Below are 67,130 nucleotides of genomic sequence, written 5' to 3'. Positions count from 1 at the left end.
TGTTGTTTGTGGTTAGGGGGTTAGTGTTGTTGTTTGTTTGGGGGTTAGGGTTGTTTGTTGTTAGGAGGTTAGGGTTGTTTGTTGTTACAGGGTTAGGTTAGTTTCTTGTTAGGGGTTTAGTGTTGTTTGTTGTTAGGGGGTTAGTGTTTGTTGTTAGGGGTTTAGTCTTGTTTCTTGTTGAGGTTTAGTGTTTTTTGTTGTTAGGGTGTTAGTGTTGTTTGTTGTTAGAGGTTTAGGGTTGTTTGTTGTTAGGGGTTTAAGGTTGTTTGTTGTTAGGAGGTTAGGGTTGTTTGTTGTTACGGGGTTAGGTTAATTTCTTGTTAGGGGTTTAGTGTTGTTTGTTGCTAGGGGGTTAGTGTTTGTTGTTAGGGGTTTAGGGTTGTTTCTTCTTGGGGTTTAGTAGTTTTTGTTGTTAGGGTGTTAGTGTTGTTTGTGGTTAGGGTGTTAGTGTTGTTTGTTGTTAGGGGGTTAGTGTTATTTGTTCTTACGGGGTTAGTGTTGTTTGTGGTTAGGGTGTTAGTGTTGTTTGTGGTTAGGGGGTGTGCGTTGTTGGTTGTTAGGGGGTTAGGATTGTTTGTTGTTAGGGGTTTAGAGTTGTTTGTTGTTAGGGGTTTAAGGTTGTTTGTTGTTAGGAGGGTAGGGTTGTTTGTTGTTACGGGGTTAGGTTAGTTTCTTGTTAGGGGTTTAGTGTTGTTTGTTGTTAGGGGGTTAGTGTTTGTTGTTAGGGGTTTAGGGTTGTTTCTTGTTGGGGTTTAGTAGTTTTTGTTGTTAGGGTGTTAGTGTTGCTTGTTGTTAGGGGGTTAGTGTTGTTTGTTCTTACGGGGTTAGTGTTGTTTGTGGTTAGGGTGTTAGTGTTGTTTGTGGTTAGGGGGTGAGAGTTGTTGGTTGTTAGAGGGTTAGGATTGTTTGTTGTTAGGGGTTTAGGGTTGTTTGTTGTTAGGGGTTTAAGGTTGTTTGTTGTTAGGAGGTTAGGGATGTTTGTTGTTACTGGGTTAGGTTAGTTTCTTGTTAGGGGTTTAGTGTTGTTTGTTGTTAGGGGGTTAGTGTTTGTTGTTAGGGGTTTAGTGTTGTTTCTTGTTGGGGTTTAGTGGTTTTTGTTGTTAGGGTGTTAGTGTTGTTTGTTGTTAGGGGTTTAGGGTTGTTTGTTGTTAGGGGTTTAAGGTTGTTTGTTGTTAGGAGGTTAGGGTTGTTTGTTGTTACGGGGTTAGGTTAGTTTCTTGTTAGGGGTTTTGTGTTGTTTGTTGTTAGGGGGTTAGTGTTTGTTGTTAGGGGTTTAGGGTTGTTTCTTGTTGGGGTTTAGTAGTTTTTGTTGTTAGGGTATTAGTGTTGTTTGTGGTTAGGGGGTTAGTGTTGTTGTTTGTTAGGGGGTTAGGGTTGTTTGTTGTTAGGAGGTTAGGGTTGTTTGTTGTTACAGGGTTAGGTTAGTTTCTTGTTAGGGGTTTAGTGTTGTTTGTTGTTAGGGGGTTAGTGTTTGTTGTTAGGGGTTTAGTCTTGTTTCTTATTGGGGTTTAGTGTTTTTTGTTGTTAGGGTGTTAGTGTTGTTTGTTGTTAGATGTTTAGGGTTGTTTGTTGTTAGGGGTTTAAGGTTGTTTGTTGTTAGGAGGTTAGGGTTGTTTGTTGTTACGGGGTTAGGTTAGTTTCTTGTTAGGGGTTTAGTGTGGTTTGTTGCTAGGGGGTTAGTGTTTGTTGTTAGGGGTTTAGGGTTGTTTCTTTTTGGGGTTTAGTAGTTTTTGTTGTTAGGGTGTTAGTGTTGTTTGTGGTTAGGGTGTTAGTGTTGTTTGTGGTTAGGGGGTTAGAGTTGTTGTTTGTTAGGGTGTTAGGATTGTTTGTTGTTAGGGGTTTAGGGTTGTTTGTTGTTAGGGGGTTAAGGTGGTTTGTTGTTAGGAGGTTAGGGTTGTTTGTTGTTACAGGGTTAGGTTAGTTTCTTGATAGGGGTTTAGTGTTGTTTGTTGTTAGAGGGTTAGTGTTTGTTGTTAGGGGTTTTGTGTTGTTTCTTGTTGGGGTTTAGTGGTTTTTGTTGTTAGGGTGTTAGTGTTGTTTGTTGTTAGGGGTTTAGGGTTGTTTGTTGTTAGGGGTTTAAGGTTGTTTGTTGTTAGGAGGTTAGGGTTGTTTGTTGTTTCGGGGTTAGGTTAGTTTCTTGTTAGGGGTTTAGTGTTGTTTGTTGTTAGGGGGTTAGTGTTTGCTGTTAGGGGTTTAGGGTTGTTTCTTGTTGGGGTTTAGTAGTTTTTGTTGTTAGGGTATTAGTGTTGTTTGTGGTTAGGGGGTTAGTGTTGTTGTTTGTTAGGGGGTTAGGGTTGTTTGTTGTTTGGAGGTTAGGGTTGTTTGTTGTTACAGGGTTAGGTTAGTTTCTTGTTAGGGGTTTAGTGTTGTTTGTTGTTAGGGGGTTAGTGTTTGTTGTTAGGGGTTTAGTCTTGTTTCTTGTTGGGGTTTAGTGGTTTTTGTTGTTAGGGTGTTAGTGTTGTTTGTTGTTAGGCGTTTAGGGTTGTTTGTTTTTAGGGGTTTAAGTTTGTTTGTTGCTAGGAGGTTAATGTTGTTTGTTGTTACGGGGTTAGGTTAGTTTCTTGTTAGGGGTTTAGTGTTGTTTGTTGTTAGGGGGTTAGTGTTTGTTGTTAGGGGTTTAGTGTTGTTTCTTGTTGGGGTTTAGTAGTTTTTGTTGTTAGGGTGTTAGTGTTGTTTGTTGTTAGGGGGTTAGTGTTGTTTGTTCTTACGGGGTTAGTGTTGTTTGTGGTTAGGGTGTTAGTTTTGTTTGTTGTTAGGGGGTGTGCGTTGTTGGTTGTTAGGGGGTTAGGATTGTTTGTTATTAGGGGTTTAGGGTTGTTTGTTGTTAGGGGGTTAAGGTTGTTTGTTGTTAGGAGGTTAGGGTTGTTTGTTGTTACAGGGTTAGGTTAGTTTCTTGTTAGGAGTTTAGTGTTGTTTGTTGTTAGGGGGTTAGTGTTTGTTGTTAGGGGTTTAGGGTTGTTTCTTGTTGGGGTTTAGTGGTTTTTGTTGTTAGGTGTTAGTGTTGTTTGTTGTTAGGGGTTTAGGGTTGTTTGTTGTTAGGGGTTTAAGGCTGTTTGTTGTTAGGAGGGTAGGGTTGCTTGTTGTTACGCGGTTAGGTTAGTTTCTTGTTAGGGGTTTAGTGTTGTTTGTTGTTAGGGGGTTAGTGTTTGTTGTAAGGGGTTTAGGGTTGTTTCTTGTTGGGGTTTAGTAGTTTTTGTTGTTAGGGTGTTAGTGTTGCTTGTTGTTAGGGGGTTAGTGTTGTTTGTTCTTACGGGGTTAGTGTTGTTTGTGGTTAGGGTGTTAGTGTTGTTTCTGGTTAGGGGGTGAGAGTTGTTGGTTGTTAGAGGGTTAGGATTGTTTGTTGTTAGGGGTTTAGGGTTGTTTGTTGTTAGGAGGTTAGGGATGTTTGTTGTTACTGGGTTAGGTTAGTTTCTTGTTAGGGGTTTAGTGTTGTTTGTTGTTAGGGTGTTAGTGTTTTTTGTTAGGGGTTTAGTGTTGTTTCTTGTTGGGGTTTAGTGGTTTTTGTTGTTAGGGTGTTAGTGTTGTTTGTTGTTAGGGGTTTAGGGTTGTTTGTTGTTAGGGGTTTAAGGTTGTTTGTTGTTAGGAGGTTAGGGTTGTTTGTTGTTACGGGGTTAGGTTAGTTTCTTGTTAGGGGTTTAGTGTTGTTTGTTGTTAGGGGGTTAGTGTATGTTGTTAGGGTTTAGGGTTGTTTCTTGTTGGGTTTTAGTAGTTTTTGTTGTTAGGGTATTAGTGTTGTTTGTGGTTAGGGGGTTAGTGTTGTTGTTTGTTAGGGGGTTAGGGTTGTTTGTTGTTAGGAGGTTAGGGTTGTTTGTTGTTACAGGGTTAGGTTAGTTTCTTGTTAGGGGTTTAGTGTTGTTTGTTGTTAGGGGGTTAGTGTTTGTTGTTAGGGGTTTAGTGTTGTTTCTTGTTGGGGTTTAGTGTTTTTTGTTGTTAGGGTGTTAGTGTTGTTTGTTGTTAGAGGTTTAGGGTTGTTTGTTGTTAGGGGTTTAAGGTTGTTTGTTGTTAGGAGGTTAGGGTTGTTTGTTGTTACGGGGTTAGGTTAGTTTCTTGTTAGGGGTTTAGTGTGGTTTGTTGCTAGGGGGTTAGTGTTTGTTGTTAGGGGTTTAGGGTTGTTTCTTTTTGGGGTTTAGTAGTTTTTGTTGTTAGGGTGTTAGTATTGTTTGTGGTTAGGGTGTTAGTGTTGTTTGTGGTTAGGGGGTTAGTGTTGTTTGTTCTTACGGGGTTAGTGTTGTTTGTGGTTAGGGTGTTAGTGTTGTTTGTGGTTAGGGGGTGAGAGTTGTTGGTTGTTAGGGGGTTAGGATTGTTTGTTGTTAGGGGTTTAGGGTTGTTTGTTGTTAGGGGGTTAAGGTGGTTTGTTGTTAGGAGGTTAAGGCTCTTTGTTGTTACAGGGTTAGGTTAGTTTCTTGTTAGGGGTTTAGTGTTGTTTGTTGTTAGGGGGTTAGTGTTTGTTGTTAGGGGTTTAGTGTTGTTTCTTGTTGGGGTTTAGTGGTTTTTGTTGTTAGGGTGTTAGTGTTGTTTGTTGTTAGGGGTTTAGGGTTGTTTGTTGTTAGGGGTTTATGGTTGTTTGTTTTTAGGAGGTTAGGGTTGTTTGTTGTTACTGGGTTAGGTTAGTTTCTTGTTAGGGGTTTAGTGTTGCTTGTTGTTAGGGGGTTAGTGTTTGTTGTTAGGGGTTTAGGGTTGTTTCTTGTTGGGGTTTAGTAGTTTTTGTTGTTAGCGTATTAGTGTTGTTTGTGGTTAGGGGGTTAGTGTTGTTGTTTGTTAGGGGGTTAGGGTTGTTTGTTGTTAGGATGTTAGGGTTGTTTGTTGTTACAGGGTTAGGTTAGTTTCTTGTTACGGGTTTAGTGTTGTTTGTTGTTAGGGGGTTAGTGATTGTTGTTAGGGGTTTAGTGTTGTTTCTTGTTGGGGTTTAGTGTTTTTTGTTGTTAGGGTGTTAGTGTTGTTTGTTGTTAGATGTTTAGGGTTGTTTGTTGTTAGGGGTTTAAGGTTGTTTGTTGTTAGGAGGTTAGGGGTGTTTGTTGTTACGGGGTTAGGTTAGTTTCTTGTTAGGGGTTTAGTGTGGTTTGTTGCTAGGGGGTTAGTGTTTGTTGTTAGGGGTTTAGGGTTGTTTCTTTTTGGGGTTTAGTAGTTTTTGTTGTTAGGGTGTTAGTGTTGTTTGTGGTTAGGGTGTTAGTGTTGTTTGTGGTTAGGGGGTGAGAGTTGTTGTTTGTTAGGGTGTTAGGATTGTTTGTTGTTAGGGGTTTAGGGTTGTTTGTTGTTAGGGGGTTAAGGTGGTTTGTTGTTAGGAGGTTAGGGTTGTTTGTTGTTACAGGGTTAGGTTAGTTTCTTGATAGGGGTTTAGTGTTGTTTGTTGTTAGGGGGTTAATGTTTGTTGTTAGGGGTTTAGTGTTGTTTCTTGTTGGGGTTTAGTGGTTTTTGTTGTTAGGGTGTTAGTGTTGTTTGTTGTTAGGGGTTTAGGGTTGTTTGTTGTTAGGGGTTTAAGGTTGTTTGTTGTTAGGAGGTTAGGGTTGTTTGTTGTTATGGGGTTAGGTTAGTTTCTTGTTAGGGGTTTAGTGTTGTTTGTTGTTAGGGGGTTAGTGTTTGTTGTTAGGGGTTTAGGGTTGTTTCTTGTTGGGGTTTAGTAGTTTTTGTTGTTAGGGTATTAGTGTTGTTTGTGGTTAGGGGGTTAGTGTTGTTGTTTGTTAGGGGGTTAGGGTTGTTTGTTGTTAGGAGGTTAGGGTTGTTTGTTGTTACAGGGTTAGGTTAGTTTCTTGTTAGGGGTTTAGTGTTGTTTGTTGTTAGGGGGTTAGTTTTTGTTGTTAGGGGTTTAGTCTTGTTTCTTGTTGGGGTTTAGTGTTTTTTGTTGTTAGGGTGTTAGTGTTGTTTGTTGTTAGAGGTTTAGGGTTGTTTGTTGTTAGGGGTTTAAGGTTGTTTGTTGTTAGGAGGTTAGGGTTGTTTGTTGTTACGGGGTTAGGTTAGTTTCTTGATAGGGGTTTAGTGTTGTTTGTTGTTAGGGGGTTAGTGTTTGTTGTTAGGGGTTTAGGGTTGTTTCTTTTTGGGGTTTAGTAGTTTTTGTTGTTAGGGTGTTAGTGTTGTTTGTGGTTAGGGTGATAGTGTTGTTTGTGGTTAGGAGGTTAGAGTTGTTGGTTGTTAGGGGGTTATTATTGTTTGTTGTTAGGGGTTTAGGGTTGTTTGTTGTTAGGGGGTTAAGGTGGTTTGTTGTTAGGAGGTTAGGGTTGTTTGTTGTTACAGGGTTAGGTTAGTTTCTTGTTAGGGGTTTAGTGTTGTTTGTTGTTGGGGGTTAGTGTTTGTTGTTAGGGGTTTAGGGTTGTTTCTTTTTGGGGTTTAGTAGTTTTTGTTGTTAGGGTGTTAGTGTTGCTTGTTGTTAGGGGGTTAGTGTTGTTTGTTCTTACGGGGTTAGTGTTGTTTGTGGTTAGGGTGTTAGTGTTGTTTGTGGTTAGGGGGTGTGCGTTGTTGGTTGTTAGGGGGTTAGGATTGTTTGTTATTAGGGGTTTAGGGTTGTTTGTTGTTAGGGGGTTAAGGTTGTTTGTTGTTAGGAGGTTAGGGTTGTTTGTTGTTACAGGGTTAGGTTAGTTTCTTGTTAGGGGTTTAGTGTTGTTTGTTGTTAGGGGGTTAGTGTTTGTTGTTAGGGGTTTAGGGTTGTTTCTTGTTGGGGTTTAGTGGTTTTTGTTGTTAGGTGTTAGTGTTGTTTGTTGTTAGGGGTTTAGGGTTGTTTGTTGTTAGGGGTTTAAGGTTGTTTGTTGTTAGGAGGGTAGGGTTGCTTGTTGTTACGCGGTTAGGTTAGTTTCTTGTTAGGGGTTTAGTGTTGTTTGTTGTTAGGGGGTTAGTGTTTGTTGTTAGGGGTTTAGGGTTGTTTCTTTTTGGGGTTTAGTAGTTTTTGTTGTTAGGGTGTTAGTGTTGCTTGTTGTTAGGGGGTTAGTGTAGTTTGTTCTTACGGGGTTAGTGTTGTTTGTGGTTAGGGTGTTAGTGTTGTTTGTGGTTAGGGGGTGAGAGTTGTTGGTTGTTAGAGGGTTAGGATTGTTTGTTGTTAGGGGTTTAGGGTTGTTTGTTGTTAGGAGGTTAGGGATGTTTGTTGTTACTGGGTTAGGTTAGTTTCTTGTTAGGGGTTTAGTGTTGTTTGTTGTTAGGGGGTTAGTGTTTTTTGTTAGTGGTTTAGTGTTGTTTCTTGTTGGGGTTTAGTGGTTTTTGTTGTTAGGGTGTTAGTGTTGTTTGTTGTTAGGGGTTTAGGGTTGTTTGTTGTTAGGGGTTTAACGTTGTTTGTTGTTAGGGGTTTAGGGTTGTTTGTTGTTAGGGGGTTAAGGTGGTTTGTTGTTATGAGGTTAGGGATGTTTGTTGTTACAGGGTTAGGTTAGTTTCTTGTTAGGGGTTTAGTGTTGTTTGTTGTTAGGGGGTTAGTGTTTGTTGTTAGGGGTTTAGTGTTGTTTCTTGTTGGGGTATAGTGCTTTTTGTTGTTAGGGTGTTAGTGTTGTTTGTTGTTAGGGGTTTAGGGTTGTTTGTTGTTAGGGGTTTAAGGTTGTTTGCTGTTAGGAGGTTAGGGTTGTTTGTTGTTACAGGGTTAGTTTCTTGTTAGGGGTTTAGTGTTGTTTGTTGTTAGGGGGTTAGTGTTTGTTGTTAGGGGTTTAGGGTTGTTTCTTGTTGGGGTTTAGTAGTTTTTGTTGTTAGGGTATTAGTGTTGTTTGTGGTTGGGGGTTAGTGTTGTTGTTTGTTAGGGGGTTAGGGTTGTTTGTTGTTAGGAGGTTAGGGTTGTTTGTTGTTACAGGGTTAGGTTAGTTTCTTGTTAGGGGTTTAGTGTTGTTTGTTGTTGGGGGTTAGTGTTTGTTGTTAGGGGTTTAGGGTTGTTTCTTTTTGGAGTTTAGTAGTTTTTGTTGTTAGGGTGTTAGTGTTGCTTGTTGTTAGGGGGTTAGTGTTGTTTGTTCTTACGGGGTTAGTGTTGTTTGTGGTTAGGGTGTTAGTATTGTTTGTGGTTAGGGTGTGAGAGTTGTTGGTTGTTAGAGGGTTATTATTGTTTGTTGTTAGGGGTTTAGGGTTGTTTGTTGTTAGGGGTTTACGGTTGTTTGTTGTTAGGAGGTTAGGGTTGTTTGTTGTTACAGGGTTAGGTTAGTTTCTTGTTAGGGGTTTAGTGTTGTTTGTTGTTAGGGGGTTAGTGTTTGTTGTTAGGGGTTTAGCCTTGTTTCTTGTTGGGGTTTAGTGTTTTTTGTTGTTAGGGTGTTAGTGTTGTTTGTTGTTAGAGGTTTAGGGTTGTTTGTTGTTAGGGGTTTAAGGTTGTTTGTTGTTAGGAGGTTAGAATTGTTTGTTGTTACGGGGTTAGGTTAGTTTCTTGTCAGGGGTTTAGTGTGGTTTGCTGCTAGGGGGTTAGTGTTTGTTGTTAGGGGTTTAGGGTTGTTTCTTTTTGGGGTTTAGTAGTTTTTGTTGTTAGGGTGTTAGTGTTGTTTGTGTTTAGTGTGTTAGTGTTGTTTGTGGTTAGGGGGTGAGAGTTGTTGGTTGTTAGGGGGTTATTATTGTTTGTTGTTAGGGGTTTAGGGTTGTTTGTTGTTAGGGGGTTAAGGTGGTTTGTTGTTAGGAGGTTAGGGTTGTTTGTTGTTACAGGGTTAGGTTAGTTTCTTGTTAGGGGTTTAGTGTTGTTTGTTGTTAGGGGGTTAGTGTTTGTTGATAGGGGTTTAGTGTTGTTTCTTGTTGGGGTTTAGTGGTTTTTGTTGTTAGGGTGTTAGTGTTGTTTGTTGTTAGGGGTTTAGGGTTGTTTTTTGTTAGGGGGTTAAGGTTGTTTGTTGTTAGGATGTTAGGGAGGTTTGTTGTTACAGGGTTAGGTTAGTTTCTTGTTAGGGGTTTGGTGTTGTTTGTTGTTAGGGGGTTAGTGTTTGTTGTTAGGGGTTTAGTGTTGTTTCTTGTTGGGGTTTAGTGTTTTTTGTTGTTAGGGTGTTAGTGTTGTTTGTTGTTAGGGGTTTAAGGTTGCTTGTTGTTAGGAGGTTAGGGTTGTTTGTTGTTACGGGGTTAGGTTAGTTTCTTGTTAGGGGTTTAGTGTTGTTTGTTGTTAGGGGGTTAGTGTTTGTTGTTAGGGGTTTAGTGTTGTTTCTTGTTGGGGTTTAGTGGTTTGTTGTTAGGGTGTTAGTGTTGTTTGTTCTTAGGGGGTTAGTGTTGTTGTTTGTTAGGGGGTTAGGATTGTTTGTCGTTAGGAAGTTAGTGTTCTTTGTTGTTACAGGGTTAGGTTAGTTTCTTGTTAGGGGTTTAGTGCTGTTTGTTGTTAGGGGGTTAGTGTTTGTTGTTAGGGGTTTAGGGTTGTTTCTTGTTGGGGTTTAGTAGTTTTTGTTGTTAGGGTGTTAGTGTTGTTTGTTGTTAGGGGGTTAGTGTTGTTTGTTCTTGCGGGGTTAGTGTTGTTTGTGGTTAGGGTGTTAGTGTTGTTTGTGGTTAGGGGGTGAGCGTTGTTGGTTGTTAGAGGGTTAGGATTGTTTGTTGTTAGGGGGTTAAGGTTGTTTGTTGTTAGGAGGTTAGGGTTGTTTTTCGTTACAGGGTTAGGTTAGTTTCTTGTTAAGGGTTTAGTGTTGTTTGTTGTTAGGGGGTTAGTGTTTGTTGTTAGGGGTTTAGTGTTGTTTCTTGTTGGGGTTTAGTGTTTTTTGTTGTTAGGGTGTTAGTGTTGTTTGTTGTTAGGGGTTTAGGGTTGTTTGTTGTTAGGGGTTTAAGGTTGTTTGTTGTTAGGAGGTTAGGGTTGTTTGTTGTTACGGGGTTAGGTTAGTTTCTTGTTAGGGGTTTAGTGTTGTTTGTTGTTAGGGGGTTAGTGTTTGTTGTTAGGGGTTTAGGGTTGTTTCTTTTTGGGGTTTAGTAGTTTTTGTTGTTAGGGTGTTAGTGTTGTTTGTGGTTAGGGGGTTAGTGTTGTTTGTTCTTACGGGGTTATTGTTGTTTGTGGTTAGGGTGTTAGTGTTGTTTGTGGTTAGGGGGTGAGAGTTGTTGGTTGTTAGGGGGTTAGGATTGTTTGTTGTTACGGGTTTAGGGTTGTTTGTTGTCAGGGGGTTAAGGTGGTTTGTTGTTAGGAGGTTAGGGCTGTTTGTTGTTACAGGGTTAGGTTAGTTTCTTGTTAGGGGTTTAGTGTTGTTTGTTGTTAGGGGGTTAGTGTTTGTTGTTAGGGGTTTAGTGTTGTTTCTTGTTGGGGTTTAGTGGTTTTTGTTGTTAGGGTGTTAGTGTTGTTTGTTGTTAGGGGTTTAGGGTTGTTTGTTGTTAGGGGTTTAAGGTTGTTTGTTGTTAGGAGGTTAGGGTTGTTTGTTGTTACGGGGTTAGGTTAGTTTCTTGTTAGGGGTTTAGTGTTGTTTGTTGTTAGGGGGTTAGTGTTTGTTGTTAGGGTTTTAGGGTTGTTTCTTGTTGGTGTTTAGTAGTTTTTGTTGTTAGGGTATTAGTGTTGTTTGTGGTTAGGGGGTTAGTGTTGTTTGTTAGGGGGTTAGGGTTGTTTGTTGTTAGGAGGTTAGGGTTGTTTGTTGTTACAGGGTTAGGTTAGTTTCTTGTTAGGGGTTTAGTGTTGTTTGTTGTTAGGGGGTTAGTGTTTGTTGTTAGGGGTTTAGTCTTGTTTCTTGTTGAGGTTTAGTGTTTTTTGTTGTTAGGGTGTTAGTGTTGTTTGTTGTTAGAGGTTTAGGGTTGTTTGTTTTTAGGGGTTTAAGGTTGTTTGTTGTTAGGAGGTTAGGGTTGTTTGTTGTTACGGGGTTAGGTTAGTTTCTTGTTAGGGGTTTAGTGTGGTTTGTTGCTAGGGTTTTAGTGTTTGTTGTTAGGGGTTTAGGGTTGTTTCTTCTTGGGGTTTAGTAGTTTTTGTTGTTAGGGTGTTAGTGTTGTTTGTGGTTAGGGTGTTAGTGTTGTTTGTTGTTAGGGGGTTAGTGTTATTTGTTCTTACGGGGTTAGTGTTGTTTGTGGTTAGGGTGTTAGTGTTGTTTGTGGTTAGGGGGTGTGCGTTGTTGGTTGATAGGGGGTTAGGATTGTTTGTTGTTAGGGGTTTAGGGTTGTTTGTTGTTAGGGGTTTAAGGTTGTTTGTTGTTAGGAGGGTAGGGTTGTTTGTTGTTACGGGGTTAGGTTAGTTTCTTGTTAGGGGTTTAGTGTTGTTTGTTGTTAGGGGGTTAGTGTTTGTTGTTAGGGGTTTAGGGTTGTTTCTTGTTGGGGTTTAGTAGTTTTTGTTGTTAGGGTGTTAGTGTTGCTTGTTGTTAGGGGGTTAGTGTTGTTTGTTCTTACGGGGTTAGTGTTGTTTGTGGTTAGGGTGTTAGTGTTGTTTGTGGTTAGGGGGTGAGAGTTGTTGGTTGTTAGAGGGTTAGGATTGTTTGTTGTTAGGGGTTTAGGGTTGTTTGTTGTTAGGGGTTTAAGGTTGTTTGTTGTTAGGAGGTTAGGGATGTTTGTTGTTACTGGGTTAGGTTAGTTTCTTGTTAGGGGTTTAGTGTTGTTTGTTGTTAGGGGGTTAGTGTTTGTTGTTAGGGGTTTAGTGTTGTTTCTTGTTGGGGTTTAGTGGTTTTTGTTGTTAGGGTGTTAGTGTTGTTTGTTGTTAGGGGTTTAGGGTTGTTTGTTGTTAGGGGTTTAAGGTTGTTTGTTGTTAGGAGGTTAGGGTTGTTTGTTGTTACGGGGTTAGGTTAGTTTCTTGTTAGGGGTTTTGTGTTGTTTGTTGTTAGGGGGTTAGTGTTTGTTGTTAGGGGTTTAGGGTTGTTTCTTGTTGGGGTTTAGTAGTTTTTGTTGTTAGGGTATTAGTGTTGTTTGTGGTTAGGGGGTTAGTGTTGTTGTTTGTTAGGGGGTTAGGGTTGTTTGTTGTTAGGAGGTTAGGGTTGTTTGTTGTTACAGGGTTAGGTTAGTTTCTTGTTAGGGGTTTAGTGTTGTTTGTTGTTAGGGGGTTAGTGTTTGTTGTTAGGGGTTTAGTCTTGTTTCTTATTGGGGTTTAGTGTTTTTTGTTGTTAGGGTGTTAGTGTTGTTTGTTGTTAGAGGTTTAGGGTTGTTTGTTGTTAGGGGTTTAAGGTTGTTTGTTGTTAGGAGGTTAGGGTTGTTTGTTATTACGGCGTTAGGTTAGTTTCTTGTTAGGGGTTTAGTGTGGTTTGTTGCTAGGGGGTTAGTGTTTGTTGTTAGGGGTTTAGGGTTGTTTCTTTTTGGGGTTTAGTAGTTTTTGTTGTTAGGGTGTTAGTGTTGTTTGTGGTTAGGGTGTTAGTGTTGTTTGTGGTTAGGGGGTGAGAGTTGTTGGTTGTTAGGGGGTTAGGATTTTTTGTTGTTAGTTGTTTAGTGTTGTTTGTTGTTAGGGGGTTAAGGTGGTTTGTTGTTAGGAGGTTAGGGTTGTTTGTTGTTACGGGTTTAGGTTAGTTTCTTGTTAGGGGTTTAGTGTTGTTTCTTTTTGGGGTTTAGTGGTTTTTGTTCTTAGGGTGTTAGTGTTGTTTGTATTTAGGGGTTTAGGGTTGTTTCTTGTTGGGCTTTAGTGGTTTTTGTTGTTAGGGGGTTAGTGTTGTTTGTTCTTACGGGGTTAGTGTTGTTTGTGGTTAGGGTGTTAGTGTTGTTTGTGGTTAGGGGGTGAGCGTTGTTGGTTGTTAGGGGGTTAGTGTTGTTTGTTGTTAGGGGTTTAGGGTTGTTTGTTGTTAGGGGTTTAAGGTTGTTTGCTGTTAGCAGGTTAGGGTTGTTTGTTGTTACGGGGTTAGGTTAGTTTCTTTTAGGGGTTTAGTGTTGTTTGTTGTTAGGGGGTTAGTGTTTGTTGTTAGGGGTTTAGTGTTGTTTCTTGTTGGGGTTTAGTAGTTTTTGTTGTTAGGGTGTTAGTGTTGTTTGTGGTTAGGGGGATTAGTGTTCTTTGTTCTTACGGGGTTAGTGTTGTTTGTGGTTAGGGTGTTAGTGTTGTTTGTGGTTAGGGGATGAGCGTTGTTGGTTGTTAGGGGGTTAGGATTGTTTGTTGTTAGGGGTTTAGGGTTGTTTGTTGTTAGGGGGTTAAGGTTGTTTGTTGTTAGGAGGTTAGGGTTGTTTGTTGTTACAGGGTTAGGTTAGTTTCTTGTTAGGGGTTTAGTGTTGTTTGTTGTTAGGGGTTTAGTGTTGTTTCTTTTTGGGGTTTAGTGTTTTTTGTTGTTAGGGTGTAAGTGTTGTTTGTTGTTAGGGGTTTAGGGTTGTTTGTTGTTAGGGGTTTAAAGTTGTTTGTTTTTAGGAGGTTAGGGTTGTTTGTTGTTACGGGGTGAGGTTAGTTTCTTGTTAGGGGTTTAGTGTTGTTTGTTGTTAGGAGTTTAGTGTTTGTTGTTAGGGGTTTAGTGTTGTTTCTTGTTGGGGGTAATGTTTTTTGTTGTTAGGGTGTTAGTGTTCTTTGTTGTTAGGTGTTTAGGTTTGTTTGTTGTTAGGGGTTTAAAGTTGTTTGTTGTTAGGAGGTTAGGGTTGTTTGTTGTTACGGGGTTAGGTTAGTTTCTTGTTAGGGGTTTAGTGTTGTTTGTTGTTAGGGGGTTAGTGTTTGTTGTTAGGGGTTTAGGGTTGTTTCTTGTTGTGGTTTAGTAGTTTTTGTTGTTAGGGTGTTAGTGTTGTTTGTGATAAGGGGGTTAGTGTTGTTTGTTCTTACGGGGTTAGTGTTGTTTGTGGTTAGGGTGTTAGTGTTGTTTGTGGTTAGGGGGTGAGAGTTGTTGGTTGTTAGGGGGTTAGGATTGTTTGTTGTTAGGGGTTTAAGGTTGTTTCTTGTTAGGGGGTTAAGGTTGTTTGTTGTTAGGAGGTTAGGGTTGTTTGTTGTTACAGGGTTAGGTTAGTTTCTTGTTAGGGGTTTAGTGTTGTTTGTTGTTAGGGGGTTAGTGTTTGTTGTTAGGGGTTTAGTGTTGTTTCTTGTTGGGGTTTAGTGGTTTTTGTTGTTAGGGTGTTATTGTTGATTGTTGTTAGGGGTTTAGGGTTGTTTGTTGTTAGGGGTTTAAGGATGTTTGTTGTTAGGAGGTTAGGGTTGTTTGTTCTTACGGGGTTAGGTTAGTTTCTTGTTAGGGATTTAGTGTTGTTTGTTGTTAGGGGGTTAGTGTTTGTTGTTAGGGGTTTAGTGTTGTTTCTTGTTGGGGTTTAGTGGTTTTTGTTGTTAGGGTGTTATTGTTGATTTTTGTTAGGGGTTTAGGGTTGTTTGTTGTTAGGGGTTTAAGGTTGTTTGTTGTTAGGAGGTTAGGGTTGTTTGTTGTTACGGGGTTAGGTTAGTTTCTTGTTAGGGATTTAGTGTTGTTTGTTGTTAGGGGGTTAGTGTTTGTTGTTAGGGGTTTAAGGTTGTTTGTTGTTAGGGGGTTAAGGTTGTTTGTTGTTAGGAGGTTAGGGTTGTTTGTTCTTACAGGGTTAGGTAAGTTTCTTGTTAGGGGTTTAGTGTTCTTTGTTGGTAGGGGGTTAGTGTTTGTTGTTAGGGGTTTAGGGTTGTTTCTTGTTGGGGTTTAGTAGTTTTTGTTGTTAGGGTGCTAGTGTTCCTTGTTGTTAGGGGGTTAGTGTTGTTTGTTCTTACGGGGTTAGTGTTGTTTGTGGTTAGGGTGTTAGTGTTGTTTGTGGATAGGGGGTGTGCGTTGTTGGTTGTTAGGGGGTTAGGATTGTTTGTTGTTAGGGGTTTAGGGTTGTTTGTTGTTAGGGGGTTAAGGTTGTTTGTTGTTAGGAGGTTAGGGTTGTTTGTTGTTACAGGGTTAGGTTAGTTTCTTGTTAGGGGTTTAGTGTTGTTTGTTGTTAGGGGGTTAGTGTTTGTTGTTAGGGGTTTAGTGCTGTTTCTTGTTGAGGTTTAGTGTTTTTTGTTGTTAGGGTGTTAGTGTTTTTTGTTGTTAGGGGTTTAGGGTTGTTTGTTGTTAGGGGTTTAAGGTTGTTTGTTGTTAGGAGGTTAGGGTTGTTTGTTGTTACAGGGTTAGGTTAGTTTCTTGTTAGGGGTTTAGTGTTGTTTGTTGTTAGGGGGTTAGTGTTTTTTGTTAGGGGTTTAGGGTTGTTTCTTTTTGGGGTTTAGTAGTTTTTGTTGTTAGGGTGTTAGTGTTGTTTGTGGTTAGGGGGTTAGTGTTGTTTGTTCTTACGGGGTTAGTGTTGTTTGTGGTTAGGGTGTTAGTGTTGTTTGTGGTTAGGGGGTGAGAGTTGTTGGTTGTTAGGGGGTTAGGATTGTTTGTTGTTAGGGGTTTAGGGTTGTTTGTTGTTAGGGGGTTAAGGTGGTTTGTTGTTAGGAGGTTAGGGCTGTTTGTTGTTACAGGGTTAGGTTAGTTTCTTGTTAGGGGTTTAGTGTTGTTTGTTGTTAGGGGGTTAGTGTTTGTTGTTAGGGGTTTAGTGTTGTTTCTTGTTGGGGTTTAGTGGTGTTTCTTGTTGGGGTTTAGTGGTTTTTGTTGTTAAGGTGTTAGTGTTGTTTGTTGTTAGGGGTTTAGGGTTGTTTGTTGTTAGGGGTTTAAGGCTGTTTGCTGTTAGGAGGTTAGGGTTGTTTGTTTTTACGGGGTTAGGTTAGTTTCTTGTTAGGGGTTTAGTGTTGTTTGTTGTTAGGGGGTTAGTGTTTGTTGTTAGGGGTTTAGGGTTGTTTCTTGTTGGGGTTTAGTAGTTTTTGTTGTTAGGGTGTTAGTGTTGTTTGTGGATAGGGGCTTAGTGTTGTTTGTTCTTACGGGTTTAGTGTTGTGTGTGGTTAGGGTGTTAGTGTTGTTTGTGGTTAGGGGGTGTGCGTTGTTGGTTGTTAGGGGGTTAGGATTGTTTGTTGTTATGGGTTTAGGGTTGTTTGTTGTTAGGGGGTTAAGGTTGTTTGTTGTTAGGAGGTTAGGGTTGTTTTTTGTTACAGGGTTAGATTAGTTTCTTGTTAGGGGTTTAGTGTTGTTTGTTGTTAGGGGTTAGTGTTTGTTGTTAGGGGTTTAGTGTTGTTTCTTGTTATGGTTTACTGGTTTTTGTTGTTAGGGTGTTAATTTTTGTTGTTAGGGGTTTAGCGTTGTTTGTTGTTAGGGGTTTAAGGTTGTTTGTTGTTAGGAGGTTAGGGTTGTTTGTTGTTACGGGGTTAGGTTAGTTTCTTGTTAGGGGTTTAGTGTTGTTTGTTGTTAGGGGGTTAGTGTTTGTTGTTAGGGGTTTAGGGTTGTTTCTTGTTGGGGTTTAGTAGTTTTTGTTGTTAGGGTGTTAGTGTTGTTTGTGGTTAGGGGGTTAGTGTTGTTTGTTCTTACGGGGTTAGTGTTGTTTGTGGTTAGGGTGTTAGTGTTGTTTGTGGTTAGGGGGTGAGCTTTGTTGGTTGTTGGGGGTTAGGATTGTTTGTTGTTAGGGGTTTAAGGTTGTGTGTTGTTAGGAGGTTAGGGTTGTTTGTTGTTACGGGGTTACATTAGTTTCTTGTTAGGGGTTTAGTGTTGTTTGTTGTTAGGGGGTTAGTGTTTGTTCTTAGGGGTTTAGGGTTGTTTCTTGTTGAGGTTTAGTAGTTTTTGTTGTTAGGGTGTTAGTGTTGTTTGTGGTTTGGGGGTTAGTGTTGTTGTTTGTTAGGGGGTTATTGTTGTTTGTTGTTAGAAGGTTAGGGTTGTTTGTTGTTAGGGGTTTAGGGTTGTTTGTTGTTAGGGGGTTAGGATTGTTTGTTGTTAGGGGTTTAGGGTTGTTTGTTGTTAGGGGTTTTGTGTTTGTTGTTAGGGGTTTATTGTTGTTTCTTGTTGGGGGTAATGTTTTTTGTTCTTAGGGTGTTAGTGTTCTTTGTGGTTAGGGGCTTAGGGTTGTTTGTTGTTAGGGGTTTAAGGTTGTTTGTTGTTAGGAGATTAGGGTTGTTTGTTGTTACAGAGTTAGGTTAGTTTCTTGTCAGGGGTTTAGTGTTGTTTGTTGTTAGGGGGTTAGTGTTTTTTGTTAGGGGTTTAGTGTTGTTTCTTGTTGGGGTTTAGTGGTTTTTGGTGTTAGGGTGTTAGTGTTGTTTGTTGTTAGGGGTTTAGGGTTGTTTGTTGTTAGGGGTTTAAGGTTGTTTGTTTTTAGGAGGTTAGGGTTGTTTGTTGTTACGGGGTTAGGTTAGTTTCTTGTTAGGGGTTTAGTGTTGTTTGTTGTTAGGGGGTTAGTGTTTGTTGTTAGGGGTTTAGGGTTGTTTCTTGTTGGGGTTTAGTAGTTTTTGTTGTTAGGGTGTTAGTGTTGTTTGTGATTAGGGGGTTAGTGTTGTTTGTTCTTATGGGGTTAGTGTTGTTTGTGGTTAGGGTGTTAGCGTTGTTTGTGGTTAGGGGGTGAGCGTTGTTGGTTGTTAGGGGGTTAGGATTGTTTGTCGTTAGGGGTTTAGTGTTGTTTCTTGTTAGGGGGTTAAGGTTGTTTGTTGTTAGGAGGTTAGGGTTGTTTGTTGTTACAGGGTTAGGTTAGTTTCTTGTTAGGGGTTTAGTACTTTTTGTTGTTAGGGGGTTAGTGTTTGTTGTTAGGGGTTTAGTGTTGTTTCTTTTTGGGCTTTAGTGGTTTTTTTTGTTAGGGTGTTAGTGTTGATTGTTGTTAGGGGTTTAGGGTTGTTTGTTCTTAGGGGTTTAAGGTTGTTTTTAGGAGGTTAGAGTTGTTTGTTGTTACGGGGTTAGGTTAGTTTCTTGTTAGGGGTTTAGTGTTGTTTGTTGTTAGTGGGTTAGTGTTTGTTGTTAGGGGTTTAGGGTTGTTTCTTGTTGGGGTTTAGTAGTTTTTGTTGTTATGGTGTTAGTGTTGTTTGTTGTTAGGGGGTTAGTGTTGTTGTTTGTTAGGGGGTTAGGGTTGTTTGTTGTTAGGAGGTTAGGGTTGTTTGTTGTTACAGGGTTAGGTTAGTTTCTTGTTAGGGGTTTAGTGTTGTTTGTTGTTAGGAGGTTAGTGTTTGTTGTTAGGGGTTCAGTGTTGTTTCTTGTTGGGGTTTAGTGGTTTTTGCTTTTATGGTGTTAGTGTTGTTTGTTGTTAGGGTGTGAGAGTTGTTTGTTGTTTGGGGTTTCTGTTGTTCTTTAGGGGGTTAGTTTTGTTTGTTGTTAGTGGGTTAGTGTTGTTTGTAGTTAGGGGATTAGGGTTGTTGTTAGAGGGTTATTGTTGTTTGTTGTTGGGGCTTAGTGTTGTTTGTTTTTAGTGGGTTAGGGATCTTTGTTGTTAGGGTGTTAGTGTTGTTTGTTGTTAGGTGTTTAGGGTTGTTTCTTGTTGGGGTTTAGTGGGTTTTGTTCTTAGGGTGTTAGTGTTTTTACTTAGGGGGTTAGTGCTGTTGGTTGTTAGGGGGTAAGTGTTGTTTGTTGCTAGCGGTTTAGGGTTGTTTGTTGTTAGTGGGTTAGTGTTGCTTGTTGTTAGGGGTTCCGAGTTTATTGTTGTTAGGGGGTTAGTGTTTGTTGTTAGGGGTTTAGGGTTGTTTCTTGTTGGGGTTTAGTGGTTTTTGTTGTTAGGGTGTTAGTGTTGTTTGTTGTTAGGGGTTTAGGGTTGTTTGTTGTTAGGGGTTTAAGGTTGTTATGAGGAGTTTAGGGTTGTTTGTTGTTACGGGGTTAGGTTAGTTTCTTGTTAGGGGTTTAGTGTTGTTTGTTGTTAGGGTGTTAGTGTTTGTTGTTAGGGGTTTAGTGTTGTTTCTTGTTGGGGTTTAATGGTTTTTGTTGTTAGGGTGTTAGTGTTGTTTGTTGTTAGGGGTTTAGGTTTGTTTGTTGTTAGGGGTTTAAGGTTGTTTGCTGTTAGGAGGTTAGGGTTGTTTGTTGTTACGGGGTTAGGTTAGTTTCTTGTTAGGGGTTTAGTGTTGTTTGTTGTTAGGGGGTTAGTGTTTGTTGTTAGGGGTTTAGGGTTGTTTCTTGTTGGGGTTTAGTAGTTTTTCTTGTTAGGGTGTTAGTGTTGTTTGTGGTTAGGGGGTTAGTGTTGTTTGTTGGGGGTTAGGGTTGTTTGTTATTAGAAGGTTAGGGTTGTTTGTTGTTAGGGGTTTAGGGTTGTTTGTTGTTAGGGGGTTAGGGTTGTTTGTTGTTAGGGGTTTAGAGTAGTTTATTTTTAGGGGTTAGTGTTGTTTGCTGTTAGGTTGTTAGGACTGTTGTTAGGGGGTTATTGGTGTTTGTTGTTAGGGGGTTAGTGTTTTTTGTTGTTAGGGGGTTAGTGTCGTTTCTTGTTAGAGAGTTAGTGTTCTTTGTTGTTAGGGGCTTAGGGTTGTTTGTTGTTAGTGGGTTAGAGTAGTTTGTTGTTGGGGGTTAGGGTTGTTTGTTGTTAGGGGGTTAGGGTTGTTGTTAGGTGGTTAGTGTTGTTTCTATTTAGGGGTTTCGGGTTGTATCTTTTTGAGGTTTAGTGGTTTTTGTTGTTAGGGTGTTAGTGTTGTTTGTGGTTAGGGGGTTAGTGTTGTTTGTATTTAGGGGTTTAGGGTTGTTTCTTGTTGGGCTTTAGTGGTTTTTGTTGTTAGGGTGTTAGTGTTGTTTGTTGTTAGGGGGTTAGTGTTGTTTGTTCTTTCTGGGTTAGTGTTGTTTGTGGTTAGGCTGTTAGTGTTTGTGGTCAGGGGGTGAGCGTTGTTGGTTGTTAGGGGGTTAGGATTGTTTGTTGTTAGGGGTTTAGGGTTGTTTGTTGTTAGGGGGTTAAGGTTGTTTGTTGTTAGGAGGTTAGGGTTGTTTGTTGTTACAGGGTTAGGTTAGTTTCTTGTTAGGGGTTTAGTGTTGTTTGTTGTTAGGGAGTTAGTGTTTGTTGTTAGGGTTTTAGTGTTGTTTCTTGTTGGGGTTTAGTGTTTTTTGTTGTTAGGGTGTTAGTGTTGTTTGTTGTTAGGGGTTTAGGGTTGTTTGTTGTTAGGGGTTTAAGGTTGTTTGTTGTTAGGAGGTTAGGGTTGTTTGTTGTTACGGGGTTAGGTTAGTTTCTTGTTAGGGGTTTAGTGTTTGTTGTTAGCTGGTTAGTGTTTGTTGTTAGGGGTTTAGGGTTGTTTCTTGTTGGGGTTTAGTAGTTTTTGTTGTTAGAGTGTTAGTGTTGTTTGTTGTTAGGGGGTTAGTGTTGTTTGTTCTTACGGGGTTAGTGTTGTTTGTGGTTAGGGTGTTAGTGTTGTTTTTGGTTAGGGGGTGAGCGTTGTTTTTTGTTAGGGGGTTAGGATTGTTTGTTGTTAGGGGTTTAGGGTTGTTTGTTGTTAGGGGGTTAAGGTTGTTTGTTGTTAGCAGGTTAGGGTTGTTTGTTGTTACAGGGTTAGGTTAGTTTCTTGTTAGGGCTTTAGTGTTGTTTGTTGTTAGGGGGTTAGTGTTTGTTGTTAGGGGTTTAGTGTTGTTTCTTGTTGGGGTTTAATGGTTTTTGTTGTTAGGGTGTTAGTGTTGTTTGTTGTTAGGGGTTTAGGGTTGTTTGTTGTTAGGGCTTTAAGGTTGTTTGTTGTTAGGAGGTTAGGGTTGTTTGTTGTTACGGGGTTAGGTTAGTTTCTTGTTAGGAGTTTAGTGTTGTTTGTTGTTAGGGGGTTAGTGTTTGTTGTTAGGGGTTTAGGGTTGTTTCTTGTTGGGGTTTAGTAGTTTTTGTTGTTAGGGTGTTAGTGTTGTTTGTGGTTAGGGGGTTAGTGTTGTTTGTTCTTACGGGGTTAGTGTTGTTTGTGGTTAGGGTGTTAGTGTTGTTTGTGGTAAGGGGGTGAGCGTTGTTGGTTGTTAGGGGGTTAGGATTGTTTGTTGTTAGGGGTTTAGGGTTGTTTGTTGTTAGGGGGTTAAGGTTGTTTGTTGTTAGGACGTTAGGGTTGTTTGTTGTTTGTTGTTACGGGGTTAGCTTAGTTTCTGGTTAGGGGTTTAGTGTTGTTTTTTGTTAGGGGGTAGTGTTTGTTGTTAGGGGTTTAGTGTTGTTTCTTGTTGGGGTTTAGTGGTTTTTGTTGTTAGGGTGTTAGTGTTGTTTGTTGTTAGGCGTTTAGGGTTGTTTGTTATTAGGGGTTTAAGGTTGTTTGTTGTTAGGGTGTTAGGGTTGTTTGTTCTTAGTGGGTTAGGGTTGTGTGTTGTTAGTGGGTTAGTGTTTCTGGTGTTTATGGTTTAGGGTTGTTTGCTGTTCGGGGGTTAGTGTTTTTTGTTGTTAGGGCGTTAGGGTTGTTTGTTGTTAGGGTGTTAGTGTTCTTTGATGTTAGGGGTTTAGGGGTGTTTGTTGTTAGGGGGTTAGTGTTGTTTGTTGTTAGGGGGTTAGGGTTGTTCCTAGTTGGGGTTTAGTAGTGTTTGTTGTTAGGGTGTTAGTGTTGTCCGTTTTGGGGGGTTAGTGTTGTTGTTGTTAGGGGGTTAGTGTTGTTTGTTGTTAGGGTGTGAGTTGTTTGTTGTTTGGGGTTTCTGTTGTTCTTTAGGGGGTTAGTTTTGTTTGTTGTTAGTGGGTTAGTGTTGTTTGTAGTTAGGGGATTAGGGTTGTTGTTAGAGGGTTAGTGTTGTTTGTTGTTGGGGCTTAGTGTTGTTTGTTTTTAGGGGGTTAGGGATCTTTGTTGTTAGGGTGTTAGTGTTTTTTGTTGTTAGGGGGTTAGTGTTGTTTGTTGTTAGGTGTTTAGGGTTGTTTCTTGTTGGGGTTTCGTAGTTTTAGTTGTTAGGGTGTTAGTGTTGTTTGTGGTTAGGGGCTTAGTGTTGTTGTTTGTTAGGGGGTTAGGGTTGTTTGTTGTTAGGAGGTTAGGGTTGTTTGTTGTTACAGGGTTAGGTTAGTTTTTTTGTTAGGGGTTTAGTGTTGTTTGTTGTTAGGGGGTTAGTGTTTGTTGTTAGGGGTTTAGTGTTGTTTCTTGTTGGGGTTTAGTGGTTTTTGTTGTTAGGGTGTTAGTGTTGTTTGTTGTTAGGGGTTTAAGGTTGTTTGTTGTTAGGAGGTTAGGGTTGTTTGTTGTTACGGGATTAGGTAAGTTTCTTGTTAGGGGTTTAGTGTTGTTGTTGTTAGGGGGTTAGTGTTTGTTGTTAGGGGTTTAGGGTTGTTTCTTGTTGGGTTTAGTAGTTTTTGATGTTAGGGTGTTAGTGTTGTTTGTTGTTAGTGGGTTAGTGTAGTTTGTTCTTACGGGGTTAGTGTTGTTTGTGGTTAGGGTGTTAGTGTTGTTTGTGGTCAGGGGGTGTGCGTTGTTGGTTGTTAGGGGGTTAGGTTAGTTTCTTGTTAGGGGTTTTGTGTTGTTTGCTGTTAGGGGGTTAGTGTTTGTTGTTAGGGGTTTAGGGTTGTTTCTTGTTGGGGTTTAGTAGTTTTTGTTGTTAGGGTGTTAGTGTTGTTTGTGGTTAGGGTGTTAGTGTTGTTTGTTGTTAGGGGGTTAGTGTTTGTTGTTAGGGGTTTAGTGTTGTTTCTTGTTGGGGTTTAGTGGTTTTTGTTGTTAGGGTGTTAGTGTTGTTTGTTGTTAGGGGTTTAAGGTTGTTTGTTGTTAGGAGGTTAGGGTTGTTTGTTGTTACGGGATTAGGTAAGTTTCTTGTTAGGGGTTTAGTGTTGTTGTTGTTAGGGGGTTAGTGTTTGTTGTTAGGGGTTTAGGGTTGTTTCTTGTTGGGTTTAGTTGTTTTTCATGTTAGGGTGTTAGTGTTGTTTGTTGTTAGTGGGTTAGTGTAGTTTTTTCTTACGGGGTTAGTGTTGTTTGTGGTTAGGGTGTTAGTGTTGTTTGTGGTCAGGGGGTGTGCGTTGTTGGTTGTTAGGGGGTTAGGTTAGTTTCTTGTTAGGGGTTTTGTGTTGTTTGCTGTTAGGGGGTTAGTGTTTGTTGTTAGGGGTTTAGGGTTGTTTCTTGTTGGGGTTTAGTAGTTTTTGTTGTTAGGGTGTTAGTGTTGTTTGTGGTTAGGGTGTTAGTGTTGTTTGTGGTTAGGGGGTTAGTGTTGTTGTTTGTTAGGGGGTTAGGATTGTTTGTTGTTAGGAGGTTAGGGTTGTTTGTTGTTACAGGGTTAGGTTAGTTTCTTGTTAGGGGTTTAGTGTTGTTTGTTGTTAGGGGGTTAGTTTTTGTTGTTAGGGGTTTAGTGTTGTTTCTTGTTGGGGTTTAGTGGTTTTTGTTGCTAGGGTGTTAGTGTTGTTTGTTGTTAGGGGTTTAGGGTTGTTTGTTGTTAGGGGTTTAAGGTTGTTTGTTGTTAGGACGTAGGGTTGTTTGTTGTTACGGGGTTAGGTTAGTTTCTTGTTAGGGGTTTAGTGTTGTTTGTTGTTAGGGGGTTAGTGTTTGTTGTTAGGGGTTTAGGGTTGTTTCTTGTTGGGGTTTAGTGGTTTTTGTTGTTAGGGTGTTAGTGTTGTTTGTTGTTAGGGGGTTAGTGTTGTTTGTTCTTACGGGGTTAGTGTTGTTTGTGGTTAGGGTGTTATTGTTGTTTCTGGTTAGGGGGTGAGCGTTGTTGGTTGTTAGGGGGTTAGGATTGTTTGTTGTTAGGGGTTTAGAGTTGTTTGTTGTTAGGGGGTTAAGGTTGTTTGTTGTTAGGAGGTTAGGGCTGTTTGTTGTTACAGGGTTAGGTTAGTTTCTTGTTAGGGGTTTGGTGTTGTTTGTTGTTAGGGGGTTAGTGTTTGTTGTTAGGGGTTTAGTGTTGTTTCTTGTTGGGGTTTAGTGGTTTTTGTTGTTAGGGTGTTAGAGTTGTTTGTTGTTAGGGGTTTAGTGTTGTTTGTTGTTAGGGGTTTAAGGTTGTTTGTTGTTAGGAGGTTAGGGTTGTTTGTTGTTACGGGGTTAGGTTAGTTTCTTGTTAGGGGTTTAGTGTTGTTTGTTGTTAGGGGGTTAGTGTTTGTTGTTAGGGGTTTAGGGTTGTTTCTTGTTGGGGTTTAGTAGTTTTTGTTGTTAGGGTGTTAGTGTTGTTTGTTGTTAGGGGGTTAGTGTTGTTTGTTCTTACGGGGTTAGTGTTGTTTGTGGTTAGGGTGTTAGTGTTGTTTGTGGTTAGGGGGTGTGCGATGTTGGTTGTTAGGGGGTTAGGATTGTTTGTTGTTAGGGGTTTAGGGTTGTTTGTTGTTAGGGGGTTCAGGTGCTTTGTTGTTAGGAGGTTACGGCTGTTTGTTTTTACAGGGTTAGGTTAGTTTCTTGTTAGGGGTTTAGTGTTGTTTGTTGTTAGGGGTTTAAGTTTGTTTGTTGTTAGGAGGTTAGGGTTGTTTGTTGTTATGGTGTTAGGTTAGTTTCTTGTTAGGGGTTTAGTGTTGTTTGTTGTTAGGGGGTTAGTGTTTGTTGTTAGGGGTTTATTGTTGTTTGTTGTTGGGGTTTAGTAGTTTTTGTTGTTAGGGTGTTAGTCTTGTTTGTTGTTAGTGGGTTAGTGTTGTTTGTTCTTACGAGGTTAGTGTTGTTTGTTGTTAGGGGGTTAGGGATCTTTGTTGTTAGGGTGTTAGTGTTGTTTGTTGTTAGGGGGTTAGTGTTGTTTGCTGTTAGGTGTTTAGGGTTGTTTCTTGTTGGGGTTTAGTGGGTTTTGTTTTTAGGGTGTTAGTGTTTTTGCTTAGGGGGTTAGTGCTGTTGGTTGTTAGGGGGTAAGGGTTGTTTGTTGTTAGGGGTTTAGGGTTGTTTGTTGTTAGTGGGTTAGTGTTGCTTGTTGTTAGGTGTTCCGAGTTTTTTGTTGTTGGGGGTTAGAGTTGTTTGTTCTTAGAGGATTAGGGTTCTGTCTTGTTGGGGATTAGTGCTGTTTGTTTTTAGGGGATAAGTGTTGGTTGTTGTTAGGGGGTTAGTTTATTTTGGTTTTACTGGGTTAGTGCTGTTGGTGGTTAGGGGGTTAGTGTTGTTGGTTGTTTAGGGGGTTAAGGTTGTTTGTTGTTAGGAGGTTAGGGTTTTTTGTTGTTACAGGGTTAGGTTAGTTTCTTGTTAGGGGTTTAGTGTTGTTTGTTGTTAGGGGCTTAGTGTTTGTTGTTGGGGGTTTAGGGTTGTTTCTTGTTGGGGTATAGTTGTTTGTGTTGTTAGGGTGTTAGTGTTGTTTGTGGTTGGGGGGTTAGTGTTGTTTGTTCTTACGGGGTTAGTGTTGTTTGTGGTTAGGGTGTTAGTGTAGTTTGTGGTTAGGGGGTGAGAGTTGTTGGTTGTTAGGGGGTTTGGATTGTTTGTTGTTAGGGGTTTAGGGTTGTTTGTTGTTAGGGGTTTAATGTTGTTTGTTGTCAGGAGGTTAGGGTTGTTTTTTGTTACGGGGTTAGGTTACTTTATTGTTAGGGGTTTAGTGTTGTTTTTTGTTAGGGGGTTAGTGTTTTTTGTTAGGGGTTTAGGGTTGCTTCTTGTTGGGGTTTAGTAGTTTTTGTTGTTAGGGTGTTAGTGTTGTTTGTTTTTAGGGGGTTAGTGTTGTTGTTTGTTAGGGGGTTAAGGTTGTTTGTTGTTAGGAGGTTAGGATTGTTTGTTGTTACAGGGTTAGGTTAGTTTCTTGTTAGGGGTTTAGTGTTGTTTGTTGTTAGGGGGTTAGTGTTTCTTGTTAGGTGTTTAGGGTTGTTTCTTGTTGGGGTTTAGTAGTTTTTGTTGTTAGGGTGTTAGTGTTGTTTGTTTTTAGGGGGTAAGTGTTGTTGTTTGTTAGGGGGTTAAGGTTGTTTGTTGTTAGGAGGTTAGGATTGTTTGTTTTTACAGGGTTGGGTTAGTTTCTTGTTAGGGGTTTAGTGTTGTTTGTTGTTAGGGAGTTAGTGTTTGTTGTTAGGGGTTTAGTGTTGTTTCTTGTTGGGGTTTAGTGTTTTTTGTTGTTAGGGTGTTAGTGTTGTCTGTTGTTAGGGGTTTAGGGTTGTTTGTTGTTAGGGGTTTAAGGTTGTTTGTTGTTAGGAGGTTAGGGTTATTTGTTGTTACGGGGTTAGGTTAGTTTCTTGTTAGGGGTTGAGTGTTGTTTTTTGTTAGGGGGTTAGTGTTTGTTGTTAGGGGTTTAGGGTTGTTTCTTGTTGGGGTTTAGTAGTTTTTGTTGTTAGGGTGTTGGTGTTGTTTGCTGTTAGGGGGTTAGTGTTGTTTGTATTTAGGGGTTTCGGGTTGTTTCTTGTTGGGCTTTAGTGTTTTTTGTTGTTAGGGTGTTAGTGTTGTTTTTTGTTACGGGGTTAGTGTTGTTTGTTCTTACGGGGTTAGTGTTGTTTGTGGTTAGGGTGTTAGTGTTGTTTGTGGTTAGGGGGTGAGTGTTGTTGGTGGTTAGGGGGTTAGGATTTTTTGTTGTTAAGGGTTTAGGGTTGTTTGTTGTTAGGGGTTTAAGGTTGTTTGTTGTTAGGGTGTTAGAGTTGTTTGTTCTTAGTGGGTTAGGGTTGTTTGTTGTTAGTGGGTTAATGTTTCTGGTTTTTAGGGTTTAGGGTTGTTTGCTGTTCGGGGGTTAGTGTTGTTTGTTGTTAGGGCGTTAGGGTTGTTTGTTGTTAGGGTGTTAGTGTTCTTTGATGTTAGAGGTTTAGGGTTGTTTGTTGTTAGGAGGTTAGTGTTGTTTGTTGTTAGGGGGTTAGGGTTGTTCCTAGTTGGGGTTTAGTAGTGTTTGTTGTTAGGGTGTTAGTGTTTTCCGTTTTTCGGGGTTAGTGTTGTTGTTGTTAAGGGGTTAGTGTTGTTTGTTGTTAGGGTGTGAGAGTTGTTTGTTGTTTGGGGTTTGTGTTGTTTTTTAGGGGGTAGTTTTGTTTGTTGTTAGTGGGTTAGTGTTGTTTGTAGTTACGGGATTAGGGTTGTTGTTAGAGGGTTAGTGTTGTTTGTTGTTGGGGCTTAGTGTTGTTTGTTTTTAGGGGGTTAGGGATCTTTGTTGTTAGGGTGTTAGTGTTGTTTGTTGTTAGGGGGTTAGTGTTGTTTGCTGTTAGGTGTTTAGGGTTGTTTCTTGTTGGGGTTTAATGGGTTTTGTTGTTAGGGTGTTAGTGTTTTTCCTTAGGGGGTTAGTGCTGTTGGTTGTTAGGGGGTAAGGGTTGTTTGTTGTTAGGGGTTTAGGGTTGTTTGTTGTTAGTGGGTTAGTGTTGCTTGTTGTTAGGGGTTCCGAGTTTTTTGTTGTTGGGGGTTAGAGTTGTTTGTTCTTAGAGGATTTGGGTTCTTTCTTCTTGGGGGTTAGTGTTGTTTGTTTTTAGGGGATAAGTGTTGATTGTTGTTAGGGGGTTAGTTTTTTTTGGTTTTACTGAGTTAGTGCTGTTGGTGGTTAGGGGGTTATTGTTGTTGGTTGTTTAGGGGGTTAAGGCTGTTTGTTGTTAGGAGGTTAGGGTTGTTTGTTGTTACAGTGTTAGGTTAGTTTCTTGTTAGGGGTTTAGTGTTGTTTGTTGTTAGGGGGTTAGTGTTTGTTGTTAGGGGTTTAGTGTTGTTTCCTGCTGGGGTTTAGTGGTTTTTGTTGTTAGGGTGTTAGTGTTGTTTGTTGTTAGGGGTTTAGGGTTGTTTGTTGTTAGGGGTTTAAGGTTGTTAGTTGTTAGGAGGTTAGGGTTGTTTGTTGTTACGGGGTTAGGTTAGTTTCTTGTTAGGGGTTTAGTGTTGTTTGTTGTTAGGGGTTTAGTGTTTGTTGTTAGGGGTTTAGGGTTGTTCCTTGTTGGGGTTTAGTAGTTTTTGTTGTTAGGGTGTTAGTGTTGTTTGTGGTTAGGGGGTTACTGTTGTTGTTTGTTAGGGGGTTATAGTTGTTTGTTGTTAGGGGTTTAGGGTTGTTTGTTGTTAGGGGGTTAGGGTTGTTTGTTGTTAGGGGTTTAGATTTTGTTTGTTGTTAGGGGGTTAGTGTTTGTTGTTAGGGGTTTAGGGTTGTTTCTTGTTGGGGTTTACTAGTTTTTGTTGTTAGGGTGTTAGTGTTGTTTGTGGTTAGGGGGTTAGTGTTTGTTAGGGGGTTAGGGTTGTTTGTTGTTACAGGGTTAGGTTAGTTTCTTGTTGGGGTTTAGTGTTGTTTGTTGTTAGGGGGGTAGTGTTTGTTGTTAGGGGTTTAGGGTTGTTTCTTGTTGGGGTTTAGTAGTGTTTGTTGTTAGGGTGTTAGTGTTGTTTGTGGTTGGGGGTTAGTGTTGTTGTTTGTTAGGGGGTTAGGATTGTTTGTTGTTAGGAGGTTAGGGTTGTTTGTTGTTACAGGGTTAGGTTAGTTTCTTGTTAGGGGTTTAGTGTTGTTTGTTGTTAGGGGGTTAGTGTTTGTTGTTAGGGGTTTAGTGTTGTTTCTTGTTGGGGTTTAGTGGTTTTTGTTGTTAGGGTGTTAGTGTTGCTTGTTGTTAGGGGTTTAGGGTTGTTTGTTGTTAGGGGTTTAAGGTTGTTTGTTGTTAGGAGGTTCGGGTTGTTTGTTGTTACGGGGTTAGGTAAGTTTCTTGTTAGGGGTTTAGTGTTGTTTGTTGTTAGGGGGTTAGTGTTTGTTGTTAGGGGTTTAGGGTTGTTTCTTGTTGGGGTTTAGTAGTTTTTGTTGTTAGGGTGTTAGTGTTGTTTGTTTTTAGGGGTTTAGTGTTGTTTGTTCTTACGGGGTTAGTGTTGTTTGTGGTTAGGGTTTTAGTGTTGTTTGTGGTTGGGGGTGAGCGTTGTTGGTTGTTAAGGGGTTAGGATTGTTTGTTGTTAGGGGTTTAGAGTTCTTTGTTGTTAGGGCGTTAAGGTTGTTTGTTGTTAGGAGGTTAGGACTGTTTGTTGTTAAAGGGTTAGGTTAGTTTCTTGTTAGCGGTTTAGTGTTGTTTGTTGTTACGGGGTTAGTGTTTGTTTTTAGGGGTTTAGTGTTATTTCTTGTTGGGGTTTAGTGGTTTTTGTTTTTAGGGTGTTAGTTTTGTTTGTTGTTGGGGTTAAGGGTTGTTTGTTGTTAGGGGTTTAAGGTTGTTTGTTGTTAGGAGGTTAGGGTTGTTTGTTGTTATGGTGTTAGGTTTGTTTCTTGTTAGGGGTTTAGTGTTGTTTGTTGTTAGCGGTTTAGTGTTTGTTGTTAGGGGTTTAGGGTTGTTTCTTGTTGGGGTTTAGTAGTTTTTGTTGTTAGGGTGTTAGAATTGTTTGTGGTTAGAGGGTTAGTGTTGTTGTTTGTCAGCGGTTTAGGGTTGTTTGTTGTTAGGGGGTTAGGGTTGTTTGTTGTTAGGGGTTTAGAGTAGTTTATTTTTAGGGGGTTAGTGTTGTTTGTTGTTAGGTTGTTAGGATTGTTGTTAGGGGGTTAGTGGTGTTTGTTGTTAGGGGGTTAGTGTTTTTTGTTGTTAGGGTGTTAGTGTTGTTTGTGGTTAGGGTGTTAGTGCTGTTTGTGGTTAGGGATGAGCGTTGTTGGTTGTTAGGGTGTTAGGATTGTTTGTTGTTAGGGGTTTAAGTTTGTTTGTTGTTAGGGGGTTAAGGTTGTTTGTTGCTAGGAGGTTAGAGCTGTTTGTTGTCAAAGGGTTAGGTTAGTTTCTTGTTAGGGGTTTAGTGTTGTTTGTGGTTAGGGTGTTAGTGTTGTTTGTGGTTAGGGGGTGAGTGTTGTTGGTGGTTAGGGGGTTAGGATTGTTTGTTGTTAAGGGTTTAGGGTTGTTTGTTGTTAGGGGTTTAAGGTTGTTTGTTGTTAGGGTGTTAGAGTTGTTTGTTCTTATTGGGTTAGGGTTGTTTGTTGTTAGTGGGTTAGTGTTTCTGGTTATTAGGGTTTAGGGTTGTTTGCTGTTCGGGGGTTAGTGTTGTTTGTTGTTAGGGCGTTAGGGTTGTTTGTTGTTAGGGTGTTAGTGTTCTTTGATGTTAGGGGTTTAGGGTTGTTTGTTGTTAGGAGGTTAGTGTTGTTTGTTGTTAGGGGGTTAGGGTTGTTCCTAGTTGGGGTTTAGTAGTGTTTGTTGTTAGGGTGTTAGTGTTTTCCGTTTTTCGCGGTTAGTGTTGTTGTTGTTAGGGGGATAGTGTTGTTTGTTGTTAGGGTGTGAGAGTTGTTTGTTGTTTGGGGTTTGTGTTGTTTTTTAGGGGGTAGTTTTGTTTGTTGTTAGTGGGTTAGTGTTGTTTGTAGTTAGGGGATTAGGGTTGTTGTTAGAGGGTTAGTGTTGTTTGTTGTTGGGGCTTAGTGTTGTTTGTTTTTAGGGGGTTAGGGATCTTTGTTGTTAGGGTGTTAGTGTTGTTTGTTGTTAGGGGGTTAGTGTTGTTTGCTGTTAGGTGTTTAGGGTTGTTTCTTGTTGGGGTTTAATGGGTTTTGTTGTTAGGGTGTTAGTGTTTTTCCTTAGGGGGTTAGTGCTGTTGGTTGTTAGGGGGTAAGGGTTGTTTGTTGTTAGGGGTTTAGGGTTGTTTGTTGTTAGTGGGTTAGTGTTGCTTGTTGTTAGGGGTTCCGAGTTTTTTGTTGTTGGGGGTTAGAGTTGTTTGTTCTTAGAGGATTTGGGTTCTTTCTTGTTGGGGGTTAGTGTTGTTTGTTTTTAGGGGATAAGTGTTGATTGTTGTTAGGGGGTTAGTTTTTTTTGGTTTTACTGGGTTAGTGCTGTTGGTGGTTAGGGGGTTATTGTTGTTGGTTGTTTAGGGGGTTAAGGTTGTTTGTTGTTAGGAGGTTAGGGTTGTTTGTTGTTACAGTGTTAGGTTAGTTTCTTGTTAGGGGTTTAGTGTTGTTTATTGTTAGGGGGTTAGTGTTTGTTGTTAGGGGTTTAGTGTTGTTTCCTGCTGGGGTTTAGTGGTTTTTGTTGTTAGGGTGTTAGTGTTGTTTGTTGTTAGGGGTTTAGGGTTGTTTGTTGTTAGGGGTTTAAGGTTGTTTGTTGTTAGGAGGTTAGGGTTGTTTGTTGTTACGGGGTTAGGTTAGTTTCTTGTTAGGGGTTTAGTGTTGTTTGTTGTTAGGGGGTTAGTGTTTGTTGTTAGGGGTTTAGGGTTGTTCCTTGTTGGGGTTTAGTAGTTTTTGTTGTTAGGGTGTTATTGTTGTTTGTGGTTAGGGGGTTACTGTTGTTGTTTGTTAGGGGGTTATAGTTGTTTGTTGTTAGGGGTTTAGGGTTGTTTGTTGTTAGGGGGTTAGGGTTGTTTGTTGTTAGGGGTTTAGGGTTGTTTGTTGTTAGGGGGTTAGTGTTTGTTTTAGGGGTTTAGGGTTGTTTCTTGTTGGGGTTTAGTAGTTTTTGTTGTTAGGGTGTTAGTGTTGTTTGTGGTTAGGGGGTTAGTGTTTGTTGTTAGGGGTTTAGGGTTGTTTCTTGTTGGGGTTTAGTAGTTTTTGTTGTTAGGATGTTAGTGTTGTTTGTCGTTAGGGGGTTAGTGTTGTTTGTTCTTACGGGGTTAGTGTTGTTTGTGGTTAGGGTGTTAGTGTTGTTTGTGGTTAGGGTGTTAGTGGTGTTTGTGGTTGGGGGTTAGGGTTGTTTGTTTTTTGGGGGTTAGGGTAGTTTGTTGTTATTTTGTTAGGGTTGTTTGTTGTTAGGTGGTTAGGTTTGTTGTTACGGGGTTAGGGCTGTTTGTTGTTAGGGTGTTAGTGTTGTTTGTTGTTAGGGGTTTAGGTTTGTTGTTCTTAGGGGGTTAGTGTTGCTTTTTGTTAGGCTGTAAGGATTGTTTGTTAGTGTCTTAGAGTTTTTTGTTGTTCGGGGCTTAGGGTTGTTTTATGTTAGGGAGTTAGTGTTGTTTGTTGTTGGAGGTTAGTGTTGTTTGTTAGGGGATCAATTTTGTTTGTTTTTAGTGGGTTAGGGTTGTTTGTTGTTAGGGGGTTAGTATTGTTTGTTGTCAGGGGTTCAGTGTTGTTTGTTTTTAGCTGTTTAGAGTTGTTTGTTTTTAGGGTATTAGTGTTTTTTGTTGTTAGGGGGTTAGGATTGTGTGTTTTTAGGGGGTTATTTTTGTTTGTTTTTGGGGGTTAGTGTTGTTTGTTGTTAGGGGTTGAGTGTTGCTTGTTGTTAGGGGGTTAGGGTTGTTTGTTGTTAGGGGTTAGGGTTGTTTGTTATTAGGGGTTAATTTGGTTTTTTGTTAGGGGTTCAGTGTTGTTTGTTGTTAGGGGGTGAGTGTTGTTTGTTGTCAGGGCGTTAGGGTTGTTTCTTGTTAGGAGATTAGGGTCGATGGTTGTTAGGTGTTTATTGTTGTTTGTTGTTAGGTGTTAGTGTTGCTTGTCATTAGGGCGTTAGTGTTTTTTGTTGTTAGTGGGTTAGCGCTGTGTGTTGTTAGTGGCTTAGTGTTGTTTGTTTTTAGAGGTTCAGTGTTGTTTGTTTTTAGGGTTTTAGGGTTGTTTGGTTTTATTGGGCTTGCATTGTTTGTTTTTAGGGTGTTAGGATTGTTTGTTGTTAGGGGGTAAGTGTTGTTTGTTGTTAGGGGGTTAGTGTTGTTGGTGTTAAGGGGGTTAGGGTTGTTTGTTGTTTGGGGGTTAAGGTTGTTTGTTGTTAGTGGGTTAGGGTTGTTTGTTGTTAGGAGATTAGTGTTGTTGTTGTTAGGGGGTTAGTGCTTTTTTTTGTTGGGGGTTAATGTTTCTTGTTAGGGGGTCAGCGTTTGTTATTAGGGGTTTTGGGTTTGTTGTTGTTAGGGTGTTAGTGTTGTTTGTTGTTAGGAGGTTGGTGTTGTTTGTTCTTAGGGGGTTAGTGTTTTTTGTGGTTAGAGCGTTAGTGTTGTTTGTTGTTACGGGGTTAATGTTGTTTCTTCTTAGGGGTTTAGGGTTGTTTCTTGTTGGGGGATAGTGGTGTTTGCTGTTGGGGGTTTAGGGATGGTTGTTGTTAGGGTGTTAGTGATGGTTGTTGTTAGGAGGTTAGTATTGTTTATTGTTAGCTGTTTAGGGTTGTTTCTTGTTGGGGTTTTGTGGTTTTTGTTCTTAGGGTGTTAGTGTTTGTGGTTAGGGTGTTAGTGTTGCTGGTTGTTAAGGGGTTAGGGTTCTTTGTTGTTAGGGGGTTAGGGTTGTTTGTTGTTAGTGGGTTAGTGTTGTTTGTTGTGAGGGGTTCAGAGTTTTTTGCTGTTAGGGGGTTAGAGTTGTTTGCTGTTAGAGGATTTGGGTTCTTTCTTGTTGGGGGTTAGTGTTGTTTGTTTTTAGGGGATAAGTGTTGGTTGTTGCTAGGGGGTTAGTTTTTTTGTTTTTACTGGCTTAGTGGTGTAGGTGGTTAGGGGGTTAGTGTTGCTGGTTGTTTAGGGGGTTAGGGTTGTTTGTTGTTAGGGAGTTAGTGTTGTTTGTTTTTAGGGGGAAAGTGTTGGTTGTTATTAGGCGGTTAGGGTTATTGGTTGTTAGGGGGTTAGGGTTGTTTGCTGTTAGGGGGTTAGGGTTGTTTGTTGTTACGGGGTTAGTGTTCTTTGTTATGACGGGGATAGGATTTTTTGTTGTTACGGGGTTAGTGTAGTTTCTTGTTATAGAGTTAGTGTTGTTTGTTGTTAGTGGGTTAGGGTTCTTTGTTGTTTGGTTACGGTTGTTTGTTGTTAGGGGGTTAGGGTTGTTTGTTGTTAGGGGGTTAGTGTTGTTTGTTCTTAGGGCGTTAGTGTTGGTTGTTGTTAGTAGGTTAGTGTTTTCTGTTCTTAGTGGGTTAGTGCTGTTTGGGGTTAGGGGGTTAGTGTTGTTGGTTGTTAGGGGGTTAGTGTTGTTTGTTGTTAGGGGTTTAGGTTTGTTTCTTGTTGGGGTTTAGTGTTGTTTGTTGTTAGGGTGTTAGTGTAGTTTGTGGTTAGGGGGTTAGTGTTGTTGGTTGTTAGGGGGTTAGTGTTGTTTGTGGTTAGGGGTTTAGTGTTGATTGTTGTTCGGTGTTTAGAGTTTTTTGTTCTTAGGGGCTTAGGGTTGTTTGTTGTTAGGGGATTAGGGTTGTTTCTTGTTAGGGGGTTAGTGTTGTTTGTTTTTAGGGGGTAAGTGTTGGTTGCTGTTAGGGGGTTAGTGTTCTTTGTTGTTACTGGGTTATTGCTGTTTGTGGTTAGGTGGTTAGTGTAGTTGGTTGTTAGGGAGTTAGGGTTGTTTGTTGTTAGGGGGTTAGTGTTTGTTGCTACAGTGTTAGTGTTGGTAGTTGTTAGGGGGTTAGTTTTGTTTGGTTTTAGAGGTTTAGGGTTGTTGGTTGTTAGTGTGTTAGTGTTGTTTGTTGTTAGGGGCTTAGGGGTGTTTGTTGTTACGGGGTTAGGGTATTTTTGGTTACGAGGTTAGGGTAGTTTCCTGTTAGGGGGTTAGTGTTGTTTGTTTTTAGTGGCTTAGCGTTGTTTTTTGTTAGGGGGTTAGGTTAGTTTGATGTTAGGGGGTTAGTGTTGTTTGTTGTTAGGGGTTTAGTCTTGTTTGTTGTTAGGGGCTTAGGGTGGTTTGTTGTTAGGGGATTAAGGTTCTTTCTTGTTACGGGGTTAGTGTTGGTTCTTGCTAGGGGGTTAGTGTTGTTTGTTGTTACGGGGAAAGTGTTGGTTGTTGTTAGGGGGTTAGTGTTTTTTGTTTTGATTGGGTTAGTGCTGTTTGTGGTTAGGGGGTTAGTGTTGTTGGTTTTTAGCGTGTTAGGGTTGTTTGTTGTTAGTGTGTTAGGGTTTTTTGTTGTTAGTGGTTAGTGTTGTTTGTTGTTAGGGATTTAGGGTTATTGGTTGTTAGGGGGTTAGGGTTGTTTGCTGTTACGGGGTTAGGGTTGTTTGTTGTTACGGGGTTAGGGTAGTTTGTTGTTACGGGGTTAGTGTTTGTTGTTAGTCGGTTAGTGTTGTTTTCTGTTTGGTTAGGTTGTTTGTTGTTAGGGGGTGAGGGATGTTTCTTGTTCGGGGTTAGGGTTGTTTGTTGTTAAGGGCTTAGTGTTGTTTGTTGCTAGGGGGTTAGTGTTGTTTGTTGTTCGGGGGTTAGTTTTGTTTGTTATTAGTGGTTTAGGGTTGTTTGTTGTTAGGGGGTTAGGGTTCTTGTTCTAAGGGGGTTACTGTTGTTTTTTGCTGCCGGTGAGTGTTGTTTTTTCTTAGGGTGTTAGTGTTGTTTGTTGTTATGGTGTTAGGGTTGGTTGTGGTTAGGGTGTTAGTGTTGTTTGTTGTTAGGTGTTCAGTATTCTTTGTTTTTAGGGGTTTAGAGATGTTTCTTGGGGTTTAGTGGTGTTTGTTGTTAGGGTTTTCGTGTTGTTTGTTGTTAGGGGGTTAGTGTTTGTTGTTGTTAGGGGGTTAGTGTTGTTTTTTTTCAGGAGGTTAGTGTTGGTTGTTGTTAGAGGGTTAGTGTTGTTTGTTGTTAGGGGTTTAAAACACACTGCCTAGAGAAATCCTAGCAAAGCCCTGTGTTTCCCCAGAGGAATGTATGTCCATTTCATTTCTTCGCCAGCAACGAAGCAAAGAGGCAACGTCAGATTGTGTGTATCTCAGTGAGAGAAAGAACACTGTGACTTCCCCCGTTCCTCTGACGAAAGCAGTTAGAGGGAGAAAATCGTCCATTGCTTTCGCTTTCCCGCAATGAGCTCCACAGATCTGCCCTTCGCGAAGGGCCGTTTTCCCCCGGAGAACTGCCTCGCGGTAGCCCTGTTCTGGAAGTGGAACGAGTATGCAGTGTTAGCGTTCAGCTATTGTGAAGGCTCGCTTTGTCCCAGGGCAAACGAAGGGCCCGGGGAAGTCTTAGCAGAGCCCGGCGCCTTTCCACGGTTCAAAGCGTGGAACTGCAGACTCTTTTGCAAAGAAGAGAGCGCACAGGCAACAGGAGCCTGCACGTTTCTCAGTGAAAGGGAGAACTCCCTGACTTCATCCAGTCCTCTGAGCAAAGCAGGCAGAAGGAGAGAAACTTTCTTTCCTTCCTCTTTCCTGCATGGAATTCCTCATTTGCTCTTGCAAACGCAAGGCTTCTTCTGAAAAACTACGTAACGGTGCAGGGATCCTTCCAGAGGAGCAACGACATAGTTTTAGCTGGAAGGGCTTGGCAGAGCAGCCGGGGAGAAAAGGCCTCTTGCTATTTTCTTTTCTTTCTGCCCGAATGTGGTCAATTGGCACCTGCCAAGGCAAGGTTTCCCAGCACAAACTACAAAGCAGCAGCTCTCTCCTGGCAGAGGAAATCCCATTCAGTGTTGCCCTGGCGAGATAGTGTTGCTACAGTGAGGCCCAGGGAAAACACACTGCCTAGAGAAATCCTAGCAAAGCCCTGTGTTTCTCCACAGGAATGTATGTCCGTTTCAGTTCTTTGCCAGCAACGGATCTCAGAGGCAACGTCAGATTGTGTGTATCTCAGTGAGAGAAAGAACACTGTGACTTCCCCCGTTCCTCTGACGAAAGCGGTTAGAGGGAGAAAAGCGTCCTTTGCTTTTGCTTTCCCGCAATGAGCTCCACAGATCTGCCCTTCGCGAAGGGCCGTTTTCCCCCGGAGAACTGCCTCGCGGTAGCCCTGTTCTGGAAGTGGAACGAGTATGCAGTGTTAGCGTTCGGCTAATGTGAAGGCTCGCTTTGGCCCATGCAAACGAAGCGCCAGGGGAAATCTTAGCAGAGCCCGGCGCCTTTCCACGGTTCAAAACGTGGAACTGCAGACTCTTTTGCAAAGAAGAGAGCGCACAGGCAACAGCAGCCCGCACGTTTCTCAGTGAAAGGGAGAACTCCCTGACTTCATTCAGTCCTCTGAGCAAAGCAGGCAGAAGGAGAGAAACTTTCTTTCCTTCCTCTTTCCTGCAACGAATTCCTCATTTGCTCTTGCAAACGTATGGCTTCTTCTAAAAAACTACGTCACGGTGCAGAGATCCTTCCAGAGGAGCAACGAAATAGTTTTAGCTGGAAGGGCTTGGCAGAGCAGCCGGGGAGAAAAGGCCGCTTGCTGTTCTCTTTTCTTTCTGCCCGAATGAGGTCAATTGGCACTTGCCAAAGCAAGGTTTCCCAGCACAAACTAGACAGCAGCAACTCTCTCCTGGCAGAGGAAATCCCATGCAGTGTTGCCCTGGCGAGATAGTGTTGGTACAGTGAGGCCCAGGGAAAACACACTGCCTAGAGAAATCCTAGCAAAGCCCTGTGTTTCCCCACAGGAATGTATGTCCGTTTCAGTTCTTCGCCAGCAACGGAGCAAAGAGGAAACGTCAGATTGTGTGTATCTCAGTGAGAGAAAGAACACTGTGACTTCCCCCGTTCCTCTGACGAAAGCAGTTAGAGGGAGAAAAGCGTCCTTTGCTTTCGCTTTCCCGCAATGAGCTCCACAGGTCTGCCCTTCGCGAAGGGCCGTTTTACCCCAGAGAAGTGCCTCGCGGTAGCCCTGTTCTGGAAGTGGAACGAGTATGCACTGTTGGCGTTCAGCTATTGTGAAGGCTAGCTTTGGCCCACGGCAAACGAAGCGCCCGGGGAAGTCTTAGCAGAAACCGGCGCCTTTCCACGGTTCAAAGCGTGGAACTGCAGACTCTTTTGCAAAGAAGAGAGCGCACAGGCAACAGCAGCCCACACGTTTCTCAGTGAAAGGGAGAACTCCCTGACTTCATCCAGTCCTCTGAGCAAAGCAGGCAGAGGGAGAGAAACTTTCTTTCCTTCCTCTTTCCTGCAACGAATTCCTCATTTGCTCTTGCAAACGCAGGGCTTCTTCTGAAAACCTACGTCGCGGTGCAGGGATCCTTCCAGAGGAGCAACGACATAGTTTTAGCTGGAAGGGCTTGGGAAAGCAGCCGGGGAGAAAAGGCCTCTTGCTATTCTCTTTTCTTTCTGCCTGAATGCAGTCAATTGGCACTTGCCAAAGCAAGGTTTCCCAGCACAAGCTACAAAGCAGCAGCTCTCTCCTGGCAGAGGAAATCCCATGCAGTGCTGCCCTTGCGAGATAGTGTTGATACAGTGAGACACAGGGAAAACACACTGCCTAGAGAAATCCTAGCAAAGCCCTGTGTTTCCCCACAGAAATGTATGTCAGTTTCAGTTCTTTGCCAGCAACGGAGCTCAGAGGCAACGTCAGATTGTGTGTATCTCAGTGAGAGAAAGAACACTGTGACTTCCCCCGTTCCTCTGACGAAAGCGGTTAGAGGGAGAAAAGCGTCCTTTGCTTTCGCTTTTCCGCAATGACCTCGTCAGATCTGCCCTTCGCGAAGGGCCGTTTTTCCCCGGAGAACTGCCTCGCGGTAGCCCTGTTCTGGAAGTGGAACGAGTATGCAGTGTTAGCGTTCAGCTAATGTGAAGGTTCGCTTTGGCCCAGGGCAAACGAAGCGCCGGGGGAAATCTTAGCAGAGCCCGGCGCCTTTACAAGGTTCAAAGCGTGGAACTGCAGACTCTTTTGCAAAGAAGAGAGCGCACAGGCAACAGGAGCCTGCACGTTTCTGAGTGAAAGGGAGAACTCCCTGACTTCATCCAGTCCTCTGAGCAAAGCAGGCAGAAGGAGAGAAACTTTCTTTCCTTCCTCTTTACTGCAACGAATTTCTCATTTGCTCTTGCAAACGCAAGGCTTCTTCTGAAAAACTACGTCACGGTGCAGGGATCCTTCCAGAGGAGCAACGACATAGTTTTAGCTGGAAGGGCTTGCTGAGCAGCCAGGGAGAAAAGGCCTCTTGCTATTTTCTTTTCTTTCTGCCCGAATGCGGTCAATTGGCACCTGCCAAGGCAAGGTTTCCCAGCACAAACTACAAAGCAGCAGCTCTCTCATGAAGAGGAAATCCCACGCAGTGTTGCCCTGGCGAGATAGTGTTGCTACAGTGAGGCCCAGGGAAAACACACTGCCTAGAGAAATCCTAGCAAAGCCCTGTGTTTCGCCACAGGAATGCATGTCAGTTTCCGTTCTTTGCCAGCAACGGAGCTCAGAGGCAACGTCAGATTGTGTGTATCTCAGTGAGAGAAAGAACACTGTGACTTCCCCCGTTCCTCTGACGAAAGCGGTTAGAGGGAGAAAAGCGTCCTTTGCTGTCGCTTTCCCGCAATTGGCTCGGCAGATCTGCCCTTCGCGAAGGGCCGTTTTCCCCCGGAGAACTGCTTCGCAGTAGCCCTGTTCTGGAAGGGGAACGAGTATGCAGTGTTAACGTTCAGCTATTGTGAAGGATAGCTTTGGCCCACGGCAAACGAAGCGCCCGGGGAAGTCTTAGCAGAAACCGGCGCCTTTCCACGGTTCAAAGCGTGGAACTGCAGACTCTTTTGCAAAGAAGAGAGCGCACAGGCATCAGCAGCCTGAACCTTTCTCAGTGAAAGGGAGAACTCCCTGACTTCATCCAGTCCTCTGCGCAAAGCAGGCAGAGGGAGAGAAACTTTCTTTCCTTCCTCTTTCCTGCAACGAATTCCTCATTTGCTCTTGCAAACGCAGGGCTTCTTCTGAAAACCTACGTCGCGGTGCAGGGATCCTTCCAGAGTAGCAAGGACATAGTTTTAGCTGGAAGGGCTTGGGAAAGCAGCCGGGGAGGAAAGGCCTCTTGCTATTCTCTTTTCTTTCTGCCTGAATGCGGTCAAATGGCACTTGCCAAAGCAAGGATTCCCAGCACAAACTACAAAGCAGCAGCTCTCTCCTGGCAGAGGAAATCCCACGCAGTGTTGCCCTGGCGAGATAGTGTTGCTACAGTGAGGCCCAGGGAAAACACACTGCCTTGAGAAATCCTAGCAAAGCCCTGTGTTTCGCCACAGGAATGTATGTCCGTTTCAGTTCTTCGCCAGCAACGGAGCAAAGAAGCAACGTCAGATTGTGTGTATCTCAGTGAGAGAAAGAACACTGTGACTTCCCCCGTTCCTCTGACGAAAGCGGTTAGAGCGAGAAAAGCGTCCTTTGCTGTCGCTTTCCCGCAATGAGCTCGGCAGATCTGCCCTTCGCGAAGGGCCGTTTTCCCCCGGAGAACTGCTTCGCGGTAGCCCTGTTCTGGAAGTGGAACGAGTATGCAGTGTTAGCGTTCAGCTATTGTGAAGGCTCGCTTTGGCCCAGGGCAAACGAAGCGCCGGGGGAAATCTTAGCAGAGCCCGGCGCCTTTCCACGGTTCAAAGCGTGGAACTGCAGACTCTTGTGCAAATAAGAGAGCGCACAGGCAACAGCAGCCCGCACGTTTCTCAGTGAAAGGGAGAACTCCCTGACTTCATCCAGTCCTCTGAGCAAAGCAGGCAGAGGGAGAGAAACTTTCTTTCCTTCCTCTTTCCTGCAACGAATTCCTCATTTGCTCTTGCAAACGCAGGGCTTCTTCTGAGAAACTACGTCGCGGTGCAGGGATCCTTCCAGAGGAGCAACGGCATAGTTTTAGCTGGAAGGGCTTGGGAAAGCAGCCGGGCAGAAAAGGCCTCTTGCTATTCTCTTTTCTTTCTAACGCAAACCCTAACGCAAACCCTAACCCATAACACCAAAGCCTAACCTAAACCTTAACACTATCCCTCACCCTAACTCTAACACTAACCCGAAACCTAATCATAAACCTAACCCTAACTCTGAACCAAACTTAACCATGACCAGAACCACAATGCCTAACCGAAACCCTCACCCAAACCCTAACCCTAAACTACACCTCTAAACCCTAACACCTTACCATAACCATAATCCTAACTCTACCCAACCCTAACCATAAACCTAACACTCACCCCAACCACAATGCCTAACACAAATCGTAACCCTAACTGTTACACTTAACCCTAACCTAAAATCTAACCCTAACCCTAAAACTAAACAGAACCCATAAACTTAACGCTAACCCTAAACTTAAACTTAACACTAACCTGAAAACGAACCCAAACCTTAGCCATATCCCTAACCCTCACCCTACTTTACTTCACCCTATCCCTAACCTAAAGCTAACCCTAACTTTAACCCTAATCCAACCCCTAAACCTAACCCTAACCTTAACCTTGGCCCATCTGTAACCCTAAACCTAACCCTTATAATAACTCTGACACTAACCCTTGCCCGAAACCTAATTCTAATCCTAACCCTGACCCTAACCCTAACCTAACCTTAACCCTAACTTTAAGCCTACCATAAACTTAACCTAAACCTAACCCCTAACCCAACTCGAACCCTAAACCTAGCCCTAACCCTAACCGTAACAGTTACGCAAAACCCTCACCTTAACTGTAAACGTAAATCTAACTCTTACCGTAACCCTAAACTTAACCCTAATTATAACCCTATCCTAAACCTAACTGAAACACTAACCACTAACCCTAACTCTAACCCTAATGCTTAGCCTAAACCTAACCTTAACCCTAAACCTAACCTTAACCACTAACCCTAACTCTAATCCTAACCCGAAACCAAACCCTCACACTTAACCAAAATTTCAACCTAACCATAACCCTAAACCTACCCTAACTTCATTCAAACCCTAACCCTAAGCTAAACTAACACTAAACCTAACCCTAACCCTAAACCTAAATCTAACCCTAACCCTGAATCTAACCTGAACTCTAAACCAAAACCCTAAACCTGACCCTAACCTTAATCCAAACACCTACCCCAACCCTAACCCTCATCCTTAACCTAAATTCCACCCTAAACCTAAACCTAAAGCACTATCACCATACTCTAGCCCTAACTCTAAACCTAACCTAACTCTAACCCTAAACATTACTGTAACACCCAAAAACATCAGCTTAATGTAAACATAACACTAATCCTCACACGAAACCCTAACCCTTTCCCTAACCCTAACCCTATCCCTCATCCTAACCCTAAACCTGACATAAACCTAACTCTTACCCTAACCTTCAACTTAACCTGAACTCTACCCTAACCTTAACCGTAAACCTAACAATAACTCTAAACCTGACCTTAACCCTAACCCTAAACCCTAGCACTAACTCTAAACCTAACCCTAACCTAGCCTTACACTTTACCATAAACCTAGTCTTTACCCTAACCTGACCGCTACCTTAACCCTAACCTAAACCTAACCCTAACACTAACCTTAACCCTAAATCTAACATTAACCCTGAACCCCACTATTAACTGAAACTTCACCATGACCCTAACTCTAACCCTAACCATAACAATTACCCTAAACCCTCACCTTAACTGTAAACCTAAACCTAACCCTCACCATATCCCCAACCCTCACCCTAACCCCTAACTATATTCCTAACCCTAAACCTAATGCTATCCCTAACCCTAACTGTAACCCTAACACGAACAGTAACCCTAATCTAACACTAACCCTAACATTAACCCTAAACTTAAACCTACCCTAACCATAAACCTAAAAGTAGCAGCCTAAACCTAACGTCTAACACTAACCCTAATCCTAACCCTAACCCTAACCCTAACTCTCACCCTTAACCTAAACTTCACACTAACCCTAAACCTAAAACTAACCCTAACACTAAACATAACCCCTAACCCTAAACTGGACCCTAAATCTAACCATAACACTAACCTGAACACAAACCCAAACTCTAGCCCTAACCCTAAAAGTAACCCTCAGCCTATGCTAAACTTCAACCAAATCCTAACCCTAACCATAACCGTAAACGTAAACCTAGCCCAAACCCTAACCTTAAACCTAACTCTAACCGTAAAGCTAGTCCATCTGTAACCCTAAACCTAAGCCTTACAATAGCTCTGAACCTAACCCTAATCCTAAGCCCAACAATAGACCTAATCCTAAACCTAACCCGAACTCTAAACTTGACCCTAAAGAGAACACTAACTCTAACCCTAAACCAGGACTTAAACCTAAAACTTACCCTGCACCTAACCCTAAACCTAACCCTAACTCTAACTCTAACCCTAATCCTAACACTTGTCCTAAAACCTAACCTTAACTGCAATACTAACTGTAACCCTCACCTAACCCCTAACCGTACCCCCAAAAGCTAACCCTAATGCTATCCCTAACCCTAACCCTAACACTCACCTGAAAACCTAAGCCCTAACGATAACCCTAACCCTAACCCAAAACCTAACCCCTAGCACCAAAGCCTAACCCTAACTCTAACACTAACCCGAAACCTAATCATAAAACTAACCCTAACCCTAAACCAAACCTAACCATGACCAGAACCACAATGCCTAACCGGAACCCTCACCCAAGCCCTAACCCAAAACTACTCCTCTAATCCCTAACACCTTACCATAACCATAATCCTAACCCTACCCAACCCTAATCCTAAACCTAATCCTCACACCAACCACAATGCCTAACACAAACCGTAAACCTAACCCTAAACTGAACCCTCACTCTTAACCAAAATTCACCCTAACCATGACCCTAAACCTCCCCTAACTTCATCCAAACCCTAACCTTAACCAAAAATAAAACTAAACTTAAACCTAACCCTAAATGTAAACCTAACCCTAACCCGGACCATAACCTGAACCCTAACCCCTAACCCTAACCCTCACGCTTAACATAAACTTCACCCTAACTCTAACCCTAAAACTAAATATAACACTAAATCTCCGCCTAACCCTGACCCTAACCCTAATCCTAACCATAAACCTAACCCAAACCTGAACCTAACTCTAACCCTAACCCTAATCCTAACCCTAAAACTTACCCTACACACTCAGCTTAAATGGAAACCTAGAACTAACCCTCACCCTAACATCTAAACCTAACCCCAACCCTTAACCTAACCCTATCTCTAACCTTAACCTAGCCCTAAACCTAACAATGACTTAACCCTAACATGTACTCTAAACCTAAGCATAAACCTAAACTTAACCCTAAACCTAATCCTAACCTTAACCCTAACCCTAACACCTAACGCTAACCTGAGCTCAACACTCGCCCTTAACTTTAAATGCACCCTAACACTAACCCTAAACTGAACCCTAACCCTAACCCTAAACCTAAGCCTAAACCTGACCCTAGCATTAACCCAAACACGTAAACCTGACCCTAATACTAACCCTAAATCTAACCCTAACCTTAACGCAAACACGTAACGCTAACACTAGTCCTAACCCTCATCCTTAAAGTATGCTTCACCCTAAACGTAAGCCTAAGCCTAACCTGAAACTAAACCTAACCCTAAACTATCCCCTCAGTCTAGCCCTAACCCTAAACCTAACCCTAACCCTAACTCTAACCATACCCCTAACCATAACACTCTAAAACATCAGCTAAACTGTAAACCTAACACTAACCATCACATGAATCGCTAACCCTTTCCCTAATCCTACCCCTATCCCTAATGCTAACCTTAACCTTGACCTAATCCTAACCCTTACCCTAACCCTAAACTTAACACTAACCTTAACTCGAACTTAACCCTAACCCTCACAATAACTCTAAACCTGACCCTAACCCTAAGCCTAAACCCTAGCACTAACTCTAACTCTAACCCTAACCCTAACCCTAACCTAGCCCTACCCTTTACCGTAAACCTAGCCTAAACCCTAACCTTACCCCTACCTTCAACCTAACCCTGACACTAACCTTAAGCATAACTCTAACCTTAACCCTAACCCTGACTATTAACTGAAACTTCACCCTAACCATAAGCCTAACTCTAACTCTAACCCTAACCATAACAATTACCCTAAACCTTCACCTTCAATGTAAACCTAAACCTAACCCTTAACCGTATCCCCAACCCTAAACCTAATGCTATCTATCCCTCACATTATCCCTAACCCTAACCCGAAGACGAACAGTAACCCTAATCTAACGCTAACCCTAACGTTAACCCTAAACTTAACCCTTCCCTAACCATAAACCTAACCCTAACACCCTAAACCTAAACTCTAACCCTAACTAGAATCCAAACCCTAATGCAAACCCTTATCCTAACCCTCACCCTTAACCTAAACTTCACACTAACCCTAAACCTAAACCTAATCTGAACATAACCACTAACCCTAACCTGAACCCTAAACCTAACCTTAGCACTAACATGAACACAAACCCAAAGTCTAGCCCTAACCCTAAAAATAACCCTCACCCTATCCTAAACTTCATCCAAACCCTAACGCTAACCTTAGTCCTAAACCTAAACCTAAACCTAACCCAACCCCTAACATTAAATCTAACTCTAACCATAATGCTAGTCCACCTGTAACCCTAAACCTAACCCTTAAAATACCCCTCAACCTAACCCTAAACCTAATCCTAACCCTAGACCTAATCCTAACCCTAACCCGAACTCTAACCTTGACCCTAAATAGAACACTAACTCTACCCCTAAACCTGAAACTAAAGCTAAATCTTACCCTACACCTAACCCTAAACGTAAACCTACCCCTAACTCTATGTCTAACGATAATCGGGACACTTATCCTAAACCCTCGCCTTAAATGTAAAACTAACCGTAACACTCACTCTAACCCCTAACGGTATCCCACAACCCTTACCCTAATGCTATCCCTAACCCTAACACTAACCTGAACACCTAAGCCCTAATGATAACCCTAACCCTAACCCCAAACCTAACCCATAACACCAAAACCTAACCCTAACCTTAAAGGTAGCTCTCACCCTAACTCTAACTCTAACACTAACCCGAAACCTAATCATAAACCTAACCCTAACCCTAAACCAATCCTAACCATGACCAGAACCACAATGCCTAACCGGAACCCTCACCCAAACCCTAACCCTAAACTACACCTCTAACACCTAACACCTTACCGTAACCATAATCCTAACCCTACCCAACCCTAACCCTAAACCTAAACCTCACCCCAACCACAACGCCTAACACAAAACGTAACCCTAACCCTAACTGTAACACTAAACTTAACCCTAACCTTAAACATAACCCCAACCCTAAAACTAAACAGAACCCGTAAACTTAACCCTAACACGAAACACAACCTTAACATGAACCTGAAAACTAACCCAAACCTTAGCCATAACCTTAACCCTAACCCTCACCCTAACTTAAACTTCACCCTATCCCTAACCTAAAGCTCACCCTAATTCTAATTATGTTTAGTTTTAGGGCTAGGGTTAGGGTGAAGTTTATGTTAACCTAATTCTAAACCTATCCCTATCCCTACCCCTAAACCTAACCCTAACCTTAACCTTGGCCCACCTGGAACCCTAAAACTAACCCTTACAATAACTCGGACCCGAACCCTCACCCTAAACCTAATCCTAATCTTAACCCTGACCATAACCCTAACCTAACCTTAACCCTAACTTTAACCCTACGATAAACTCAAACCTAACCCTAACCCCGAACAATAACTCTAACCAAAATTTCACCCTACCCATAACCCTAAACCTACCCTAACTTCATTCAAATCCTAACCCTAACCAAAACTAAAGCTAACCCTAAACCTAACGCAAACCCTAACCCTGACCCTAACCTGAACCCTTACCCCTAACCCTAACCCTAACCCTCACGCTTAACATAAACTTCACCCTAACCCTAGCCCTAAAACTAAACATAATACTAAATCTCCCCAACCCTGACCCTAACCCTAATCCTAACCATATACCTAACCCTAACCTTAAACATAATCCTAACCCTGACCCTAAATCTATCTCTAACCCTAATCCTAACCCTAAAACTTACCCTACACACTCAGCTTAAATGGAAACCTAGCACTAACCCTCACACTAACATCTAAACCTAAACCCTACCCTTAACCTAATCTTATCTCTAACCTTTACCTAGCCCTAAACCTAACCATGACTTAACCGTAACACTTACCCTAACCCTAAAACTAATCTTAACCCTAATCCTAATCCTAACCTTAACCCTAACCCTAACCCCTAACACTAACCCTAAGCTCAACCCTCACACTTAACTTAAACTGCACCCTGACCCTAACCTTAAACTAAACCCTAACCCTAAAGCTAACCCTAACATTAACCCAAACAGCAAAACCTAACCCTGACACTAACACTAACCCTAAACTTAACCCTAACCTGATCCTAACCTTAACCCAAACACCTAACTCTAATATTTACCCTAACGCTAATCTTAACTTAACTTTCACCCTATACATCTATTAACCCTAAAATTAACCCTAAAATTAAACCTAACCCTAAATATCCCCTCAGTCTAGCCCTAACCCTAACTCTAACTCTAACCCTGACCCTAACCGTAACACTGTAAAACACCAGCTTAACTGTAAATCTAACACTAACCCTCACACGAACCCTAACCCTTTCCCTAAACCTAACCCTATCCCTAACCCTAACCCTAACCCTGACCTAAACATAACCCTTACCCTAACCCTAAACTTAACCCTAACCTTAACTCTACCCTAACCCTAACACTAACAAAAACTCTAAACCTGACCCGAACCCTACCCCTAAACCCTAGCACTAACTCTAACTCTACACCTAATCCTAACCCTAACCTAGACGTACCCTTGACCGTAAACCTAGCCTTAACCCTAACCTTACCCCTATCCTATCCCTAACCCTAAACCTAACCCTAACACTAATCTTAATCCTAACTCTAACCTTAACCCTAACCCTTACCTAACCCTCACTATTAACTGAAAATTCACCCTAACCCTAACCCTAACTCTAACTCTAACCCTAACCATAACACTTACCCTAAACCCTCACCTTAACTGTAAACGTAACACTAAACCTCACCCGAACCCCTAACCGAATCCCCAACCCTAAACCTGCCGCTATCCCTAAACTTATCCCTAACCCTAACCCAAACACGAACAGTAACACTAATCTAATACTAACCGTTACATTAACCCTAAACTTAACCCTACCCTAACCATAAACCTAACCCTAACACCCTAAACGTAAACTCTAACACTAAGTATAATCCTCACCGTAATCCTAACCCTTACCTTGACCCTCACTATGAACCTAAACATCACTCTAACCCTGAACCTAAACCTAACACTAACCCTAAACGTAACTCCTAACACTAACCCGAACCCTAAAACTAACCTTAACACTAACCTGAACACAAAATCAAACTTCAGCCCTAATCATAAGAATAACCCTCACCCCGTCCTAAGGTTCATCCAACACTAACCCTAACCTTCACCCTAAACCTAAACCTAACCCAAACCCTAACCTTAAACCTAACTCTAACCATAACACTACTCCACCTGTAACCCTAAAACTAAGCCTTACATTAGCCCTGAACCTAACCCTAGACCTAACCCTAATCCTAACCCTAACCCAAACTCTAAGCTTGATCCTAAATAGAACACTAACTCTAATTCTAAACCTGAACCTAAACCGAAATCTTACCCTACACCTAACCCTAACCCTGAACCTAACCCTAACTCTAACCCTAAGAATAACACTTACCCTAAACCCTCACCTTAACTGTAAAACTAACCGCAACCCTCACCCTAACCCCTAACCGTATCCCCCAACCCTAACCCTAATGCTATTCCTAACCCTAACACTAACCTGAACCCCTAAGCCCTAACGATAACCCTAACCCCTAACCCAAACCCTAACCCCTAACACCAAAGCCTAACCCAAACCTTAACCCTAAGTCTCACCCTAACTCTAACTCTAACATTAACCTGAAACCTAATAATAAACCTAACCCTAACCCTAAACCAAACCTAACCATGACCAGAACCACAATGACTAACCGGAACCCTCACCCAAACCCTAACCCTAAACTAAAACTCTAACCCTTAACACCTTACCATAACCAGAATCCTAACCCTACCCAACCCGAACCCTAAACCTAACCCTCACCCAAACGACAAAGACTAACACAAACCGTGACCCTAATCCTAACCATAACACTAAACTTAACCCTAACCTAAAATTTAACCCTAACCCTAAAACTAAAAAGAACCCGTAAACTTAACCCTAACCCTAAACATAACCTTAACACTAACCTGAAACCAAACTCAAACCTTAACCATAACCCTAAAACTAACCCTCAGCCTATCTTAAACTTCACCCTATCCCTAAGCTAAAGCTCACCCTAACTTTAACCCTAACCCTACCCCTAAATCAAACCCTAAACTTAACCTTGGCCCACCTGTAGTACCCTAAACCTAACCCTTACAATAACTCTGACCCTAACCCTCACCCTTACCCTAACCCTAACTGTAACCCTCACTCTTAACCTAAACTTCACACTAACCCTAAATCTAAACATAACCCTACCCCCAAACATAACCCCTAACCCTAATCCAAACGCTAAACCTAACCTTAACACTAACCTGAACACGAACCCAAACTCTAGACCTAACCTTAAAAATAACACTCACCATATCGTAAACTTCATCCAAACCCTAACCCTAAATCTAAACCTAACCCAAACCCTAAACTTAAACTTTAATCATAACGCTAGTCCACCTGTAACCCTAAACCTAACCCTTACAATAGCCCTGAACCTAACAATAACCCTTACCCAAAACCCTAACCCAAATCCTAAACCGAAGCCTAACGTGAACCCAAACCCGAACCCTAAACCCAAACCATATCACTAGCCCTAGCCCTAGGCCCTAGCCCAAGTCCTAGCCCTAGCCCTAGCCCTAACCCTAACACTAACTCGAACCCTAAAACCTAACCCTAAACATTAACCCTAACCCTGAACACTAACCCTAACACTAACCGCTAACCCTAAACCCAAACCCTAACCCTGAACACTAACCCTAACACTAACTGCTAACCCTAAACCCTAACCCTAACCCTAAACCCTAACACTAACCCTAACACTAACCATGAACCCTAACCCTAAACTCTAACCATCAGCCTAACCCAAAACCCTAACCCTAACCCTAAACTCTAGCCCTAAAACCCTAGCCCTAGACCTAGCCCTAACACCAAGCCCTAGCCCTAGCCCTAACCCTAACCCTAACCTCTAACCTCTAAAACTAACCCTAGCCCTAACCCTAAACCCTAAATCCTAACCCTAAACCCAAACCCTAAACCTAACCCTGACTCTAACCCCTAACCCTGACCCAGACCCTGACCCTAAACCGTGACAATGACCCTAAACCCTGACCATGACCCTAACCCTGACCGTGACCCTAACCCTGACCCTAAACTCTGACCCTGACACTAAACACTGACTCTGACCCTGACCCTAAACTCTATCACTAAACACTAAACCCTAACCCCTAGCCCTAACACATAGCCCTAACCTTACCCCAACCCTAATCCTAAACCCTAAACCCTAACCATAAAAACAAACCCTAAACCTAACCCTGACCCTAACCCCTAACCCTGACCCTGACCCTGACCCTAAACCCTGACCATAAACCCTGACCCTGACACTAAAAACTGACCCTGACCCTAAACTCGAACACTAAACCCTAAAACCTAACCTTAACCCCTAAACCCGATCCCGAACCATAACCCTAACACTAAAGTAAACCCTAAACCCTAACCTGTGTAGGGAGTGAGGAGGTGGGAGGGACTAGGCTGGGCACTGTGAAGGGAGTCAGGAGGTGGGAGAGACCATGCAGGGCCCTGTATAGAGAGTGAGAGACCAGGCAGGGCACTGTATAGGGAGTAAGATGGTGGGACAAAAGAGACAGAAACCTGTGTAGGGAGTGAAGAGCTGAGAGACCAGACAGAGACCTTTGTAGGGAGTGAGGAGGTGGGTGAGACCAGGCAGGGCCCTGAGTAGGGAGAGAGGAGATGGAAGAGACCAGGCAGGGACAGGTGTAGGAAGTGAGGAGGTGGGAGGGACCAGGAAGGGCCCTGTGTAAGGAGTGAGGATGTGGAAGAGAACAGGCAGAGAACTCTGTAGGGAGTAAGGAGGTGGGACAGAGCAGGCAGAGACCTTTACAGGGATGGAGGAGGTGGGAGAGAAAAGGCGGGGCCCTGAGTAGGGAGTGAGGGGCTGGGAGCAACCAGGCACGGCCATGTCTAGGGAGTGAGGAGGTGGGAGAGGTCAGGCAGGGACCTGAGTAGGGAGTTAGGCCTTAGGAGAGACCAGGCAGAGACCTGCATAGGGAGTGAGGAGGTGAGAGAGACCAGGTAGGATGCTGTGTAAAGAGTGAGAATGTAGGAGAGACCAGGCAGGGCCCTGTGTAAGGAGTGATGAGGTGGGAGAGACGAAGCAGGGACCTGTGTAGGGAGTGAGGAAGTGGGAGAGGCCAGGCAGAGACGTGTGTAGGGAGTGAGGAGGTGGGAGAGAATAGGCAGAAACCTGTGTAGGGATTGAGAAGATGGTAGAGAGCAGGCAGGGCCCTGTGTAGGGAGTGAAGAGGTGGGAGAACCATTCAGAGACCTGCATAGGGAGTGAGGAGATGGGAGAGACCAGGAAGGGCCCTCTGTAGGGAGTGAGTTGGCCAGAGATCAGGCATGTCCCTGTATGGAGTAAGGATATGGGAGAGACCAGGCAGGGCCCTGTGCAGGGAGTTAGGAGGTGGGAGAGAACAGGCAGAGAAGAATGTAGGGAGTGAGGAGGTGGGACAGACCAGGCAGGGCTCTGTGCATAGAGAAGATGGGAGACACCAGACAGGGCCCTGTGTAGGGAGTGAAGAAGAGGGAGACCCAGGCAGAGTCCTGCTTAGGGAGTGAGGAGATGGGAGAGACCAGGCAGAGCCAAGTATAGGGAGTGAGGAGATGGGAGAGACCAGGCAGGCCCTGTGTAAGGAGTGATGAGGTGGGAGAGACCAAGCAGGACCCTGTGCAGGGTGTGAGGGGGAGGGAGCATCCAGGCAGGGCCCTGTGGAGGGAGTGAGGTGTTGGGAGAGACCACACAGGTCCTGTGTAGGGAGTGAGAATGTGCCAGAGATCAGGCAGGGCCCTGTGTAGAGAGTGAGGAGGTGGCAGAGAAGAGACAGAGACATATGTAGGGAGTAAGCAGAAGGGAGACACCAGGCAGGGCCCTCTGTAGGGAGTGAGGAGGAGGGACATACCAGGCAGGGCCCTGTGTAAGGAGTGAGGAGGTGGGAGAATCCAGGCAGACACCTGTGTAGGGAGTGAGGAGCTGGAAGAGACCAGGCAGGGACCTGTGTAGGTCCTGAGGAGGTGGGAGAGGCCAGGCAGCGTCCTGTGTAGGGAGTGAGAAGGTGGGAGAGACCAGGCAGGGCCCTATGTTGGGAGTGAGGATGCAGGAGAGAAGAGGCAGAGATGTGGGAGAGATCAGGCAAAGACCTGTGAAGGGACTGAGGAGGTGGGAGAGACCTGGCAGGGCCCAGTGTAGGGAGTGAGTATCTTGGAGAGAAGAGGCAGAGACCTGTGTAGGGATTGAGAAGAAGGAGAGACCAGGCCGGGCCCTGTGTAGGGAGTGAGGAGGTGGGAGAGGCCAGGCAGAGCCCTGTGTAGGGAGTGAGGTGTTAGGAGAGACCAGGCAGGGCCCTGTGTAGGGAGTGATGAGGTGAGAGAGACCAGGTAGGACCCTGTGTACAGAGTGAGGATGTGGAAGAGAACAGGCAAGGCTGTGTGTAGGAAGTAAGGTGGTGGAGATACCAGTCAGGGACCTGTGTAGGGATTGAGGAAGTGGGAGAGACCAGGCAGGACCCTGTGTAGGGAGTGAGGAGGTGGGAGAGACCACCAGGGCCCTGTGTAGGGAGTGAGGAGGTGATAGAGAACAGGTAAGGCCCTGCATACACAGTGAGGAGTTGGGAGAGACCACCCAGATACCTGAGTAGGGAGTCAGGATGTGGGAGAGATCAGGCAGAGCCCTGTGTAGGAAGTGAGGTGTTAGGAGAGACCAGGCAGGGCCCTGTGTAGGGAGTGAGGAGGTGGGAGAGACCAGGTAGGACCCTGTGTACAGAGTGAGGATGTGGAAGAGAACAGGCAAGGCTGTGTGTAGGAAGTAAGGTGGTGGAGATACCAGTCAGGGACCTGTGTAGGGATTGAGGAAGTGGGAGAGACCAGGCAGGACCCTGTGTAGGGAGTGAGGAGGTGGGAGAGACCATCAGGGCCCTGTGTAGGGAGTGAGGAGGTGATAGAGAACAGGTAAGGCCCTGCATACACAGTGAGGAGTTGGGAGAGACCACCCAGATACCTGAGTAGGGAGTCAGGATGTGGGAGAGATCAGGCAGAGCCCTGTGTAGGAAGTGAGGTGTTAGGAGAGACCAGGCAGGGCCCTGTGTAGGGAGTGAGGAGGTGGGAGAGACCAGGTAGGACCCTGTGTACAGAGTGAGGATGTGGAAGAGACCAGGCAGGTCTGTGTGTAGGGAGTAAGGAGGTGGAGATGCCAGGCAGGGCCCTGTGTAGGGAGTGAGGATGTAGGAGAGATCATCAGGGCCCTGTGCAGGGAGTGAGCAGATGGGATACACCAGGCAGGGCCCTGTATAGGGAGTGAGGAGATGGGAGAGAACAAGCACAGCCCTGTGTAGGGAGTGAGAAGAAGGGAGATAACAGCCAGAAACACAGTGCAGGGACTGAGGAGGTGGGAGAGGTAAGGCAGGACCCTGTGTAGGGAGTGAGGGGGTGATAGAGACCAGGCAGAGCCCTGTGTAGGGAGTGAGGAGGTGGGAGAGGCCAGGCATGGCCCTGTGTAGGGAGTGAGGAGGTGAGAGAGACCAGGCAGGGCCCTGTGGAGGGAGTAAGGAGGTGGAGAGACCAGGCAGTGGCTTGTTTAGGGAGTGAGCAGGTGCGAGAGAACATCAGGGCCCTGTGTAGGGAGTGAGGAGGAGGGAGAAAACAGGCTAACACCTGTGTATGTAGTAAGGAGGTGGGAAAGACCACCCAGAGACCTGTGTAGGGATTGAGGAATGGGAGGGAACAGGCAGAGAACTGTGTAGGGAGTGAGGAGGTAGGAGAGACCAGGCAAGGCCCTGTGTAGGGAGCGAAGAGGTGGAGAACCAGGCAGAGTCCTGCGTAGGGAGTGAGAAGGCGAGAGAGGACAGGCAGAGCCCTGCGTAGGGAGTGAGGAGGTGGGATTGACTAGGCAGGACCCTGGGTAGGGTGTGAGGAGGTGGGAGATTCCAGGCAGGGCCCTTTGTAGGGAGTGAGGTGTTGGGAGAGACCAGGCAGAGTCCTGTGTAGGGAGTGAGGATTTGGGAGAGACCAGGCAGGGCCCTGTGTGTGGCCTGAGGAGGTTAGAAATACCAGGCAGGGCCCTGAGTAGGGAGTGAGGAAGTGGGAGAGAAGAGGCAGGGCCCTGTCTAGGGATTGAAGAGGTGGGAGAGAACAGGCAGAGACCCTTGTAGGGAATGGGGAGGTGGGAGAACCATGCAGAGACCTGTGTAGGGATGGAGAAGGTGGGAGGGACCAGTTAGGGCCCTGTGTGTGCAGTCAGGATGTGAGAGAGAGGAGGCAGGGCCCTGTGTGAATTGAGGATGTGGGAGAGGCCAGGCAGGGCCCTGTTTAGGGAGTGAGGAGGTGGGAGAGATCATCAGGGCCCTGTAAAGGGAGTGAGGAGGTGAGAGAGGCCAGTCAGGGACCTGTGTAGGGAGTGAGGAGGTGGGAGAGACCAGGCAGAGACCTGCATAGGGAGTGAGGAGGTGAGAGAGACCAGGTAGGATGCTGTATAAAGAGTGAGGATGTAGGAGAGACTAGCCAGAGCCCTGTGCAGGGAGTAAGGAGGTGGAGAGACCAGGCAGGGTCCTGTTTAGGGAGTGAGGAGGTGGGAGAGATCATCAGGGCCCTGTAAAGGGAGTGAGGAGGTGGGAGAGACCACCCAGATACCTGTGTAGGGACTGAGGAGGTGGGAGAGAAAAGACAGAGCCCTGTGTAGGGAGTGAGGAGGTGGGAGATACCAGGCAGGGCCCTGTGTAGGGAGTGAGGAGGTGGCAGGGAGCAGTCAGAGACCTGTGTAGGGAGTGAGGAGGTGGCAGAGACCAGGCAGGGCCCTGTCTAGGGAGTGAGGAGTTGGAAGAGACCAGGCAGAGACCTGTGTACTGAGTCAGGAGGTGGGAAAGAACAGGCAGGACTGTGTTTAGCAAGTGAGGGGGTGAGAGAGAATAGGCAGAAACTTGTGTAGGGAGTGAGAAGATGGAAGACAGCAGGCAGGGCCCTGTGTAGGGAGTGAAGAGGTGGGAGAAACATTCAGAGACCTGAATAGGGAGTGAGGAGTTGGGAGAGACCAGGCAGGGCTCTGTGCAGGGAGTGAGGAGGCCAGAGATCAGGCAAGTCCCTTTGTATGGAGTAAGGATGTGGGAGAGACCAGGCAGGGCCCTGTGCAGGGAGTGAGGAGGTAGGAGAGATCAGGCAGGGACTGGTGTAGGGAGTGAGGAGGTGGGAGAGACCAGGCAGGGCTCCGTGTAGGAAGTGAGGAAGTGGGAAAGAACAGGCAGAAAGCTGTGTATGGAGTGAGAAGATGGGAGACACTAGCCAGGGCCCTGTGTAGGGAGTGAAGAGGTGGGAGAACAAGGCAGAGTCCTGCATAGAGAGTGAGGAGGTGGGAGAGGACAGGCAGAGCCCTGCTTAGGGAGTGAGGATGTGGGAGAGACAAAGCAGGGCTCTTTGTAAGGAGTGATGAGGTGGGAGAGACTAGGCAGGACCCTGCTAGGGGTTATTGATATTGTAAGGGTTAGGTTTAGGGTTAGGGTAGGGGTAAGGTTAGGGTTAAGGCTAGCTTTACTGTAAAGGGTGGGGCCAGGTTAGGGTTAGGGTTAGGTTTAGAGTTCGAGTTAGATCTAGGGTTTAGGGTTAGGGTTAGGGTCCGGTTTAGAGTTATTGTTAGGTTTAGGGTAGAGTTAAGGTTAGCGTTAAGTTTAGGGTTAGGGTAAGGATTAAGTTTAGGTCAGGGTTAGGGTTAGGATGAGTGATAGGGTTAGGGAAAGGGTTAGGGGTTTGTGTGAGGCTTAGTGTTACATTTACAGTTAAGCTGATGTTTTAGGGTGTTACTACCAGGGTTTACCAGGGTTAGGGTTAGAGTTAGGGTTAGGGCGAGAGTTAGAGGATAGTTTAGGGTTAGGTGTAATTTTAGGGTTAGGGTTAGGCTTAGGTTTAGGGTGAAGTTTAGGTTAAGGATGAGGGTTAGGATTAGGCTTTGGTGTTTAGGTTAAGGTTAGGGTTAGGCTTAGTGTTAGGTTTAGCGTTAAGTGTTTGGGTTAATGTTAGGGTCAGGTTTAAGGTTAGGTTTAGGGTTAGGGTTAGTGTTTGGTTTAGGGTTAGGGTTAGGGTGAAGTTTAAGTTAAGGGTGAGTGTTGAGCTTAGGGTTAGTGTTGGGGTTAGGGTTAGGGTTAAGGTTAGAATTAAGTTTAGGGTTAAGGTCAGGTTTAGAGTTAGGGTAAGTGTTAGGGTTAAGTCATAGTTAGGTTTAGGACTAGTTTTTAGTTAGAGATAGGGTTGGGTTCAGGGTTGGGGTTAGGTTTAGATGTTAGGGTGAGGGATAGTGCTAGGTTTCCATTCAAACTGCGTGTGTAGGGTAAGTTTTAGGGTTAAAGTTAGAGTTAGAGTCAGGGTTAGGTTTAAGTTTAGTGTTGGGATTATGTTTATGGTTAGGGTCAGGGTTGGGGAGATTTAGTGTTTAGGGTTACAGTGAATTTATGTTCTGCGAGAGGGTTAGGGTTAGGGGTTTGGGTTCAGGTTAGAGTCAGGGTTAGGGTTAGGTTTAGGGTTAGGGTTAGGTTTAGTGTTAGTGTTAGTTTTGCTTAGGGTTAGGGTTTGAATGAAGTTAGGGTAGGCTTAGTGTTATGCTTAGGGTGAAATTTTGGTTAAGGGTTCGGGTTCGGCTTAGGCTTAGGGTTAGAGTTAGGGTCAGTGGTTAGGGTTAGGTTTAGGGTTAAGGTTAGGTTTAGGCTAAGGATTAGCGTTAGAGTTACGGTTAAGGGTTAGCATTTCAGCTAGGTTTAGGTTAGGGTTATAATTAGGGTTAAGTTTAGGGTTAGGGTAAGAGTTAGAGTTACATTTACAGTTAAGATGAGGATTTTGGGAAAGTGTTACAGTTAAGATTAGGGTTAGGGCTAGGGTTAGGGTTAGAGTTAGAGTTAAGGGTTAGGGTTAGGTTTAAGATTATGGTAGGCTTAAAGATAGGGTTAGGGTTAGGTTAGGGTTAGGGTCAGGGTTAGGATTAGAATTAGGTTTAGGGCGAGGATTAGGGTCAGAGTTATTGTAAGGGTTAGGTTTAGGGTTACAGGTGGGCCAAGGTTAAGGTGAGGGTTAGGTTTAGGGGTAGGGTTAGGGTTAAAGTCAGAGTGAGTTTTAGGTTAGGGATAGGGTGAAGTTTAAGACAGGGTAAGGGTTAGGGTTATGGCTAAGGTTTGGGCTTGTTTTCAGGTTAGTGTTAAGGTTATGTTCAGGGTTAGGGTTAAGTTCATGGGTTGTGTTTAGTTTTAGGGTTAGGGTTAGATTTAAGATTAGGGTTAAGTTTAGTGTTACGGTTAGGGTAAGGGTTATGGTTGTGTTAGGCGTTGTGGTTGGGGTGAGGGTTAGGTTTAGGGTTAGGGTTGGGTAGGGTTTGGATTATGGTTATGGTAAAGTGTTAGAGTTAGAGGTGTAGTTTAGGATTAGGTTTTGGGTGAGGGTTCCGGTTAGACGTTGTGTTTCTGGTCATGGTTAGGTTTGGTTTAGGGTTAGGGTTAGGTTCATGATTAGGTTTCGGGTTAGTGTTAGAGTTAGGGTGAGAGTTAGGGTTAAGGTTTTTGCTAGGCTTTGGTGTTAGGGTTAGGGTTTGTGTTAGGGTTAGGTTTATCATTAGGGCTCAGGGGTTTCAGGTTAGTGTTAGGGTTAGGGTTAGGGATAGCATTAGGGTTAGCGTTGTGGGATACGGTTAGGGGTTAGGGTGAGGGTTACGGTTAGTTTTACAGTTAAGGTGAGGGTTTAGGGTAAGTGTTATGATTAGGGTTAGAGTTAGAGTGAGGGTTAGGTTTAGGGTTAGGGTTAAGTGTAGGGTAAGATTTAGGTTTAGGTCCAAGTTGAGGGTTAGACTTAGTGTTCTATTTAGGGTCAAGGTTAGAGTTAGGGTTAGGGTTAGGATTAGGTCTAGGTTTAGGATTAGGATTAAGTTTAGGGTTAGGTTCAGGGCTATTGTAAGTGTTCAGTTTAGGGTTACAGATGGACTAGCGTTATTCTTAGAGTTAGGTTTGAGGTTAGGGTTTGGGTTAGGTCTAGGTTTAGGGTTAAGGTTATGGTTAGTGTTTGGATGAAGTTCAGGATAGGGTGAGGGTTATTTTTCTGGTGAGGGCTAGGGTTTGGGTTTGTGTTCAGGTTAGTGTTAAGGATAGGTTTAGGGTTCGGTTAGGGTTAGGCGTTATGTCTAGGGTCAGCGTTAGGTTAGGTTTAGGGTTAGTGTGAAGTTTAGGTTAAGGGTGAGGGTTATGATAAGGGTTAGGATTATAGACGGTGTTAGACGTTAGGTTTAGGGTGTTAGGGTTAGGTTTATGGTTAGGGTAGATTTAAGTTTAGGTTTAATATTAGGGTTAGGGTTAGATTTGGGTTACTGTTCGTATTAGGGTTAGGGTTAGGGATAAGTTTGGGGATAGCGTCAGGTTTAGGGTTGGGGATACGGTTAAGGATTAGGGTGAGGGTTAGGGTTAGGTTTACAGTTAAGGCGAGGGTTTAGGGTAATTGTTATGGTTAGGGCTCGAGTTAGATTTAGGCGTAGGGTTAGGGTGATGTTTCAGTTAATAGTCACGTTAGAGTTAAAGTTAGAGTAGGGTCAAGTTTAGTGTTCGGGTTAGGTATGGAGTTAGGGTTCGGGTAGGGGTAAGGTTAGGGTTAAGGCTAGGTTTACGATAAAGGGCAGGGCTAAGTTAGTGTTAGGTTTAGAGTTAGAGTTAGTGCTAGGGTTTGGGGTTATGCTTATGGTCAGGTTTAAAGTTATTGTTAGGCTTTGTTAGGGGGTTAGGGTTGTGTTTGTTACGGGGTTACGATTGCATTTTCGGGGTTTAGAGTTGTGCTTGTTAGGGGCTTAGGGTTGTTTTCGTGAGGGGGTTAGGGTTGTTCGTTGTTTGGGGGTTAGGGTTGTTTGTTGTTTGGGGGTTAGGTTTGATTGTTGTTAGGGGGTTAAGGTTGTTTGTTGTTAGGGGTATAGTGTTGTTTGTTGTTAGGGGTTCAGGGTTGTTTGTTGTTAGGGGGTTAGTGTTGTTTGTTGTTAGGGTGTTAGGGTTGTTTGTTGTTAGTGGGTTAGGGTTGTTTGTTGTTAGGGAGTTAGGGTTGATTTTTGTTAGGGGGTTAGTGTTGTTTCTGGTCGGGGGTTAATGTTTGTTAGGGCGTTAGTTTTGTTTGTTGTTAGTGGGTTAGGGATGTTTGTTGTTAAGGGGTTAGTGTTGTTTGTTGTTAGGGGGTTAGGATTTTTTTTTGTAAGAGGGTTAGTGTTGTGTGTTGTTAGGGGGTTAGTGTTGTTTGTGGATGGGGGTTAGTGTTGTTGGTTGTTATGGGGTTAGGGTTGTTTGTTGATAGGTGGTTACTTTTGTTGTTAGGGGTTTTGGGTTGTTGGATTTTAGGGGTTGAAGGTTGTTTGTTGTTAGAGACTTAGGGTTGTTTGTTGTTAGGGGGTTAGTGTTGTTTGTTGTTAGTGGGTTAGTGTTGTTTGTTGTTAGGGGTTCAGAGTTTTTTGTTGTTAGGGGGTTAGAGTTGTTTGTTGTTAGAGGATTTGGGTTCTTTCTTGTTGGGGGTTAGTGTTGTTTGTTTTTAGGGGATAAGTGTTGGTTGTTGTTAGGGGGTTAGTATATTTTTTTATTTTTACTGGGTTAGTGCTGTTGGTGGTTACGGGGTTAGTGTTGTTGGTTGTATAGGGGGTTAGGGTTGTTTGTTGTTAGGGGGTTAGGGTTGTTTCTTGTTGTACTTTAGTGGTTTTTGTTGTTAGGATGTTAGTGTTGTTTGTGGTTAGGGGTTTACTGTTGTTGGTTGTTAGGGGGTTAGGGTTGTTTGTTGTTAGGGGTTTAGGGTAGTTTGTTTTAAGGGGTTAGTGTTGTTTGTTGTTAGGTTGTTAGGATTGTTGTTAGGGTGTTAGTGGTGTTTGTTGTGAGGGGGTTAGTGTTTTTTGTTGTTAGGGGGTTAGTGTTGTTTCTTGTTAGAGAGTTAGTTTTCTTTGTTGTTAGGGGATTAGGGTTGTATGTAGTTAGTGGGTTAGAGTTGTTTGTTGTTGGGGGTTAGGGTTGTTTGTTGTTAGGGGGTTAGGTTTGTTGTTAGGGGGTTAGTGGTGTTTGTTGTTAGGGGGTTAGTGTTTTTTGTTGTTAGGGGGTTAGTGTTGTTTCTTGTTAGAGTGTTAGGGTTCCTTGTTGTTAGGGGCTTAGGGTTGTTTGTTGTTAGTGGGTTAGAGTAGTTTCTTGTTGGGGGTTAGGGTTGTTTGTTGTTAGGGGGTTAGGGTTGTTGTTAGGTGGTTAGTGTTGTTTCTATTTAGGGGTTTGGGGTTGTTTCTTGTTGAGGTTTAGTGGTTTTTGTTGTTAGGCTGTTAGTGTTGTTTGTTGTTAGGGGGTTAGTGTTTGTTGTTAGGGGTTTAGGGTTGTTTCTTGTTGGGGTTTAGTAGTTTTTGTTGTTAGGGTGTTAGTGTTGTTTGTGGTTAGGGGGTTAGTGTTGTTGTTTGTTAGGGGATTAGGGTTGTTTGTTGTTATTAGGTTAGGGTTGTTTGTTGTTACAGGGTTAGGTTAGTTTCTTGTTAGGGGTTTAGTGTTGTTTGTTGTTAGGGGGTTAGTGTTTGTTGTTAGGGGTTTAGTGTTGTTTGTTGTTAGGGGGTTAGTGTTTGTTGTTAGGGGTTTAGTGTTGTTTCTTGCTGGGGTTTAGTGGTTTTTGTTGTTAGGCTGTTAGTGTTGTTTGTTGTTACGGGTTTAGGGTTGTTTGTTGTTAGGGGTTTAAGGTTGTTTGTTGTTAGGAGGTTAGGGTTGTTTGTTGTTACGGGGTTAGGTTAGTTTCTTGTTAGGGGTTTAGTGTTGTTTGTTGTTAGGGGGTTAGTGTTTGTTGTTAGGGGTTTAGGGTTGTTTCTTGTTGGGGTTTAGTAGTTTTTGTTGTTAAGGTGTTAGTGTTGTTTGTTGTTAGGGGGTTAGAGTTGTTTGTTCTTACGGGGTTAGTGTTGATTGTGGTTACGGTGTTAGTTTTGTTTGTGGTTAGGGGGTGTGCGTTGTTGATTGTTAGGGGGTTAGGATTGTTTGTTGTTAGGGGTTTAGGGTTGTTTGTTGTTAGGGGGTTAAGGTGGTTTATTGTTAGGAGGTTAGGGTTGTTTGTTGTTACAGGGTTAGGTTAGTTTCTTGTTAGGGGTTTAGTGTTGTTTGTTGTTAGGAGGTTAGTGTTTGTTGTTAGGGGTTTAGTGTTGTTTCTTGTTGGGGTTTAGTGGTTTTTGTTGTTAGGGTGTTAGTGTTGTTTGTTTTTAGGGGTTTGGGGTTGTTTGTTGTTAGGGGTTTAAGGTTGTTTGTTGTTAGGAGGTTAGGGTTGTTTGTTGTTACGGGGTTAGGTTAGTTTCTTGTTAGGGGTTTAGTGTTGTTTGTTGTTAGGGGGTTAGTGTTTGTTGTTAGGGGTTTAGGGTTGTTTCTTGTTGGGGTTTAGTAGTTTTTGTTGTTAGGGTGTTAGTGTGGTTAGGGGCTTAGTGTTGTTGTTTGTTAGGGGGTTAGGGTTGTTTTTTGTTAGGAGGTTAGGGTTGTTTGTTGTTACAGGGTTAGGTTAGTTTATTGTTAGGGGTTTAGTGTTGTTTGTTGTTAGGGGGTTAGTGTTTGTTGTCAGGGGTTTAGTGTTGTTTCTTGTTGGGGTTTAGTGGTTTTTGTTGTTAGGGTGTTAGTGTTGTTTGTTGTTAGGGGTTTAGGGTTGTTTGTTGTTAGGGGTTTAAGGTTGTTTGTTGTTAGGAGGTTAGGGTTGTTTGTTGTTACGGGTTTAGGTTAGTTTCTTGTTAGGGGTTTAGTGTTGTTTGTTGTTAGGGGGTTAGTGTTTGTTGTTAGGGGTTTAGGGTTGTTACTTGTGGGGGTTTAGTAGTTTTTGTTGTTAGGGTGTTAGTGTTGTTTGTTGTTAGGGGGTTAGTGTTGTTTGTTCTTAGGGGGTTAGTGTTGTTTGTGGTTAGGGTGTTAGTGTTGTTTGTGGATAGGGGGTGTGCGTTGTTGGTTGTTAGGGGGTTAGGATTGTTTGTTGTTAGGGGTTTAGGGTTGTTTGTTGTTAGGGGTTAAGGTTGTTTGTTGTTAGGAGGTTAGGTTTGTTTGTTGTTACAGGGTTAGGTTAGTTTCTTGTTAGGGGTTTAGTGTTGTTTGTTGTTAGGGGGTTAGTGTTTGTTGTTAGGGGTTTAGTGTTGTTTCTTGTTGGGGTTTAGTGTTTTTTGTTGTTAGGTTGTTAGTGTTTTTTGTTGTTAGGGGTTTAGGGTTGTTTGTTGTTAGGGGTTTAAGGTTGTTTGTTGTTAGGAGGTTAGGGTTGTTTGTTGTTACAGGGTTAGGTTAGTTTCTTGTTAGGGGTTTAGTGTTGTTTGTTGTTAGGGGGTTAGTGTTTGTTGTTAGGGGTTTAGGGTTGTTTCTTTTTGGGGTTTAGTAGTTTTTGTTGTTAGGGTGTTAGTGTTGTTTGTGGTTAGGGGGTTAGTGTTGTTTGTTCTTACGGGGTTAGTGTTGTTTGTGGTTAGGGTGTTAGTGTTGTTTGTGGTTAGGGGGTGAGAGTTGTTGGTTGTTAGGGGGTTAGGATTGTTTGTTGTTAGGGGTTTAGGGTTGTTTGTTCTTAGGGGGTTAAGGTTGTTTGTTGTTAGGAGGTTAGGGCTGTTTGTTGTTACAGGGTTAGGTTAGTTTCTTGTTAGGGGTTTAGTGTTGTTTGCTGTTAGGGGGTTAGTGTTTGTTGTTAGGGGTTTAGTGTTGTTTCTTGTTGGGGTTTAGTGGTTTTTGTTGTTAAGGTGTTAGTGCTGTTTGTTGTTAGGGGTTTAGTGTTCTTTGTTGTTAGGGGTTTCAGGTTGTTTGTTGTTAGGAGGTTAGGGTTGTTTGTTGTTACGGGGTTAGGTTAGTTTCTTGTTAGGGGTTTAGTGTTGTTTGTTGTTAGAGGGTTAGTGTTTGTTGTTAGGGGTTTAGTGTTGTTTCTTGTTGGGGTTTAGTGGTTTTTGTTGTTAGGGTGTTAGTGTTGTTTGTTGTTAGGGGTTTAGGGTTGTTTGTTGTTAGGGGTTTAAGGTTGTTTTTTGTTAGGGGGTTAGTGTTGTTTGTTCTTACGGGGTTAGTGTTTTTGTGGTTAGGGTGTTAGTGTTGTTTGTGGTTAGGGGGTGAGCATTGTTGGTTGTTAAGGGGTTAGAATTGTTTGTTGTTAGGGGTTTAGAGTTGTTTGTTATTAGGGGGTTAAGGTTCTTTGTTGTTAGGAGGTTAGGGCTGTTTGTTCTTACAGGGTTAGGTTAGTTTCTTGTTAGGGCTTTAGTGTTGTTAGTTGTTAGGGGGTTAGTGTTTGGTGTTAGGGGTTTAGTGTTGTTTCTTGTTGGGGTTTAGTGGTTTTTGTTGTTAGGGTGTTAGTGTTGTTTGTTGTTAGGGGTTTAGGGTTTTTTGTTGTTAGGGGTTTAAGGTTGTTTGTTGTTAGGAGGTTAGGGTTGTTTGTTGTTACGGGGTTAGGTTAGTTTCTTGTTAGGGGTTTAGGGTTGTTTGTTGTTAGGGGGTTAGTGTTTGTTGATAGGGGTTTAGGGTTGTTTCTTGTTGTTGTTTAGTAGTTTTTGTTGTTAGGGTGTTAGTGTTGTTTGTGGTTAGGGGGTTAGTGTTGTTGTTTGTTAGGGTGTTAGGGTTGTTTGTTTTTAGAAGGTTAGGGTTGTTTGTTGTTAGGGGTTTAGGGTTGTTTGTTGTTAGGAGGTTAGGGTTGTTTGTTGTTACGGAGTTATGTTAGTTTCTTGTTAGAGGTTTAGTGTTGTTTGTTGTTAGGGGGTTAGTGTTTGTTGTTAGGGGATTAGGGTTGTTTCTTGTTGGGGTTTAGTAGTTTTTGTTGTTAGGGTGTTAGTGTTGTTTGTTGTTAGGCGGTTAGTGTTGTTTGTTCTTACGGGGTTAGTGTTGTTTGTGGTTAGGGTGTTAGTGTTGTTTGTGGTTAGGGGGTGAGCGTTTTTGGTTGTTAGGGGGTTAGGATTGTTTGTTGTTAGGGGTTTAGGGTTGTTTGTTGTTAGGGGGTTAAGGTTGTTTGTTGTTAGGAGGTTAGGGATCTTTGTTGTTACAGGGTTAGGTTAGTTTCTTTTTAGGGGTTTAGTGTTGTTTGTTGTTAGGGGGTTAGTGTTTGTTGTTAGGGCTTTAGTGTTGTTTCTTGTTGGGGTTTGGTGGTTTTTGTTGTTAGGGTGTTAGTGTTGTTTGTTGTTAGGGGTTTAGGGTTGTTTGTTGTTAGGGGTTTAAGGTTGTTTGTTGTTAGGAGGTTAGGGTTGTTTGTTGTTACGGGTTTAGGTTAGTTTCTTGTTAGGGGTTTAGTGTTGTTTGTTGTTAGGGGGTTAGTGTTTGTTGTTAGGGGTTTAGGGTAGTTTCTTGTTGGGGTTTAGTAGTTTATGTTGTTAGGGTGTTAGTGTTGTTTGTGGTTAGGGGGTTAGTGTTGTTGTTTGTTTGGGGGTTAGGGTTGTTTGTTGTTAGAAGTTTAGGGTTGTTTCTTGTTAGGGGTTTAGGGTTGTTTGTTGTTAGGAGGTTAGGGTTGTTTGTTGTTACGGAGTTAGGTTAGTTTCTTGTTAGGGGTTTAGTGTTGTTTGTTGTTAGGGGGTTAGTGTTTGTTGTTAGGGGTTTAGGATTGTTTCTTGTTGGGGTTTAGTGGTTTTTGTTCTTAGGGTGTTAGTGTTGTTTGTTGTTAGGGGTTTAGGGTTGTTTGTTGTTAGGGGTTTAAGGTTGTTTGTTGTTAGGAGGTTAGGGTTGTTTGTTGTTACGGGGTTAGGTAAGTTTCTTGTTAGGGGTTTAGTGTTGTTTGTTGTTAGGGGGTTAGTGTTTGTTGTTAGGGGTTTAGGGTTGTTTCTTGTTGGGTTTAGTAGTTTTTGTTGTTAGGGTGTTAGTGTTGTTTGTTGTTAGGGGGTTAGTGTAGTTTGTTCTTACGGGGTTAGTGTTGTTTGTGGTTAGGGTGTTAGTGTTGTTTGTGGTTAGGGGGTGTGCGTTGTTGGTTGTTAGGGGGTTAGGTTAGTTTCTTGTTAGGGGTTTAGTGTTGTTTGCTGTTAGGGGGTTAGTGTTTGTTGTTAGGGGTTTAGGGTTGTTTCTTGTTGGGGTTTAGTAGTTTTTGTTGTTAGGGTGTTAGTGTTGTTTGTGGTTAGGGGGTTAGTGTTGTTGTTTGTTAGGGGGTTAGGGTTATTTGTTGTTAGGAGGTTAGGGTTCTTTGTTGTTACATGGTTAGGTTAGTTTCTTGTTAGGGGTTTAGTGTTGTTTGTTGTTAGGGGGTTAGTGTTTGTTGTTAGGGGTTTAGGGTTGTTTCTTGTTGGGGTTTAGTAGTTTTTGTTGTTAGGGTGTTAGTGTTGTTTGTTGTTAGCGGGTTAGTGTTGTTTGTTCTTACAGGGTTAGTGTTGTTTGTGGTTAGGGTGTTAGTGTTGTTTGTGGTTAGGGGGTGTGCGTTGTTGGTTGTTAGGGGGTTAGGATGGTTTGTTGTTAGGGGTTTAGGGTTGTTTGTTGTTAGGGGGTTAAGGTTGTTTGTTGTTAGGAGGTTAGGGTTGTTTGTTGTTACAGGGTTAGGTTAGTTTCTTCTTAGGGGTTTAGTGTTGTTTGTTGTTAGGGGGTTAGTGTTTGTTGTTAGGGGTTTAGGGTTGTTTCTTTTTGGGGTTTAGTAGTTTTTGTTGTTAGGGTGTTAGTTTTGTTTGTTGTTAGGGCGTTAGTGTAGTTTGTTCTTACGGGGTTAGTGTTGTTTGTGGTTAGGGTGTTAGTGTTGTTTGTGGTTAGGGGGTGTGCGTTGTTGGTTGTTAGGGGGTTAGGATTGTTTGTTGTTAGGGGTTTAGGGTTGTTTGTTGTTAGGGGGTTAAGGATGTTTGTTGTTAGGATGTTAGGGTTGTTTGTTGTTACATTGTTAGGTTAGTTTCTTGTTAGGGGTTTAGTGTTGTTTGTTGTTAGGGGGTTAGTGTTTGTTGTTACGGGTTTAGTGTTGTTTCTTGTTGGGGTTTAGTGGTTTTTATTGTTAGGGTGTTAGTGCTGTTTGTTGTTAGGTGTTTAGGGTTGTTTGTTGTTAGGGGGTTAGTGTTTGTTGTTAGGGGTTTAAGGTTGTTTCTTGTTGGAGTTTAGTAGTTTTTCTTGTTAGGGTGTTAGTGTTGTTTGTGGTTAGGGGGTTAGTGTTGTTGTTTGTTAGGGGGTTAGGGTTGTTTGTTGTTGGGGTTTAGTGGTTTTTGTTGTTAGGGTGTTAGTGTTGTTTGTTGTTAGGGGTTTAGGGTTTTTTGTTGTTAGGGGTTTAAGGTTGTTTGTTGTTAGGAGGTTAGGGTTGTTTGTTGTTACGGGGTTAGGTTAGTTTCTTGTTAGGGGTTTAGTGTTGTTTGTTGTTAGGGGGTTAGTGTTTGTTGTTAGGGCTTTAGGGTTGTTTCTTGTTGTTTTTTAGTAGTTTTTGTTGTTAGGGTGTTAGTTTTGTTTGTGGTTAGGGGGTTAGTGTTGTTGTTTCTTAGGGGGTTAGGGTTGTTTGTTGTTAGAAGGTTAGGGTTGTTTGTTGTTAGGGGTTTAGGGTTGTTTGTTGTTAGGAGGTTAGGGTTGTTTGTTGTTACGGAGTTATGTTAGTTTCTTGTTAGGGGTTTAGTGTTGTTTGTTGTTAGGGGGTTAGTGTTTGTTGTTAGGGGTTTAGGGTTTTTTCTTGTTGGGGTTTAGTAGTTTTTGTTGTTAGGGTGTTAGTGTTGTTTGTTGTTAGGGGGTTAGTGTTGTTTGTTCTTACGGGGTTTGTGTTGTTTGTGGTTAGGGTGTTAGTGTTGTTTGTGGTTAGAGGATGAGCGTTATTGGTTCTTAGGGGGTTAGGATTGTTTGTTGTTAGGGGTTTAGGGTTGTTTGTTGTTAGGGGGTTAAGGTTGTTTGTTGTTAGGAGGTTAGGGTTGTTTGTTGTTACAGGGTTAGGTTAATTTCTTGTTAGGGGTTTAGTGTTGTTTGTTGTTAGGGGGTTAGTGTTTGTTGTTAGGGGTTTAGTGTTGTTTCTTGTTGGGGTTTAGTGGTTTTTGTTGTTAGGGTGTTAGTGTTGTTTGTTGATAGGGGTTTAGGGTTGTTTGTTGTTAGGGGTTTAAGGTTGTTTGTTGTTAGGAGGTTAGGGTTGTTTGTTGTTACGGGGTTAGGTTAGTTTCTTGTTAGGGGTTTAGTGTTGTTTGTTGTTAGGGGGTTAGTGTTTGTTGTTAGGGGTTTAGGGATGTTTCTTGTTGGGGTTTAGTAGTTTTTGTTGTTAGGGTGTTAGTGTTGTTTGTTGTTAGGGGGTTAGTGTTGTTTGTTCTTACGGGGTTAGTGTTGTTTGTGGTTAGGGTGTTAGTGTTGTTTGTGGTTAGGGGGTGTGCGTTGTTGGTTGTTAGGGGGTTAGGATTGTTTGTTGTTAGGGGTTTAGGGTTGTTTGTTGTTAGGGGGTTAAGATTGTTTGTTGTTAGGAGGTTAGGGTTGTTTGTTGTTACAGAGTTAGGTTAGTTTCTTGTTAGGAGTTTAGTGTTGTTTGTTGTTAGGAGGTTAGTGTTTGTTGTTAGGGGTTTAGTGTTGTTTCTTGTTGGGGTTTAGTGGATTTTGTTGTTAGGGTGTTAGTGTTGTTTCTTGTTAGATGTTTAGGGTTGTTTGTTGTTAGGGGTTTAAGGTTGTTTGTTGTTAGGTGTTTAGGGTTGTTTGTTGTTAGGGGTTTAAGGTTGTTTGTTGTTAGGAGGTTAGGGTTGTTTGTTGTTACGGGGTTAGGTTAGTTTCTTGTTAGGGGTTTAGTGTTGTTTGTTGTTAGGGGGTTAGTGTTTGTTGTTAGGGGTTTAGGGTTGTTTCTTGTTGGGGTTTAGTAGTTTTTGTTGTTAGGGTGTTAGTGTTGTTTGTGGTTAGGGGGTTAGTGTTGTTTGTTCTTACGGGGTTAGTGTTGTTTGTGGTTAGGGTGTGAGTGTTGTTTGTGGTTAGGGGGTGGGCGTTGTTGGTTGTTACGGGGTTAGGATGGTTTGTTGTTAGGGTTTTAGGGTTGTTTGTTGTTAGGGTGTTAGTGTTGTTTGTTGTTAGGTTTTTAGGGTTGTTTGTTGTTAGGGGGTTAGTGTTTGTTAGGGGTTTAAGGTTGTTTCTTGTTGGAGTTTAGTAGTTTTTGTTGTTAGGGTGTTAGTGTTGTTTGTGGTTAGGGGGTTAGTGTTGTTGTTTGTTAGGGGGTTAGGGTTGTTTGTTGTTAGAAGGTTAGGGTTGTTTGTTGTTAGGGGTTTAGGGTTGTTTGTTGTTAGGTGGTTAGGGTTGTTTGTTGTTTCAGGGTTAGGTTAGTTTCTTGTTAGGGGTTTAGTGTTTTTTGTTGTTAGGGGGTTAGTGTTTGTTGTTAGG

The sequence above is a fragment of the Loxodonta africana genome, chromosome 14 (genome assembly GCF_030014295.1).
Source record: "Loxodonta africana isolate mLoxAfr1 chromosome 14, mLoxAfr1.hap2, whole genome shotgun sequence".
NCBI lineage: Eukaryota > Metazoa > Chordata > Mammalia > Proboscidea > Elephantidae > Loxodonta > Loxodonta africana.
Note: the sequence above shows the minus strand (reverse complement) of the source record.